This window comes from Pan paniscus, chromosome 12 (assembly GCF_029289425.2).
Source record: "Pan paniscus chromosome 12, NHGRI_mPanPan1-v2.0_pri, whole genome shotgun sequence".
In the NCBI taxonomy this organism is placed as follows: Eukaryota; Metazoa; Chordata; class Mammalia; order Primates; family Hominidae; genus Pan; species Pan paniscus.
In genome coordinates this window covers 27774007-27845845 of record NC_073261.2, presented here as the reverse complement: position 1 = coordinate 27845845, position 71839 = coordinate 27774007, and the positions used below count along the sequence as shown (strand labels likewise).

At 45.0% G+C, this 71839-nt stretch overlaps 1 protein-coding gene and 1 pseudogene across 9 annotated transcripts; one reads left to right on the top strand and one right to left on the bottom strand.

The window, feature by feature from the left end:
- Window positions 1-11265: 11265 nt before the first annotated feature.
- Window positions 11266-37156, bottom strand: CHST10 (carbohydrate sulfotransferase 10). 9 transcript variants are annotated; one of them, XM_034951991.2, is made up of 8 exons: window positions 36844-36983; window positions 34524-34594; window positions 28019-28136; window positions 26052-26183; window positions 22061-22152; window positions 17407-17641; window positions 14919-15024; window positions 11266-13188 (listed from the first exon to the last, which is right to left on the bottom strand). In XM_034951991.2, the coding sequence occupies exons 4-8, from the start codon at window positions 26149-26151 to the stop codon at window positions 12651-12653; spliced, it is 1071 nt and encodes a 356-aa protein (XP_034807882.1). In that variant the 5' UTR covers window positions 26152-26183; window positions 28019-28136; window positions 34524-34594; window positions 36844-36983; the 3' UTR covers window positions 11266-12650. The 9 variants fall into 9 exon arrangements, with proteins under 9 accessions (XP_034807882.1, XP_003815812.1, XP_034807877.1 ...); XM_003815764.5 differs by lacking the exon at window positions 28019-28136 and having other exon boundaries at window positions 36728-37156; XM_034951986.3 differs by lacking the exon at window positions 28019-28136 and having other exon boundaries at window positions 36844-36995.
- Window positions 37157-43535: 6379 nt separating this feature from the next.
- On the top strand, window positions 43536-46149 carry LOC100969385 (ralA-binding protein 1-like; annotated as a pseudogene).
- The last annotated feature ends 25690 nt before the right edge of the window (window positions 46150-71839 follow it).

Sequence of the window (71839 nt, the reverse complement as noted above, 5' to 3'; positions counted from 1 at the left end):
TCATCTGGAGAATAATCTGCAACTTTGAGCAATCATTGAATAGAAAAATTGCTCACAAATGCTCCCTGCATTTAGTTAGATGGGTTTTGTTGAAGCTGATGAGCACAATTCTGCCAGACACGGAGAGGCCTCTTTTTCTAAAACTCCCTCCAAAGCCCTGAGGAGCCTCTATTCAGGCCAAGGTCGGCTAACACCCCTGTGGCTGAGAGTTGCTTTCTTCACTGCAGGTGAAGATACCCCTTTGTAACTGGAACGGCTGCTCTGGGCCCACCACAGGTCACCATTCCTTTCAGAGGAAGACATACATAGTTAGTGTAACTTGTCCCAAGTATTGCTGGGGCAGGCTCCAGGATGGGTAAAATCATGGCGAAACCATACAAAGACCAAAGCAAGGCGTTCCAGATTTCAAACAAATCACTAACACCACCACCACCACCACCAACAAAACCCTGTGGGTTTTAGCAGCCTTTTACTAGGAATTATCTTCTAGGGAGGGAAGCTTTGCATTGTTTTTAGAACTTATGATTTAATAAAACAGACAAAATTTCTGTTCCCGTAGCTCTGAGATTTTTGGTGATCTCTGTACACTTGTTTTCCCATTCTCTACCTGCTCTGCAACAGAGAAAAATCTGAACACATATGTCCTAGGCCTAATCTCCGAACAGTGATGTTTTGTAACTGTCATCATTGTAGCTTCGGAGAGTACCTTAGTGAGTTTCCCCAAGAGAGTTTACAGAAAGGGAACCTGGCTTTAGCAGGAGCTAGAATAGGAAACAGCGCCCCCTGGAGGAACATGGGGAAATGAAACTGGCAGAGAAACTTCCAAGTGGATAGCTTTGAATGGTAGCCCAAGAACCTCCCTCATTTGTTGCACTTCCTGTTCTTTGATGCCCCTCACTGTAAAATGGGTACTCTCACTTCTGCCATTCTGTTCATATTCTTATGCTTGGAAGTGTGTAAAATACTATGCAGATCAGAGGTTCTCGACACCTTCCTCCTCAGGAACCACCTTTGATTTATCCAAAATTATATACATCTTCATATTTGCCTCTTTTTAGGATCAACGGGAGGTAACATTAACGGGAATGCTGGAATTGTGAAACATCAGGTACTTGGTGAAAGTGAATCACAAGGCTTCATGCAGACATGCTGGGGAGAAGGATTGTCGGCCTCTTCCCGCTTTCCACATCAGCTGTCATGGGGCTGCCCAGGGCAAGCATGGCCACACCCTTCTAGACTCTGGTCTAGAAGTCTACAGCTTTTGATCATAATTGTCTAATATGTACATATATTTTTTTCTTTGAGATGGAGTCTCGTTCTGTCGCCCAGGCTGGAGTGCAGTGGTGCAATCTCCACTCACTGCAACCTCCGCCTCCTGGGTTCAAGTGATTCTCCTGCCTCAGCCTCCCAAGTAGCTGAGATTACAGGCACATGCCACCACGCCCGGCTAATTTTTATTTTATTTTATTTTTAGTAGCGATGGGGTTTCGCCATGTTGGCCAGGCTGGTTGCGAACTCTTGACCTCAGGTTATCCACCTGCCTCGGCTTCCCAAAGTGTTGGGATTACAGGCGTGAACCACCACACCCGGCCATAATTACTAATATTTAAGGATCAACTGTAGACTAGAAAATATGTTGCTGTTATTTTTATAATTAACCTTTTAGTTTTCAGATAATTTATCAGTGCAATTTGCCTATGGCTAATTCTTTAGTTTTATTCTCTCTGTAACATGGAAGTTCAGCCTAGTTTTGCCCTTTGGAAAAGCCATAACATTGATTTTCTTTTCATTAGAAAAAAATATATTTATTACCGGCAATTCCATGCCTAGGTATCCCGTGGAAGTGGAAACATATACCTACACCAAGTCTTGTATGCAAGTGTTCATAGCAGCATTATTCATAAGAGCCAAACCTGGGAAAGAACCCAAATGTTCATCAAATGGTGAACAGATAAAATTGGTATCTCCATATAATGGAATTCCCACAGCAGTAAAAATGAACTAATTTCTTTTTTTTTTTTTTTTTTTTGAGACAGGATCTCACTCTGTTACCTAGGCTGAAGTGCAGTGGTGTGATGTTGGCTTACCACAACCTCTGCCTCCCAGGTTCAGACAATTATCCTGCCTAAGCCTCCCAAGTAGCTGGGATTACAGGTGCCTGCCACCATGCCTGGCTAATTTTTGTATTTTTAGTAGAGACGGGGTTTCATCATGTTGGCCAGGCTGGTCTTGAACTCCTGACCTCAATGATCCACCCACCTTGGCCTCCCAAAGTGCTGGGATTACAGGTGTGATCCACCGCGCCCAGTCTATGAACTAAATATTGATACATGCAGCAATACGGATGGATCTAAAAGACTATACTAAGGGAAAAAAGCCATACTCAAGAATTTATACATCATATGAATTCATTTATGTGAAATTTCTAATAAAGGCAAAAACAGAAACAGGAGGAAGAAGAGTGGTTGCCTGGGCCTAAAGCTGGACCTCAAATGGGTATTTAGGAGATTTTTTGGGTAACAAATGTGTTCTAAAACTAGATTGTAGTAATAGTCGCAAAAGTACATTTACTAAAACATAGAACTGCATAGTTATAAAAGGTAAAATTTATGTTTTGTAAATTACGTGTTAAGCTGAAGAACAAAAACTAATTTTAAAAAAATCTATCTTTCCAGGTTATTAAGATTTTGTCCCTAAAAATAATATAAGTTTTTGATAACTGAACTTCACAGTTATTAAGTTGACTTACTGACTTTTAGGAATTTATTTTTGGCATGCTAGTTTAAATCAATCATGACAAAATTTGGGCAGCAAAAGCATCGTATTGTTCAGAGTCCGTGAGACAGGGCTCAGCCTAGAGGGGAGGGAGTGGCAGAGTATGGCAGGTGCTACTCAGTCCTACAGAAAGTAGCAAAGTCCAAGGTGGCAGAAAGCCAGAGCCCAGGAAAGACAGCTAAGGCCAGTTCTACATTATCATCTGTGACCAGGAATGGAGGCTGAGGATGACTTTCCAGGTCTCTCTGGGGTTCTGGAAAATGCAGAGGCCAGAGCCCACGTCAGTGTCCAAACAGTAAGGAGTCTGAGGCTCAGCCACAGAGCCTCCGAAAGTCTGGCAGCAACAGCAAGAGGGGAATTCTCAGCTTATGGAGCTCCTGTACCCAAATCCCACAAATTCTGGTCTGTTCATTTCTGTCACTGAGAAAGGAATAGCACGTAAAACACATCACGCAAAATTAAAGATGGGTGCATATATTTCAGATTTCAACATTAGTGTAAAAAATACACACTATGATTTTACATCAGAACACCAGAGACAAACATTATGGATATTAAGGAAAACAAAATGTTAAATAACTGAGAAATAAAATGAGTAAACACTAAGCTAATCGGGCTTTTTACTATTGCAACATGTCTAATGAAGTGGTTTCAACCATACAAAAAGGATCAGGACATGAGTATTTCCAGTCTACTTGGAATAAATGGATCTGATTCTATGAATCATTTAATAAAACCTGGTCCTGGATAACAGGACAGGATCCACTTCCCTGGTGGTTAACTTGGTACATTCTGTTCTATGCTAGTTTTTACTTTCAAACTTGAGTACTGAGCAAATACTTTAACCTGTCATTCCTTATCAACATCTTGGTGAAAACTGAGGGTTTGTGGGCAATTCACTTTCTGAAAAACGCAAGGCCCAGAGCCCATTCACTTATTCGTGTAGGGTCATGGGTACTAGTTCTGAATTTACAAAATGGAGTAAATGTATTAGTGTAGAACCAAAGGGCCTGGAAGCCAGATGCTCCAAGTCTATTTCTTGCATAAGGGATCTAGGAGGAAGGTAAAAGGAATTCTCTTTTCCTTCCTTAGCACCTGGGTTCTCAGTGGGTTTTCTATGAAGTCCTTGAATGAATGCTTATTAAAGCGCATTCTCATCCAGCCACAAAGCACCATTTCTAACCTCTACATGTAGACAAATTTTATTACCAGGACCAGTGTGGAGACAGGTGGCCATACTTTCTTCTTTCTGGTTATGCTCAGCCCATTCCATTCCGGCTTAGCTTGCAGGCATAGCTACCTCTTCCTTTAGAACCTCTGGGCCTGGAAGAACTCACTGGGCCTCCAGGTCTTAAGGTGGAGCACGGCCAACTTGGCTGGCTCAAGATGAGATTCCCATGTCTTTTATTTCCAAAGCAGTGGGGCCTGACATGAGTTGAGCTGCTCAATGTTCATAGACAGCTTTGATATTATGTGCAAAGATCTCTAAAGTATATCTTACACTTAAGTTACTTTGAGATTAATGAAAGTGCAAATTCCTATTGTTGTTTTACATCTGGCACTTTTCTAAGGGAGAAGGCAATAGATGGCCCACAAAAAGAAAATACACATTTAGAAATTGGCAACCACTTTTCTGTGGGAATGATCTTTTATTTTTCCTCATCCCCATCCTCAAATTATGGGACAGGAAGGGCGGGTGAGAGCTGTTCATGATAGGGTTTTGGAATAGGGTGAGGGTAGAAGGAGTTTCAGTTAATATCTTATTCCCTAGTTGAATCCTGGCAGCAGGGGAAGGGGGGAGGAAGATTCAGTGGTTGCTGCATCCATGCCAAGGTATACAATATATGGGTAGCCAAGGAGGTCAGTGAATGTCCAGATAGAAAATGCCATATCCGCATGAACATAACAAGTCAATTCAACATTCATGAAGCACCTATTGTTTTCAGGCTTGGGTGCTGCTATGGCAAATGTAAATATTCCCTGCCCTGACGATCACATAGTGTTATAGCCTGAATGCTTGTGCTCCCCAGAATTCCTATGTTGAAACTCTAATCCTCAGTGCAATGGTAGTTGAAGGTAAGGCCATGGAGAGGTAATTAGGTTTAGATGAGGTCATGAGGATAGGAACCCATGATCGGATTAGTATCCTTATAAGAGGAGGGAGATCAGAGCACTTTCTCTGCCATGTGAGGACATGGTGAGAAGCTAGCTGACTGCAAGCCAGAAAGAGAGCCCTTGCCAGGAACTGAATCTGCCAACCCCATGATCTTGGGCTTCTCAGCCTCCAGAACTGTGAGAAATAAATTTCTGTCCTTTAAGCCACTCAGTCTATAGTATTTTATTGCGGCAATCCAAGTAGACTAAGAAATTACTACCAAGAAGTGGGTGCTGCTGTAACAAATAATGTGGAATCAGCTTTGGAAATGGATGATGTACAGATAATGGAGAAGTTTCAGATGCATGCTAACAATATGGACATGAAATGTGATTCTGATGAGGACTCAGATGGAAAAGACAGGCTGGGCACGGTGGCTTACGCCTGTAATCCCAACACTTTGGGAGGCCAAGGCAGGTGGATCACCTGAGGTCAGGAGGTCGAGACCAGCCTGGCCAACATGGTGAAACACTGTCTCTACTAAAAATACAAAAATTAGCCGGGCATGGTGGTGGGCACCTGTAATCCCAGCTACTCAAGAGATTGAGGCTGGAGAATTGCTTGAACCCGGGAGGCAGAGGTTGCAGTGAGCTGAACTCGCGTCATTGCACTCCAGCCTGGGCAACTGAGTAAGACTCCTTTGCAAAAAAAAAAAAAAAATAGAAAAGAGGAGAGCTGTAGAGAAAGCGTCCATCTTCTTAGAGAATATATACATAATTATGAACAGAATGTTGGTAGAAATATGGAAGGTAAAGGTCATTCTAGTGAGGTCGCAGACAGAAGTGAGGAAAATGATATCGGACAGTGCAGAAAGGGTTATCTTTGTTATCCAGCGGCAAAGGATTTGCCTGACTTATGTTGATGTTCCAGTGTTTTGTGGAAGGTACAACCTGCAAGTGATGACATTAAGTACTTAGCTGAAGCAATTTCTAAGTAGTGTTGAAGAAGCAGTTTGGTTTCTCCTGATTGGTTGTAGTAAAATGCAAGAAGAGAGAAATGACTTGAAGACTGAATTATTAAGCAAAAAGGAACCAGAGCCTAAAGATTTTGAGATTCTCAGTCTATGTTGCAAAAAATAAGAAAACATGTTCAGAAGAGAACAAGGGTATGGCTGACCTACCATTTGATAAGGAGATTAGTGTGGGTGTGGAGCATGGACCTAACCAGCCATCTCAACAGAGATGGCCAGGAACAGAAATGGGATGATACCAACACAAACACTGCCAGCTGACACTAACGACAGCAGAGGCCAGGCACGGTGGCTCATGCCTGTAATCCCAGCACTTTGAGAGGCTGAGGTGGGAGGTTTGCTTGAGCCCAGGAGTTTGAGACCAGCATGGGCAACATAGGAGGTGGGGCAACAGGCCAAGTCATGGGAGTGACTTTGCCACCCCAGTGGTTCTGGAAGGTGAGACCACTGCTCCAGTGGGTCTGGAGGGCAGAGCATCAAACCAAAAAAGATTAATCTTAAGCCATAAACCCTAATGTGATTTGCTTTACTATGTTTTGGAACTGCTTGGGACCCATCATCCCTTTCTTTCCTCTGATTGCTCCCTTTTGGCATGAGGATGTCTGTGCCTGTCGCAGCATTGTATTTTGGAAGCACGTAACTTATCTGGTCATAGGTTCACAGATGGAGAGGAATTTTGCCCCAGGATGAATTGTATCTTAAGGAAGGGCATCTTGGGCTTAAGAGTTCCTAAATGCTTTCTGAGCTGGATATTAAGGGATGAATAGCAGTTAGCTACCTGAAGAGGAGGGGTGCAAGGAACAGCCTGTGACAAGGTCTGGAGATGACAAGAGGCCATGGCAAACTCATGGAAATGAGAATAGATGGCTATAGCCAAAGCCTATGGGTGGGGCATGGAGTGAAAGTGAAGGAGATGGTGAGAGATGAGACTGCAGAGGAACCAGAGTCTAAATCCTTCAAGACCTTGTACTTTATGTGGAAGAAAATGGACTTTTTTTCTAAGAGCAATGGGGATCCATTTAACAGTTTCAGCTAAGGAGCAACACAATCAGAGTTTTATTTGACAAAACCCACTCTAGCTGTGGGGTATAGAAATGATTGCAGGTGGGGCCAGGCATGCTGATTCACGCCTGTAATCCCAGCACTTTTGGAGGCCGAGGCAGGCGGATCACCTGAGGTTGGGAGTTCAAGACCAGCCTGACCAACATGGAGAAACCCCGTCTATACTAAAAACACAAAATTATCTGGGTGTGGTGGTGTGGTGGCGCATGCCTGTAATCCCAGCTACTCAGGCGGCTGAGGCAGGAGAATCACTTGAACCTGGGAGGCGGAGGTTGCAGTGAGCCGAGATCGCGCCATTGCACTCCAGCCTGGGCAACAAGACCAAAACTCCGTCTCAAAAAAAAAAAAAAAAAAAAGAAAAAGAAAGAAAGAAATGATTGCAGGTGGCCAAAATCAGAGGCAGAGGCAGGGGGAGCAGCAGGGCAGGCATCTGTGTTTGTGGGTGTGGCCCGCCTGGGACGTCTAGTGGCCCATACTGGAGAGGTGGCAACAGGGATGGAAAGAAGTGGCCGGGAACCCAAAACCTGTAAATAGTTGAATCTACTGGAAGTGGTGACTGATTGGATGTGAGGAGTGAATAAGAAGGAGTTGTCCAAGATTCTGACCCAGATTTCTGGTTCAGACACCTGGATGGTTTGTGTCACTGTTCCCTGAAATCATGGCCACATATAAACCAACAGGTTTGAAGGGAAGATGAAGGTTCTGCTCAGGAATTAATAAGTTTGAAATGAGTGTGGGGCAACCAGGAGGAAATACCTAGTAGGCAGGTGGTATAAGTGTCAGAAGCTCAAAAAGACATGCAGACGGAAGGCACAAACTTGGGTCTAAATCAGCATTCGAAAAGTCTTGAGAACTTTGTGCCAAGCACTGTTTTAGACAGTTGTGCTACCACAGCGGACAAAACACACAAAAGTTCTTGGGTTCCCACGGGGCTTATTTCCACACAGATGGTAACTGAAGATCTGCAGGGAGGCCTCCTTGCCCAGAGAGAGAGCGGTGACAGAAAAGAACTGAGCTAAGAATACTGGGAAGCAATAGAAATTAAAGGATGCACAGAAGAAAAGAATCTGGAAAATAGACTGACTGCCCTGAAAACTGCTAGATTCAAGATGGAGTGGGGGTGACAGGTAAGGCAGGGCCCCATGTGGGATGGGGAAAGAGCTAAGGCAGGATGGTCTTAGGATTCGAGAGCCCTGAACGTGCTTGAATGCCACCGGGAAAGAGCCCGGTGGGAAGAAGGGGTGCAGATACAGGAGCTGGCACTAGAGCAGGAGGGTAATTCGGAACAGATGTGGGGAGGTGCAGAGCAAGGTGGGAGGCAAGCCCCGCCCACTGTAGTAGAAAGGGGAGAGGATGTGTGGATGCAGGAAGTTTGCAGGTGTGGAGTCAGGATGTTGGAGAATGCTCATCTGATGGCACCTGTTCCCTCTGTCAGGGACAAGGTCATCTGCCCACAGTAAATGAGAGTGGAGTGGAAGTTTGAGAAAAATGGACAATGTTGAAATAGACACCATGGTGAATGGGGAGAGCAAGCTGAAAAGCCAAGGGAAGCTGCTGGGAGGCACTGGGTTGGGGGCCTCGGTGGGGTGGTCAGATGAATGAAGGGCAATGAACCAAAGAACAGCAGGGTTAAAAAAAATGGATTTGAGTCAGTAGAATGTAGCTGGCAGTCAATGCTGTGGGCTCTGGTGTCAAAGTACTGGGACTCAAATCCCCAGTCTGAGCTTCTCAGGTGTGTGCACCATACAAGTCACGGTAAGTGAGTGGGGCAAGGGGCAGATGAAATGAGAAAGGGAATTTGTTATATAAAAACTGTTGGGCCGGGTGTGGTGGCTCACGGCTGTAATCCCAGAACTTTGGGAGGCCGAGGCAGATGGATCACCTGAGCTCAGAAGTTCTTGACCAGCCTGACCAACATGGCGAAACCCTGTCTCTACTAAAAATATAAAAATTAGCCAGGCATAGTGGCACATGCCTGTAGTCCCAGCTACTCAGGGGGGTGAGGCACGAGAATTGTTTGAACCCAGAAGGCAGAGGTTGTATTGAGCCGAGATCGCACCACTGCACTCCAGCCTGGGTGACAGAGTGAGACTCCGTCTCCAAAAACAAAACAAACAAAACAAAAAAACAAACGGTTGAAGCTGAGAGCTACTTGGAGTTCAGTGATCACTTTGACACACACATGTATTTTTGAGAATGAGTTTCACTCTTGTTGCCCAGGCTGAAGTGCAATGGCGAGATCTTGGCTTATTGCAACCTCCGCCTCCCGGGTTCAAGCAATTCTCCTCCCTCAGACTCCTAAGTAGCTGGGATTGCAGGCATGTGCCACCAAGCCCAGCTAATTTTGTATTTTTAGTAGAGAGAGGGTTTTTCCATGTTGGTCAGGATGGTCTTGAACTCCCAACCTCAGGTGATCTGCCCGCCTTGGCCTCCCAAAGTGCTGGGATTCAGGAGTGAGCCACTGCACCCAGCCGACATGTATTTTTAAATTTATATAATAAAAAGAAAAAATAAATCCTCCAGAGCCCCTATTACCCAAATGACACCCAAACTTGCAGAGCACAGCCATTCCTGGTCACATCAAGCTACCTGCCCTTCCCCTGCAGGCACCAACTACTTGCTGTAGGGGTGTGAGTCTGTACTGGTGCATGCTCCTCCCTCAGCTTTGGGGACACCCCCCTATCACCCCAATCATCACAGCTGTTGGTTGCCTTGTGTTTGCCCCTCCTCCCAGAGGGGAAGAGCACACCCCTGGAAGCCCTATGTGATGCTGCCCAGCCTTCCTGTCTGGGCGCCCACGTGTTTCACAGCCGACTCGCCATACCTTGGATGCAGCTTCCATCCCCCTGGGCATCCTCTCCTCTGGCCAACCCTTCTGTAATGCTCCCCAAGTGTGGCTACCTCACCTGCCTGAAGCCTCCTGACTCAAGCTGGATAGGTGCAGCCTTGTCCTGGCACTTCCCAGGCCTCTCATCTCCTATGAGCCTGCGGTTCTGCTCAGCCCTGTAACTGCACCATCCTTCTGAGGGTCTCGGCATGTCCGAGGAGCTTGGGAAACTATGCTGCATAATTTGAGTTTAGTCCCATAGGCTGCCTTCGCCTCACATTTAGCTGCTGTCTTGATTTTTCCCTTTCTGTTCCCTGCTTCTGGAGATTCCAGATGAGCAAAGCATGCCGGGGTTTAGAGTGAGAAAGCTGGGGGGTGAAAGGGAGGACCTCCCCCCCAGTGCTGTGTCAGAGGCTCTTCTTTTCAGGAACCCAGGGCAGAGGCCACCTGGGTGCCCTGCAGGCCGTGAGTGCACACCTTCGTGTGCACCCAGTCAGCCACTGTGAAAATCAAATCTCATCTCAGCTCTGGGCGTTTCTCTGTAGTGGTTCTCAACACAAGACCAATAAACCTGACACGCGCTACGAGTGAAATCCAGCAGGAGAGAAGCGGTCTAAGACACAAACCCATTAAGTCAACCTCGTATTACTAAACTTCCTAATTTAGGAACTGCCCTCCGGGCCCTAGCACCACTTCTTGGAGGCAGGGTCGCTGTTTGTTTCTCTCAAACCCAGGCTGTTAGTGCAGAGGTCCCCCTAGGCCTGCCTACTCCAGCCACCCCCACCCTGGTGTCACTGCCTGGGAATGAGCTGTGCCACCATCCAGCCCAGTCCTGAGGAACGCCCAGACAGGGTAGCAGAGCCCTCCACATGGTGGTGCCTCAGGGGGCAGAAGGAGGTGCACCACCTGCTGTAAGCTGAGGAGGGAGTTAGTGGATCTGGAGCCTCAGAAGGAAGTCAGGGGACAGGGGAGTGGGGGTACTGGCTGTGCAGAAATGAACGGGGTGGGCCGCCGTGCTTGGCGGCATCCTTGCTGTGGACACAGTGAGATGTCCAGGAGATACTATGGTAGCAATCTCCACTTGTGTGGCAAAATATGTTAGGAAAATGACCCAAATGCCAAAGGGGAGGAAGAAACCATCCCAGGGGCCAGACTTTTGTTTCTGAGGGAAAATACTATTTTAATTAAGACTAGCTTTAAGGCCTTCCATTCATATACAGATCCACAGTTAGATTCCAAACAGCAAAGAGGTAATCAATCAGCTCATTTGGTCTGAAATTGTAACAAGACTTTGCTAAACGTTACAGAAAAATAACCCAGCGTGGCGTCCTCAGCCCTGCGTGTCCATGGCGGCTGAAGGCTGGGCCTCCTGCGGTCTGCTTACCCTGAGCAGCTATGAATGCGTGCACACCTGCCTACCCCACCTGCCTGGGGCGCGCGTGGCCACAGGCACCCTTCCCAGAACCGCAGCTCATGTCAGGTTTGGCACATAAATTTTATTTAACTTTCACATTGACACAATCAGGAAACCATTCTGAGAAAAGGTAGAGGCCGCCTTGAAGCGAAGCCTGGCTCCCTCCTCCACCCCGGGCTCGGCGGCACCATGCAGGCTCAGGTTGGCACTCATCCCAGGAAACTGTCCCAGTTCTCAGCGGTCCTGGCTGTGGACGGTATCTGAAATGGTCGCTGCAGCTTGCCCTGCACCAGGGCCTACCTTGTTGCCAGGAAGCCGCACTGCTGGAGGCTACCTGGGCCCTGGGTTTTATTGCTGGTGAACTTGGTTACCCACCTTCCAGTCACATGGTCCAGGATGGTGGTGTGATCAGAAATGGCTCTGGCAGTGCCCATTTTGCTGAGATGAAAGGAATCGAAATGTGTAAACTACACCGAATTCTGTGATGCTGGCATGTTGCCCCTGCTCATCTTCAGCCCCAACATGGGAGCTACCTGGAGAAGACAGGTGGAGACTCACTGCTGTCCACCCAGGTAAGGCAAGTCAGAACTGATGCGCCGGGATCCACAGCAGCCTGAACTCCAAGCCCAACCAGCCCCCCAACTCCTGGGCCATGGTCCTTTTAAGGCCCTCAAAGACACTCCCCTTCTCAGGTAGAAAAAGCCTCCCCTCCCCTCCCCTTCTAAAATCGTATCTTTTGTGCTGAATGAAATAGGCGCTTGGCAGACACAGGTTCAGAAGCATGGACCAGCATTACACAGGCATGGATTCTGGAAAGATGGAGCCCTGGATACCACACCACCCTCTGGCCATCGCTGACTGTCTACAGGAACAAAACAGTCACAGAAAGAATGCTTTGCCTCCACAATTGTCGCAGCACCAAGATGAAGGCCAGAGGTGCTGTTTTACTCCTCAGATCTGATGCTGCAAAAGTCTCTGCGATTTCAGCAGCCCCCTTGCTTCTCTGTCCCTCCTCAGAGTCCTGGGTGCTGTTCCTGCAACCCACCAGTGATGGATGAAGCCACCCCAACTAGCCAGGAGAACCTCAGGGGCATCCCCTTCCTTAACACCTGAGGGAAACGGCTCCTAACGCTGTGTGATGCTTCCTCCCTGCTGGGCTGTCAAACTGCAAATCTTTAGCCTTTTCTCCCCTCTGAGGTGAGCAAAGGCCAGCGACATCCTAATGCACGCAGGGGTGTGGGCAGGGTCCTCAGAGCATCTTACATCCAAACTAAGTTGTAACAGTCGGGGTCCTGCGTCATATGCCGAGGCAACTCACAGGCCTGTGGGAGACCCCAGGCGTCCTCAAAGGAGGGGTGTGGTGGAGGAAGGGTCCTTTCTGGGCTCAGATCTTCACCTGGTTAGCCCCAGGTCTGATAAAGATATTTGAATTCACAGGTCTTATGCATTAGTTTAGCAAAAAGTCTGGTTTCTGGTACCCAAAGAGCTTAAAGTCCCCCTCGAAACGGGCATACAGGCGTCGGATGTCTCGTTTGCTGATGCCCAGGAAATAGTGCTCCACCTTGGTTCTGTTATACACGGTAATGCCCGGAGGGATAGTTGGGTATGACACCAGATGGTCAATGCCAGCCTCTTTTAAGATGTATGGGGCATCGTCCTCCAGGGTCTCGTGGTGTCCAATCACACTGTACATTATCTCACAGGGAGCACAGAGCTCTACATACGTCACCCAGTGAATGATGTGGTCCCCAAACTGAAGGTCTAGCCATCTGTGGTTCGGATCGCCGAGGTAGCGCACGAAATCTTCAAACTGGATCCCCCGGGTCTCCGTCCGGTTCCTCCTGTATTTTCTGATGATGCCAGGAGCAATCTCATGCCTGTACCAAGGCTCAAACCGGGGATTGTGAACAAATTTATCCTTAAATGCAGAAATAAGTCTTTCGAAGGGATCTCTTACAATAAAAAACTTGAAGTATGTTTTCAATCTAAGGAAAAAAACGAACAAGAGGTTAACTTGATGCCACAGGAGGTCACAGCTGAGGGGGCGGGAGAGGGAGGAATGAGCGGAGTGCAGCACTGTGTATGGGACCCTCACGTGCCGAGGCTGCCATGAATGCATTCCACACGTCTCTTAATCAACTCCAAGATCCTGTGGATTAATCCTGTTATTACCACACTTTGCAGGTGAGGAAACAGAGGCTTGGAAAACCTTACCTGTCCAAGGCCACAGTACTCATTGTAGGCAGTCACTGTGAAGACATCTATTTAATCTACCTTCTGTTTTACTTGAATGATTCAAAACTTCAAGAATATTTACAAATTTTGTTCCTGGGCAGAAAATCATAAGGGCAGGAACTCTGAGTCAGGAATAGATGGTGCCAGGGAAAGTTACTTTAAGGGCATATTTTTAAAAGTTCAATTCAAATTGCCAGGGGAAGGGGGGCAAGAGAAAACAGAGAGTCAGGCTTCACGATCCAGCGGGCAGGAGCAGGTCTGGGTGAGCTGCAAGCGGGCGGCAGCAGAGCATGGCCCTGGGGAGGAGGGCCGGCAGCAGTGACGATGACAAAGACGATGACAACAGTGACATCACAGAACACGGCGTGATTACGACAGGCCAGAAACTGCTCTCTGTGCTTTGCGTGTTTTCACTCACTGAGTCTCACAAAAGCCCCATGAGTGCTCAGGGCAACAGCAGGACACTCCTCACCAGGAGCATCTCTGGTAAGGGTTGTAAGGATGGGCAGGTGCCATGCAGGGCAGGCGCCATGCAAGGCAGGTGGCTGCAGACCCAGGAGGCAAAATCCAGCTGGTGACCTGACGTGAGCTGCTGCTTTTGCATCCTCACTCCTTTTCAGCCTTGCTCTCCTGGGCCACCTGAGAGCTACTACATGAGAACTTTCTCATCTATTAGCTAAGGACTCCATCTTCTTTTTTTTTTTTTTTTTTTTGAGACAGAGTCTTGCTCTGTCGCCCCAGCTAGAGTGCAGTGGCCAGATCTCGGCTCACTGCAACCCTTGCCTCCGGGGTTCAAGCGATTCTCCTGCTTCAGCCTCCTGAGTAGCTAGGACTACACATGTGTACCACAGCGGGCTATTTTTTTTTTTTTTTTAGTAGAAATGGGGTTTCTGTCAGTCACACTTGTCTTGAACTCCTGACTTCAAATGATCCGCCCACCTCGGCCTCCCAAAGTGCTGGTATTACAGGCATGAGCCACTGCGCCCAGCCTGGACTCCATCCTTGCTGTGATCAGGGGTTCCGTCTCTCTACCCTGCCCATGCTGGATGCAGCCCACACAACCACTCCAGGGGCAGCTCCCACAGCAGTGGGCACAATGCCTCTGGGAGAATCAAATACTCAGTGAGGTCTCTGCAATCCAAATCCCTTTCTTATAAAGAAAAGATCATATTCAGCAAGCAATCTATAAAACTTTACCAAAGCAGAACAAAGTTGCCTGCTAATTTCTATTTAAAAAATGATGTAACCTTCATGTTAATGGACTGTGTGAAGGTAAGGCTGGAAATTCTCAGAAGGAACTGAGAGTTTTGAGACGCCGAATGGGGGGTGTAGCTTAGCTGCCTCTCACTGATGCAAACCGACAGCCCTCTGTGGTCCTCCGATCAATCTGCCAAGTACAGAACCCAGCCTGGGGTTTTTCCCAAATTTCTTCTCAGGTTTACAAAAACTCCCCCCTCCCCTTTGAGGAAGCTGCTCTCACCGCTTCTGAATTTCTGCATCACTGAAGGAAGAGAGCCGAGGAAGGCCGTTCTTCTCGTGGTCGTGCACCACGTTTTCGGGGATCTCCTCAATGGAAGGAAATGCTCCTGGGAAGTAAACGGAAAGGAAGGCGGGTTGGCTGCTCCAGTACGCCCCTTAGAGAAGGGCATGTCCTTACCTCGTCCTTACCTTGGGCCCCATGTTCCCCACGTGTGCATGACAAGCCCACCCCCAATATCCAGCCTCCTCAGACTCATTGGACCAGGTCTGTTCCGATGTATGGGATGGCGGACAGTAGGTTTGTAATTACTGTGGCCCCTCAGAATCCAAGTTTAGGTCTTTGAATTTCAACTGCTTCTGCCAGCAGGATGAACGAGTGAAGAAAAGCTTCTGGGAATCCATAAGCCAACTAGAGGAAACTGATGATTTCAGGGAGGAGGGGGAGGGAGCAGGAGTGGAAATGCTGGCAGTGCCTACCCCTGGCAATGGACCTAACTGGGCTAAATCTGCCATTAGAGGAAGATCGCTGCATGCAAACAGAATTCCTAACACCAGCAACACTTACTCTACTCTGAGACTGGGGGAAAATGCCAGAGAAGCAGGACTTTGGAACGTCATGCTAACAGATGCCCGCAGCAGCTTCACAGTCCCATCCCATAGACAGGCTAAGCTCTCCAAGCACCACATGCCCCTGGCCCACAGTGGCTCTCAGGTACCCCAGCAGCATCCCAGGCTGGCAAAGAGCAAAGACCTTTTGATGCTGGAAAAATCTGACTAAGCTATGGAAGCTGTGATACATTTGAGACAGGAGTCAAAAGAGGACAAGGTGTGTCGGGAAGGCAGGGCCGTGCCAACAGCCAGGGTCTGTCATCAGGGACCAGTGCAGGTCCAGGCTGCTGAATGGAACTTGGGCAGAGACCATCCTAGGGTTGGTGGCTGAGCAGGTTTTTCACTCTTTTCTCAATACAGACAAATGGAAATACACTGTCAGTATGCTGAGGTTTTCTCCAAGTCTCTGTAAGCCTTAATATCCATCTTTGTGTTAATCCTGTAGGGTTAAGATTGGAGTCCTGGCAGGGAAGAAACTCCCTGGGCCATCTGACCAGTGGACACAGTCTTGTCTGTTTTACTGATTCCTCCCCCGAGTGTTTAAAGCCCAGTCCAGAACTCTGCAGTACATGCTATGGATGGCTGTAAACTAGGCGTGGGGAGCACTGCTCTCAAGGGGACAATGACAGAACCAGCTCTGTGGGTCCACATATGGGCCCATTCATGCACCTGTCCCCATCCAGGTGCACTAGTGGTTACCGAAGACAGCCACAAGGACCACCCGCTTCTGTATTACATGATCCAGCAAGCCCACTCTGATTTCTATGCTGCCCTTCTAAGTGGGTGTTTACTTCTTAAAGTATGCTGCTTCACACTGTGGTGGCTGATTTGTGAGCCTTTGTATATTCCTTGTTTTCAATTCGATTTGCAGCCTCATTCTGCTTCTGAAAACCCAACATGCTATCCAATCACTGCAGAAGCACATTAATTATATGTGACAACCAGAAGATGAGGTGCCACCATTCTCTCTCCCAGCCAACCCGTGCGAAGGCCAAACAGTGGCCAGGAGTGACCACCGACTCTGTGGGCAGCATCAGGAGTGGCAAGCAGGACATGGAGCCTCAGGGCCACCTACCCATGGTGCCCCAAAATCCGATTCCTAACCCAGGAGTCCCACTGCTGTTGACTGGAACTAACTCCTGTCTGAAGCTAAATTTCATAAGCAGAGCCCATAATTATTAGGATCGGTTCAGACTAATTGGAATTTAAATAAATAGACATCTCTAAAAAGAGTAGTGAGTAATCAAAACTGCAGTGTATGAGGTTACTTTGTGATGATCTAATTTGTTCCCTAGCAAACATCAGGTTTCCTGAAGCAAGCTGACTCAATCCTCTGAACACAGATGCTTAGTGTGAAATGGGGTACAATTTCTTCCTGCTCGCTGGCACAGAACGCTTGGTCTGCAGGTAAAGAGGCTCCAGGCCCCGGGCCAGGGCTCCCCTCCCAGGCTCTACGGTGTGAGCCCTTCTCACTGCAGAGAGGGCGACCGTGAGGCTTCCTGGTGGCTCTGCGAGTGTGGGGCCCTGAGGATGTGGGACAGAGTGGGTGACTATAACCATCAGCACAGGGAACCTGAAGAGACAAAGGAGGGGGGCCTGGGGGTGGGCGAGCCACCTAAAGTGAGGATCTGCTGTGACAGGCGAGGAGAGCTGGACTGTGGCTGTGACCCTTTGAAAAGAATCGGTGTCTAAACGAGCCCCACTAACTTGTAAGGCACAACACTAACAGGAAACAACAAAAACAGGCCTGTCTGGAAGGCCACCAGTCCTTTCAGGTCAAACCAGCCCTCTTGTGACTCCTCCTTGCTGTCCTCCCCAGCCTCCTCAGCACCGGCCACCAAGACCCTTCCCAGATGGACATTCAGCGGACCCACACACACCATTTAGAACAATCAGCACTTTCTTCCACTGGGTGTTGCCCACTTTGGGAGTCTGGCAGAAAAGAATCTTGTGCTTGTCACAGACAAATATTCGGTCCAGGACAAACTTGGAGACAGGAGTGTGCGAGAGATTCTTCAGGGCATCATCCCTGCAGACGTTTCTGATGAGTTCCAGGCGCTCCATGTAGACCAGGGGCTGACTGAGCTGGTTGTCTGGAAGCTCCTTCCCAGTTGGCTGCAGGTGACACAGAGCAGAAGAGGCCCAGGGATCATTAAAGGAGGCAGGACCGGGCCAAGCAGAGCCGCTCCTGCTGGTCTATCCCCTCCTTTCCATCTGGAGCCTTCCCTTCTTCCCTTCCTTGTCTGTCTACAGAGTGACACCCACTATCCCCAGCCCCTTCACGAGGCCTTCAGAGCCTCTCCACCAGCCCGATCGGCAGGCTGGGCAAGGAAAATGAATGCAAGCTTGGTTCCTCGGACGTCTTTGGAGAGAAGTTCGACTTTAAAAAACAAAATAAGGCCAGGCACAGTGGCTCATGTCTGTAATCCCAGCACTTTGGGAGGCCAAGGTGGGCAGATCCCAAGGTCAGGAGTTCGAGATCAGCCTGGCCAACATAGTAAAACCCCATCTCTACTAAAAATACAAAAATTAGCTGGGTGTGGTGGTGCACACCTGTAATCCCAGCTACTTGGGAGGCTCAGGCAGGAGAATCACCTGAACCCAGGAGGTGGAGGTTGCAGTGAGCCTAAGATCACACCACTGCACTCCAGCCTGGGCGACAGAGCAAGCAAGACTCCGTCTTGGGGGAAAAAAAATTAAAAACCAAAGTAAGAAGTTTGGAATCCTCTAGCTAGGGGGAAAAAGATGAAAAAGCTCAAATTCTACATGCTGGTCCATTCTTTTCAGGGCTGTTTTAGAACCTAAGAGAATACCTGTAATGTGAGAGGCCTTGTGTGTGCGTGGGTTGGAGGGGGCACAGGGAGATGTGCCAGTACACACAGAAGTTGCTCAGAGGCCCCCTGTCCTCGGTGAGTTAAAGTCCCCTTGCTGCTCACACCTTCTTGTTCTAAGGAGGCATCCTGAGGGCATTCCTGAATAGCAGGGCAGCTTCCACCAACCCCATCGGCCCCCTCTAGCTGTGGCCCTGTTTCTCAGCATTTTTAAGGCTTCAGCTGCTACATCTATCTCTCTCTTTTTTTTTTATGAGACGGAGTCTCGCTCTGTGGCCCAGGCTGGAGTGCAGTGACGCGATCTCAGCTCACTGCAAGCTCCGCCTCCCGGGTTCCCGCCATTCTCCTGCCTCAGCCTCTCGAGTAGCTGGGACTATAGGTGCCCACCACCATGCCTGGCTAACTTTTTGTTGTATTTTTAGTAGAGACGGGGTTTCACCGTGTTAGCCAGGATGGTCTTGATCTCCTGACCTTGTGATCCGCCACCTTGGCCTCCCAAAGTGCTGGGATTACAGGCGTAAGCCACCGCGCCCGGCCACATCTATCTCTTAAAGCTACACAGAACTTCCCAAAATTTCAAAGCAGATGATCCTTCCAAATAATTGTATTGAATGGACCCAAATATCCTTGTTATATCTTTTAAAATGCACTGGGCTTGCCAGGAAATCCATTTATAGGGTAGTTTTAACAACCTGTCCTCCCAGGGGACAACGTCAGTTAGAAAATGGGAAGGACGTAAGACTTCCAGAACACACTAGAACCGGGACGCTGGAACTATCAGGATGACAGAGGTCCCCCCTCAGGGCCCCCCACCCAGCTCTTCCTTTATGGATCTACTGTAACCAAACTCTCTTACACTCATGACCTCTGGCCAGGATGCTTTCTCCCTTGTGTGTTTAAGTGAATTTCTTGGGATTCCCTGGTGGTGGGAAGAGCATCCTGGGGGCTACTGACTGCCTGCTTTTTGAGATGAAGACACTGGGGAAGCGAGAGGCCCCTTTGCAGAGTGGCCTCCGTTCCTCCCCACAGGGCATCAGCGGCTGCCCGGGCCCTCCACCCACCATGGAAAACCAGGAGCCACGCCAGGCACTCTCCTTGCTCTTACAAGAACGGGTCTCGTTTAACCTCATTTCCTCATCCATCCCACCTCTTGCTCACTTATCCCAAAAGAGCCTCTCTGTCTTCTCCTCCCTCTCTGTTCCAAACCTAACCCCGATCATGGATGGCACTCAAGAACAGCGCATCAGGAGAGAGCACCTCCCAACAAGTTCCCTTTAGAAAATGCAGAAAACTCTGCACTTTTAGATACTGCTTTTCTTTGAACAAAGAAAAGATATTAGATATTGCTTTTCTTTTAGCAAAGCATTAGAGACAAAGACAAAAATTCTTCTTCTAAGAGACGAGGTCTTGTTCTGTCACCCAGGCTGGAGTGCAGTGGCACAATCATGGCTCACTATAGCCTCCAACTCCTGGGCTCAAGTGATTCTCCCACCTCAGCCTCCCAAGTCACTGGGGTTATAAACATACACCACCATAACCACCTGATTTTTGTATTTTGTGTAGAGATGAGGTCTCAGTATATTGCCCAGGCTGGTCTCAAACTCCTAGGCGCAATCGATTCTCCTGCCTTAGCCTCCCAAAGTGCTGGGATTATAGGCGTAAGCCACCATGCCCAGCTAAAGAAAAAAGATTTCTTGTTCAATTGTGTGTAAGAATGAGCATTGTTTTCTTTTTTCCCTTTGGAAATATACAAAGCCAACTTAAAGACAAATATTATTTTCTATTTTCCATTCAAACATTTGGCTACACCATGCACAAAGTAAACTTTTTTTCTGAGACCGAGTTTCGCTCTTGTTGCCCAAGCTGGAGTGCAATGGCATGATCTCAGCTCACTGCAACCTCCGCTTCCTGGGTTCAAGAGATTCTCCTGCCTCAGCCTCCCGAGTAGCTGGGATTACAGGCACATGCCACCACACCTGGCTAATTTTTTGTATTTTTTAGTAGAAATGGGGTTTCACCATGTTAGCCAGGCTGGTCTTGAACTCCTGACCTCAGGTGATCTGCCCGCCTCGGCCTCCCAAAGTGCTGGGATAACAGGAGTGAGCCACCGCACCTGGCCAAAATAAACTTTTAAAGGTGAGCTACAGAATCTGATCATGTTGATAAATCCCCTTTCTTGTGAGAAGACACATGCTGAGTTTTGGTGTCACCTAACGGCATGTGGCCTCAGCGGACATCACCTCTGACATCCCCCACTTCCCTCACCTCCCATCTGAGTCTCATGAGAATGACTGGGGCAGCGGGTAAGAGAGGGGCACAGAGGACACTGAGTTCAAAGCCCAGGCCCACAACTTGCTGTCCAGGGGATACTGACCCAGTGAGCACAGTTCCTTGAGCCTCATGTTTCCCAAATGCAAACAGAATAAAAATATACCTCAGAGGGCGGCTCAGAAGACCAATGAGATTGAAACCCAGTAAAGTACACTGCAAACTGTAAAGCACATTCAGGCGCAGTCTGTTTATTTGCAATGACTCCTGCAGGCTGGCAATCTCTCCAGGAGCACCCTCCACCCGGAGAGGGAGCACCAAGATGACCACCCTCTTCCTCACAGGGTATGGCATCCTCGAGGGAACCTTGTTGCGACACTTTGCCAAAGGCTTACCCTACCTTTGTTTTTATCCATGTAACTTTGATTTCCTATTAAATCCATCCTATTAAAGCCACTCTCCTATTTCCCATAAGATTTTTTGGTTTTGTTTCTGTACCCCATCCAAATTATTTTCTTACCCTGGGATGCCTCAACCTAAAAGCAACATTTAGGCTGTCTCAGAGTTCTGTAAACTTGGCCTCCATTCCATCAATGTCCTACGAGAAGTAACCTCCAGCAGCACTCTACTGACTGGTGTATGTTTTCTATATTTATTGAGTTCTAATTTATCATCCTTACACTGTGACCCATGGATAGGAGCTGTCCCCACCTCTACGGCTTGATTCTGGGCTAAAAATATTTTTAGGGCTCGCTGTACCCATTTCATTCCTTCTGGAACAATTGCAACTTCAACCCTCTAGATCCAGAATGGGGGTTAGGAAGTGAGAGGCCTTCCAGAGTGCACCCCTCATGCCAGCTAGGGAATGATCAGGAATTTAGGTGCACAAGGAAGCCTGCAGAGAGCCATGGAGCCGGAATGTCAAGGCAGCAAGGGCTGGGTGGAAGTCAGCAGCCTTGGGCTCTGCCAGGAACTCCATGGGACTGTGGAGGATCCACCTTTTTTCTAGGCTCAGTTCTCTCATCCATACAATTTGGAGGCTGAATTAGTTGTTCTGCTGTCCAGGGCCCCCTTTCACTCTAAAACCCCATGACTGGGTGAGATGTCTTCTCCCACTTCTGGTTTCCTCCTGACCCTGCCCAATACTCTCGGCTCCCCGGGCGAGGCTCATGTTCAGCTGGTCAGGAATGCTGCACAACCAACAGTGACAGAGCAACCCTGATGCACAGAGCTCTGTGAGGGGCACAAAAATAGACGTGACCTGTGCCTCTCCCAAATGCAAATTAACAAGGTGAACTAACATGGAGAAGTAACACAGGAAAAGGCTCTAACGCAGACGTGATGACAAGCGGAACCAGCCACAGGGGAAGGCCAGCTCCCCGCGACAGGGGTGCCGTGTTCGAGAGGACAAGGACCACGGCCTGGCTGTGCCCACCTTCAGTTCCTCAGGAATGTGGTTCTCTTCTGGCAACTTCCTCACTTCCGGCATGGTTGTCAGGAACAGAAACTCCTGTTTGGCACTGTACACTGGAAGACAGAGAGGTTGAATGTCTTCTCTAAAAGGAAAAGGCACACAGGTGGATGGGACAGAACAGAGGCCCCAGAAATAGAAGCTCTCAAAGACGCCCAAATGCCTTTTGACAAAGCCATAAAAGCCATTCAGCGGAGGAGGGCAGTCTGTCCAACAAATGGTGCTGGGGCACCTGGACATTCACACACGGAACAAACCTTGATCCAAACCCCACCCCTTATTCAACAATGAACTCAAAGTGGATCACAGACCTGAATGTGAAACATAAAACCATCAATCTTTTTAAAAAACAACCAAAGAGAAAATCTACACTGTGAAAGCCCATTTGAAGAGGAGGAAAAGACAAGCTCCGGATAGGGAAAAAATATTTATGAACCACTTATCTGACCAAGGACTCCTATCTAAAATATATAAAGAATCCTCAAACTCAACAATTAAAAAACCAACCAATCTAATTAGAAAATAGGTACGATACACCCAGACATTTCACTGGAGAGTATCCGCAGATGGCAAATAAGTACATGCAAAGATGGTCAAGGCTGCAGAGACCTTCACATCACAGGCTCTGCCCTCAAGCGGCTCAGAACCAATGAGGAAGTCAACCAGGAGAGGAAAAACCAGCGCCTACAAACACAAACCAGGTCCACAAGGGCATCATTTTGAGTCTTGCTATATGATTCCATCACATTCCCTTCGCTGAGGGGGATTTATTTTCTTATGAGAAAGTCTAGTTACAACACCTGATTCTAGTTCAATATGATACTGAAATTTGCTAACTTAGGATAAATCATTGCCACAAATATCACTGGCCCCACTGCTGAGCTGAACAGAAACTGTAACACTAAAAAAAGTAAGTGTTGATTTAAACAGCAACTCACGACAACCATGCTCTTCCTAGGGGCTCCAGTGGCAGGAGAAACCGGGAAAGGCAGGTAGGTGAGAAGAACATGCACACCACTGATGGGGGTTCTGAGGCTGGCCCTGTCCCAGAGGACAGAGCTGAAAGGAGCAGCCCGGGAGCACTGAGGCCAAGGCTTCTCCACGCACTTTCCAGGAAGTGGAACTCCCCACCGTGGACACTGCCGCGTCTGTTATTTCCTGGTCTTGACACTTCACAATGGGCTTCTGGTGAACGTGTGTGAAATAAACTCCAACATGTGAGAAACCCTTTATGGCCACGAGCTTACAGGGGTTCCTGTGCTGCCCAAGATCCAGGCTCCGGGACACACTCTCTAAAGCACAGTGCTGGAGGGGCAGGCTCCAGGGGAGAGGCCTACACCACCCCAGCCCAGGGCCTCTCTGACGCCTGCAGGGGCGGGCTCTGAGTGTAAATGCTCTTGATGCTTCAGCCCAGCGTCCTTGTGCACTGGCAAGATGCTGGGTGCCAGCTCGCATCCTGCATCCAGAACTCAGCTGGCGGACATCCACCTTCAGGATCCTAACCTAACCAGGTCCCTTGGGACAATTAGGTAACATCTCACGCGAGTGAGGCAGGCTGGGTAGTGCTGTGGTGGTCACCCCGCAACGGGAGCGGGCCCACAACAGAAGATTCTCACTGAGTTCACTGCACTCTGTGCGGCCAACAGCATCCTCACCACCAGCAGCCCCTGCCTCGGGGTCAGGGGCAGCACTCCCATCTCAGTGACCCAGCACCCACACGCCACACCAGATCTCACAGGGCAGGGGAAGTGCCCCCTTCTACTCGCCTGAAGGCAGCCGGCTGGAAAGATCTCACAGGCAGTATTAAGGACCGCTGCGGTGCTCCTCTCCAGGTGTAAAATCCGAAAGCCCTTCATCTTTCTTCATAGGTTTTATCTCCTAACACTCCTTACCACTCCTTTTCTCCGCTTCACAAAACCCTGTTCTGCGCCTACACTTGCTTTTTTTCTAACCGGGCCTACCCCTGCTTAGCTTCCAGGATCAGTGTCTACACTGAAAACATTCAGCACGAAAGTTGATACATCAAAGGAGAATGCGACCTCATTTACCAGATGCCGCTGGGAAACAAGGCATTCTTTAGAGGCCATTCTGCCAGATAACAGTACACAAAGGCACAAGTCTTATTTAACTATTACCTATAGAAGTCTCACTAAAATGTATTACATCTACTCCTACTTTTTTAAGCAAAATAAACCATAAACAATTTAACCTCATGACCTGCCTTTTGAGTGCCTTCCATACCAGGAGGTGACATTTAGGAGAATCCTGAGTAACACCTATTTCTTATTCTCAGCAGCTCTGTTTCTCTTCAGTTCTCCAGCTAGGATCTACCACTGTCCTTCTCAACTGGGCCCCACCCCTAGTGATTCTCCTTCACTGGGTCTCAAGCAGCAGCAGGTCTGTAAAGTCCCACAGGTGATTCTGAAGTGCTGCGGGGATGAGAACCCGGCTCTAGGGCTTCAGGAGGGATCTCTCAGTGGCATGTCACTGTGCTGAAGCTGCCATGGAAATGTCCAAACTGTCAAACTGAGATCATCGTGTCACATTCCAGCAACCCTCCAACAATCGACCCTTGCTCTGCTGACGGAACCCCAAGTCCCGGGCGTGCGTGAGCTGTCATGCTCCGTGACACCTGCCCAGATACCTGCAGGTGTAATATCACCTCCCGGGGCTGTGCAGACCTCACAGGTTTCTCTCCAGGGCTCCTGGAGGATGAGGCAGGACATGTGATGACAGCCAGTCAGGGCCCAACAACTGTCATGGGGAGAACCACCATGTGGGCTAATTTCAGGGTGTCCCTCTTTTCCCTGCAGACCTCCCTTCTAACCTTGCTGTCCCTCTGCAGACAAGGTGGGGCAGAGAGAGGATGGGGCAGGAGGTGTAGGACATCGGGCAGTCCTTGACACAGCCAGGGACATGCCTGGGAGCTCTGTGGGGCGGAGCAGGGGCCTGTCCCACACAGACAGCACAGGTCAGTGCAGCCTCCAGGAAGAACTGCTGGCACAGAGGCATCTCTAACTGCCCCTTTCCAAGGCCACCATCGGCAGGAGGACAAAGTACGGTGCAGAGTAAAGATGCTGTGCTCATCCACGTTCCCCAGTATCTCCCAATCAGCCTAAAGGAATGGGCCAATCCACGGCACAAATGAGGACTTCAATGACTCCATGTGTCCGGCCTCCTCGTGCTTGCCTGCTTGGCCACTCAGTGAAGTGGCCTCGGGGCTGGAGAGCATATCACACACCTCTTTGGACATATCCAGCACTCCACAGACCACAGAGCACCTCACCATGCTCAGGGCAATCATGGGCGGTGCCGGAGCAGGCAGGGTGTCCATTTGGTGGAAGAAACATTGTGATGTAGATAAGCAAATGACAAGAGCACGAAGTAGAATCAGCATTCTGAGACCCAATTTGGCGCTCTTTATCCGTCCTCATCTGAATGCCTACGTTCAGTAAAGGAGAGCTAAGAAAGCCTCCAAGACAACCTGAAGACATACATTTAAACAACCCTCCTCCACTGCATGGAGGGTGACCTTCAAACATGTGGCCACCACACGGGCATGCCAAGCAGTTGAGGCTGCACCTCTCATGATGACATGAGGCAAAGAGAATTCCCAACTGCGAGCCTGAGAGGCGCCCTGCTGCAAGGCATAAGGCCACTGTGCTGCTGGGAGGAGACCCTGCTCCTTGCTCCTAGGCACCACCCAGGCCTCAGCCACAAAGAGCAGCTTCCTTCCTCCAGAGGAGATGCTTGAAAAAGACCCTCCAGCCCCTCCCACCCTACCTCCCCTCACACCTCTGTAACATGAAGGAACGGAGGCCATGACCTCCAAGGTCCCTGCTGGCATGAAAGTCCTTTGACTCTGTGACAGAAGTCATCTGTGCATGTACCTAGGAACAGTGTTGCAGCTAGGTCTAAATTAGCCAAAATTCGTTCCACCATGAAGCATACGTACCATCTGGGTCTTTAAAGGTCAACGTGATGAACTTGCTAGCCACCATGAACATGAAAATCACCCAAAAGCATGCGGCCAGCAGAAGCCACTGGTGGTGCATGTTGTCACGCCGCAGCCATTCACTGACTCTTCCTGGAAAACACAAGCGAGATGCCCCTGCTGCTTACAAATACATCAAGTCAACAAAGAGGAATGAAAACGACAGGTGATTTCAGTCAGTAAGTATCAGCACAAATATTTCCGTTTTTTTCCACTGCTACAATAGGTAGTTTGACTTGGCATTTAACATTTCATATTGAATTAATAATATAAATGATTGATTCAATAATAAAATCAAATTTAGAACACCCTAATGGAGAGACATGATAATGAGAGAAGACCACCTCCGTGTGTTCTCAGAACACAGAATAAGACTCCTTTGCACATTTGATCCCTGACTCCTGTTGGGCCCAGGCTAAGGTCCCAGTGAGCTCCCACGATGGTCTGGAAGCAGGTGGCAGGAAGAGGCCTGCCAAGGACTAGGCCTTAGCTGAGGGTCATTCATAGTGGGCAGAAGCCATGCTGGGGCAATTAGGAGCTGGCTGTGTTTAAAATTCTGACTGGCTGACAAGATGTAGCCACACCTAGAGAAGCTCTAAAAAAGCAAAGGAATGAACACTGACGCTTCTCGCCTCTGCCCACTTGCCAGCAACGGCCTGGGTAGAACACTGAGGTGGGTGTTTTTCATGCTGTCACAGCCAGGGAGCAACACAGGGCATGTCGGTCCTCAGCCTGGCACAGAAGCCACACTCTCCTGCAGGAGGCACATAAAGAACTGGGAAGTCACTGTCAGTTCTTGGCAGGTGACACAAGAAAGTGTGTTTCATTTCACCTTTAACACAGTGCTTCTTCAAGCCAAAGCTCTCCACGTACAGACAAGACCCTGGGCTGAGCTGGCTTCCACCAACTGACTGAGGCCATCCATCACTTCTGCATGGCAGGGAGAAGTGGTCCCCTCAACACAGTGCTGATGGCAAATAATTTCAGAGAGAGCCTCCTAACCCTGGGTGGGTCAGAGCTCCATGAAGACCCAGGTGAATCACTCTCCTTGTCTCAGCATTTACATCCTAGAATCTCACAGGAACCAGGCATCTGGAATGCAAATAGGATCCATGACACACCCACCACGTAGTTATCCGGCCACACCTGAATACAGCCTGCAGTGGGGAGCTCACCACCTGCCAAGATGCCTGGGTTTTCTCCAAATGGCTCGCAAACCACCCTCAGGTGCCCGTGTATAAGGCTTCGTGTGTTTCCTGGGGTCACCAATAGGGTTGCCTGATTAGACAAATAAAAATACAGGACACCCCCCAAGTTAAGATTGAATTTCAGATAACATAAAATTTTAGTGTAAGTATAACCCAAATATTGCATAAGACATACTTATACTCCCCCCCAAAACCAGTATTTTTTGTGCCCAGATATGAGGCCCAGTGTCCTTCCCAGGTTCCCCAAGTTGGGTTGAACAAATAAAAACACAGGATACCCAGTTAGATTTAATTTCAGTTAATTTTTTTAGTATAAAGTATGTCCCAAATATTACATATACTTATACTAAAAAAAACAAAAACAAAAACCTATGTGTTGTTTTCTGAACTTCACATTTAACCGAGTGTACTGTAGTTTATCAGCAACACCACCCAGCAGGGGGCATGCCAAATTCCTTGCAAGTCAGCTGTCCTGTCTCCTGTCTCCATCCCACAATCCCCTCCTCCTTCCGCCACTCCTTGTCAGAGATAGTGAGGCACAAAGAACCCCAGACTTGGTTCAAATCCCTGCTCACACCCATTAGCTCTGTGACTCCATAAGTCATTTAACCTCTCTAAGCCTCAATGTCCCATCTCTAATAGAAGGCCCTCCTCCTACCACTACCTCAGAGTGGCCATGAGGATTAAATGAGACAATGTAGACAAAAAACCAGCACCCACCTGGCCTGGTGCAGACCCCCAGTAAAAACTGACCAATCCCTTGGCACTCTTCGTGATTTTCCAGCTTAATCTACACCTTTCTCAGTGTGGTTGCCAGAAATTAATGCGACAGTAGGGTCTACACCAAGAAGAGAGAAAAAAACAAGACACACTCTTATTCCAGCAACTGCTAACTTCCCTTCAAGAAACTGAGGCTTAGACTGTGGCCAGAGGATGCAGGGCCCAGCAGTACCAAGTCCACTGAGCTCAGCCCTCTAAGACAGTGCACTCAGGGGGGTCCATCCTCATGGGTCACAGTGAGAGCACCCCCCTGAAAAATGCCAGCTGCAGGCCATTTCTAAGTAAGCAGCAGAGGCACCAGGGTGGGTTGGGGAGGGAGTAAAAGGAACAGGATGTACCACGCAGGTTGCATGCAATTCTGAACAGACAGGTCCTGGCTCTGAGTGTCCTGGGGCTTGCAACCCACCCTCTCCTAGGATCAGTGCTATGAAAAAGGGAACAATGATAAGAGGCACTGCATCCCTCCTGCACGTGACGCGCTGACTCTGCAGAGCATGTGGCGGGAGGACCTGGGAACTGCATATTCCACTGCCTGCTCTGCTCATTCCCTCCAGGCTTCCAACCCCTGATCACCCTTGCCCGGCCTCAGGACAGCACTTTGGAGGTTTTTATAGTTTAAGAATCAAATCTTTCCAATGGAACTAGTCTTCTGAAGGAATGTAATATGATTTCGCCCACTGAGCTCATCTGCAGGTAAAGTGGGAAGATAATGAAGCCTTACCTGAAAATGAAGAGCACCTCTTCTGCTCTCCAGGAAGCCAGGTGGCCTAGGGATAGGATTTCTCCAACTATATGAGTTGAAAACTGAGAGGTGCACTCTCCTGAAGCCATATGTGCCTTCCTAAGTATTGGACTTTCATTTAAAAGTCAGGAGCTCTTAGCTTCTTTCACCTGGGCGGGGGGTCAGGGGCTGGTCTACACTCACCCTCTCCCTAGCTAGTCTTTCACCTGGGCTGGGGTCAGGGACTGGTCTGCACTCACCGTCTCCGTAGCTAGTCTTTCACCCAGGCAGGAGGTCAGGGACTGGTCTACACTCACCCTCTCCCTAGCTAGGTGGCTGTGGGTGTGTCAATGAAGAGCTCTTCGGGCTCCCATTTTTCAACCACAGGAACAAACAGCTACCTGCACACTCATCAGTCAGAAGACCTTCTCAACAATCATGCAACTGACCATGTATCATCCAATGTGTTCTTTCACATGGGTATTTCATTTTCAAAAAATCCATTTTTAACTTGACTTCTGCAAACTCTTACTAAACTAAGATATACAGAGAGTCCCTTCCCTGGCCACTCCATTAGGATAGGAGAAGGGTGGACTGCAGGGTTCCCACCTCCTTCCCCTGCTTTTTCCCTGCTTCTTGTCCCCGGGATGGTACCAGGACACGTGGTGACTCCAGTGGGGGATGTGGATTTGCAAAGCTTCAGGGGCAAAACCCTAGCCCTGCCAAAACCACTCTCTTGAGAAGAGCATTACACCCCAGGCCCCTATCAGCATTTCAAGCACAGCTGCCTGCCAGCATGCCCATATCTGGCTGTAGAGCCCCTTGCAGGCCACAGAGCCTGTGGGCAGTCACTGCGGGGTCCAGGAGGGAGCTCTCTGAGGAGCTGCTCCCGGCCACTGGGCTTCTTGTACACTCGGGGTAAGCAGGGCCTGCTCCCTTTCCCATGGGCAGCAGAGGAAGAGTCAGCTCTGCCTCATCACCACCCAGGTGGCACCCCCAGCACCGCTGTGCGCCACCTGACCTTGCTCCACTTCCTCCACTGTACCCAGCACAGTCCAGATGCTCTCGCTATGTGCCATTTGCTCTCTTTGCAGAATGTGGGCTCGTGCTCGTCAGGACAGCAGGGACCAGCACAGTGCCTGGCGCACCATGAGCCAATAATCGCTATTTGCTGAATGACTGTGTCAACTGAGCGACTTACTAGAACTCAGGAATGTGGAAAGGTACTTCAGGAGGCAGCCTGCCCAACCCTCTCCCTGAGGGTCTCCAGGCTTTTTCAAGAATGAGGCCCCCTTTCAACCTCAAAATATTTCTCTAGTCTCCACAGAGCAGTTCTATGTTTAATATCCATTAACTGAGACTAGAAAACAACCAAATGCTATGAGGACTTCAGTATTATTTGAAAACAAAATGATCTAAGCCACAGCATGTATATGCATTCAAATACACTTACTACTTAAAACACATTGATTGAGGGGTTTAGGAAATCATGCCGAAGTCCAAAAACATTTTCATTTCAAATAAAACTCTATGATGAAAGGCAAGCCAATGACATAGATCCATATCCAAAGTTTCAAGATATACCAGTAAACAAAAAAGACAAGTTGCAGGATGGAATGTATGATCCCATTTGTTAAAAAAATCATGGATGTGTGAAATATATATGATTACACACATATACAAACATAGACACATATATGTAATACATAGAATAAAATTATGAGAGGACAGTAAGAGCTCTTTTTGTACTTTATACAATTCATATTTTAAATATTTGTAATAAGCATTTTTTCTTTTTCTTTTTCTTTTTTTTTTTTTGAGGCAGTGTGTCTCTCTGTCACCCCGGCTAGAGTGCAGTGGTGCAATCTTGGCTCACTGCATCCTCCACCTCCTGGGTTCAAGCGATTCTCCTGCCTCAGCCTCCTGAGTGGCTGTGATTACAGGCACGCCACACCTGGAAAATTTTTATATTTTTAGTAGAGATGGGGTTTCACCATGTTGGCCAGGCTGTTCTCGAACTCCTGACCTCAAGTGATCCACCTGCCTTGGCCTCTCAAAGTGCTGGGATTATAGGCGTGAGCCACCGCACCCGGCCTAGTTAAAAATTTAGAAAACTGGGACTTGTTCTACAAGTCACATCCTACATGAGCCAATCAGAACCAGTAAGACTACAGCCCAGTCCTCTCTCAAAATACCCACTTCCCTCAGGTACAATATCTCTACAGTTTACAAAATACAGCACTCAAACATGAGTAGGTGTGTATGTGCATACAAGTTTAAGGACAAAATAACCTAAAAATAATGACTTCAAGCTCATTATTCATTATCCAGTATCCAGTGTATTCATTCATGCAGTAAAACAGCTGCCAAGGATATGACCCTGAGTCCCTAACTAAACACACACAGTTCTTGTCCTTACAGAGCTTGTCGTCTAACAGGCCCACACGAAGGAAAGAATCTATCTGAGGAGTGGTACTTGATGGTGTGAGAGGCACATGGGGCTGTGGGGAGAAAATACAATGGGATGTGCCTTGGGCAGAGTGGTCTGGGCCAGCACAGTTACCGAAGGTGAAGGGCAGGGTTCCAGGCCGAGGGAATGGGCCCCTGAGTAACTAAACGCAGGCCCATGTGGCTGGAGTTCTGGGGCACAGGCTGAGGCAGATGCAAGCCAGACAACATGGGGCCTTCCAGGGCTATTATGGTCTTTTCTTTGCAAGCAATGGGAGCCCCTGAAGAGAGTTTTACATGAAAAGAGGGGTGGTGATGTCATGATCTGATTTAAATTTTGAAACAGTTTCTTCAGCAGCAGAGTCAGAGGTACAAAAAGCAAATGCCCACTCAGCCACTGCCCGGTCTCAAGGTCATTTTCATTCATGGAGGAGGGAGAATTCTAACCTGGCACAAGCAACCCCGGTTGGGTGCTCCACATCCCATCATCTCTGGCTGTGGCTCTAGAAGCCAGCGGATGAGCTACGAGGATCCACATTATCTGGTGTGGTGGGTTTTGATGAATCCTAAAGAGTGGTGTGCCCAGCTAAGCATGGTGTCATTTGCTTCGGGATTATGTGCCTTCTGAATCTAGACATCTACCTGAAGGTGTCTGGCTTTATGTCTGGGGCGGTACCTGGGAAACTTCCAAGAAACACAGTGATACCCCGGGCCACAAGAATACCCCAGCCAAGACAACACAAATCTCTGGAGGCAGTACCCAGGCATTTTTTAAAAGCTCTGTTCGTGACTCTAATGAGCAGCTGGGACTGAGAATTGCTGGTCCAGGACCTCACCCCTTCTTAAATTTTAATGCCTACATGAATCCCCCTGGGGATCTTGTTAAAATGCAGACTCTAGGCATTCTGGCATAAACGCCATTCTCCCACCACCTCCTTCCTTCTTAAGAAGGAAAATTGGCAGCAAAAAAGCATCTAGTCAACGAGAGTCTATTGATGCTCTGAATTACAAGTGTTCCAAATACACAGCTAAAAGAGGTTTAATTAGAATCTAAGACCTTCCATCACTGCCTTCATCTTACTCTCCTTTCCAGCCCTCCCATCTACGGTTAACTAGACTCTGTAGAATTAGGCTTTGTCTGACTTTGGAAAACAACACAAAACTCTGCCCCATTTTTTTTTTTAAAAGAGAGGCATTCCAAATTCACTTCACCCCAGCTCCTCTAAGTCCGCCCCATTCTCTGCATTGTTTCCTTGAATACAGAATTTCACCATGGGGTTTGCCTCCTATCTGAGGATGACACCACCAAGGCTCATTATTTCTGTCCACAAGAGGACTGCGGCCTGACATAAAGAGTCTTTCCTCAGGGCTCTGCCAAGGGCCGCTGCTCTCCCTACAGCTAGGGGACAAATGGCATTTAAAAAGCCTGGCATTTTCTGTAATTAACTCCCCTTTGTTCAAGGAGCCAAGACAACTCTCAGAGTGCCTCTAGAGCTAATGGTGGGACCAGAACCTGAGCCCCTGCACGCCCTCCCTTCAGTCATGGCGCAGGCCCTGAACAGAGCCTCCTGACCCCTAGAATCTGCATATCCATCTTCAGAGCTTTCCTACTTCCAGTCATTAAATGGGATTTTCACAAGTCAAGATGTCAGGATCTGAAACCAAGCCAGAGGGTTTGGTTCCTCAGTTCAACCCACAAGGATGAACTGGCAGCTGAAGAACTTAAGGCCTTATGGGGAAAGCAGGGTCAGGGAAGGAAGAATCTACAAGAAGCCCTAATCTTCCCCCTTCCCCACCTTAAATAAAAGATAAATAGCACACATTGTACATGTTTGTAATAACTAACAATGGAAATGTTACTATTACCATCTCTTGATGCAAATCCTTCCTCCCCTGCATTTTGAAAAGGAAACTTGTAAATTCATTTTGCTCAGCTGCCAATACCATTCCCGCCAGCAGCTTTTCCCCATGTCTGAGTTGTCATCCAGAAGCACAGCGCCTTTCTTACTCTGCTGATGAGTTTGCCTCCCACCTGCCAGGCCCCACTTCTAATATGCGCATTCACTTATTAAAGTTTCTGAAAAGTCCCATGGTAAATAAGCCCACTTAACTCTGCTTAACCAGGCTTTTTCCAGACATTTTTTCATTCAGCAATATTTACCAAAGCCCTCTTCTGAGCCGGGGCTGTTCTAGGCCCTGGGGATATAGCAACACACATTCCCTGCTCTCACAGTGCTTCCTACTAACAGACATAGACGGGCCATAAACAAATCAAGTGATCAATGTATATGATCAAGCCAGGTGACAGGTGCAGTGGCTAATAAACAAGGGCATGGGCAGGATGTTGAGAAAAGGCAGGACAGACTGTGGGAGCAAGCCATGCAGACCCCTGGGCAAAGACTGTGGTCTGGGTCCCAGAATTCCAAAAGTGGCAAGAAGGCCAGTGTTCCTCATGCAGAGTGGGCAAGCAGGGACAGGGGTGGGTCAGATGAGGAGGCCTGTCAATGGCCCTTTACTGACAACCTCACCTCATACACATACCAGGGATCACATGTCCAGGGCTCAACTTTTAAAACACAGCCAGACTCTAAAGGAAACTTCACACACACACACACACAAAAACCTGGTAATGTACAAGGAACTGGTAACCCCAGGAGGATGACAGGTGAGATGAGAACTAGACAGACCAGGGCTGCAGAAACGGGGACATTTCACCGTCAACCCTGAGCACATTCTGAACTACAATGCATTACCCTATCAATAGAATCATTAAATTACAACTCCATAATGCAAAGTGTGGCATATGAATTTATACTATAAAGTTCTATTGCACGTCACTGAGACTTTCAAATTCATAGTAAAGGTTTCTCTCAATCTGCGTACAGAAATTTCCTTTGTCTTCTCTGTTGTCATCCTTACAATTTACCGCCTTGGAATGATTAACCACCCTTAGTTAGGAGAATGAAAACACTCTTAACTGTCCAGTGAGAAATACACCTGTAGTTAAGACAGGTTTTCATGAACAATAATAATAATATACAGTAAACACCTGTATGGGGTTCACTCTGTACCAAGCACAGGTCTCAGCAGGTACTAACTCACATAATCCCAGCCTCAGAGCATGCTCTTATTATTATATTTAAGGAAATGTTTCTAAGCACACATTTACATACTCCTAATCAAGAGTTTAAAATCTGCACAGGCAAGAAAAAAGGCAGGAACAATACTGAATGGCATGCTCAAATAACTGATGAGCTCACATTCTCCTTCACGTACCTTCTGCAGCCTGGGGCTCACATTTCCTTGCTGTGTTTCCCCTGAACTGAGGTTCTTGGTTCCTCTTGTCACTGGATAGGAAAATTAAAAAAAAAAGCATTATTAAAAGTTACAAGATCAACTTAATACAACTTGGTTTATACTTAGGAAGGAAATAGTTAACCATTTTGATGATTCAAATATATTTGGCAGAATGGGTCTCTTACAAAGACAGGTTATATTTGGATTTCTTGGTAAATGAATATTCTAAATGTACCAAAACCACTAGCTGTTTAAAAGACTCTTCCATGTAACTTAGTGTGAAAAATGAAACATTTTTTGTAGCAAAAATAATCAAATCCAATTATGCCTGTTTCATATGTTTGAAATAGGTATAGGATTCCTATACAAGATGATCAATTCTTCCAATGCAAAATGTTCTCTGGATTTTTGTACTCCTTACACCTTTAGCACCTGGAAAATTTTAGCCAAATGCCATATCATAAATAACCAGAAACAAGCCAAAGTCATGGAATTAGATCATGGATTTAGGAGATCTACCAAAATAAACATACAACTCACTTAAAATACCATAAAGCCCAAGCTGACTGGGACACATGCAGCACGGTCTCTCTCTGCCTCCCTTTACTCTAAGAACTCAATGCTAAAATTAAAAGCAATTTCCTATTATGTTGATTGAAAGATTAAGCTTTATATACAGTCATTCATCACTTAACAATAGGGATACCTTCTGAGAAATGTATCGTTAGGCGATGTTCTTCTGCAAACATCAGAGCGTTCTTCCACAAACCTAGATAGTACAGCTAACCACACACCTAGGCTATATGGTACAGCTGACCACACACCTAGGCTATATGGAATCATCTATTGCTCCCGGGCTACTAACTTGTACTGCTGTTACTGTACTGAATACTGTAAGCATCTGTAATACAATGGTAAGTATTTGTGTATCTAAAATTAGAAAAGGTAGAGTAAAAATAAGGTAGTATAGTCTTATGGGACCACTGTTGTATATGTGGTCCATCATTGTCAGAAACATCATGTACAGCATTTGATGGTCCTCACATCCAGGTTATCCAGACGTGTATGAAAAGAAAATGAACTCCTGGGTTTCTGCAATCTCTAAGGTCCTGCAACCACCTCTCTCCCCTGTTTCTATTCCTGGCTCTCTCTCACCTTTTTATTGTATGAACTCCTCAAACACTGAAAAATGATCCGAATATAACTGCAAGTTGCCTGTGATGTTTACAAATTCTTTCCTTTCTTTGTTCAGTTTTGCAAACACTCCAATTTTCATTTCAGCGAAGGAAAGAATTTTCTGCTCAGGTATTTCTTTGAGATTCTATTCTTCAGGGTCAAGAGCAATTCTGAATTCTGAATTCCAATTCTGAGCCAAGATGGACTAAGCTCTTAATTGTAATGGGGAGGGAAGGGGAAAGACCACTTCTCTCTTTGTGTCTTTTCTTTTTAACCCAGTCACTGAAAAGAGTGAAGGAGGAGGTGGTTGGTGATCAGAGAGCCAGAGCTAAACTGAGCTGCCTAATTTTAACAGCGTCTGAGACATTTCTCACTCTGGCACTCTAAGCAATGCAATAACCCAACTCCTCATGGCCCAAAGCCCCAGACTCTGGTTTTCAGACAAAACAACAACAACAACAAAAAAACCCACCGTTATGACAGTCCTGCCGCTGAGCTAACCAGAACCTGGCTGCACTACTTTCCATTCACTGCCCAGCCCTTTCCTGCCTTGCAGACTTGGAAAGCAAAAATGACATTTTGGAAAACCTGGTTCACCTTCCCAGCCAGAAGTGCAGAACTGCATGCCTCAACCTCCAACTTCGGACAGGCCTCCTGACAGCGAAGATCAGAGGCTCAGGGCACCCCGGGGCCCCTCAGGCAGGGAACGTGCATTCCCACCCCTGACTCCCCTCGCACCGAAGCTGCACATGCTCCTTCTTCCCTGCCTTCCTCTGCATGCTCCTTGGACCCAAGCGGAACCCTTTCTTCCTCTCTCCATCTACAATTACAAACGCAAATTCTCAGCCAAGGATGAAAGAAGTAAATTGTAGGCTCGCACAATATCAATAATTCCGCGGGTCACAGCATCCCGCACAAGGACGCCTTCTTATTGCATAATTAACGCGAGGAAGGCTCTTCCCGCTACTCCCGCGAACTAGGGAGGTCTTCAAGTCGCCAAAACACACCGGGATGTGGCTCGCCAGGACAAAACCCGCGGGTTCTCCGGTTTTTCCGTGCGCCCCGCGGCGGGGAGAGGGGCCCAGGCGCTGAAACCCACCCGCCTGCGCGTCCCCGAGCTCACCCTACTGGAGCGGCGCTCGTCCGGGTCCTTAGGCTCCTCCCCTGGCCCTGGGGGCGCCGCGCGGGTCGGGCTTCGCCGGGCCTGTGGGCGAAGCGCGCGGGGTCCTGGGAGCGCGGGAGGCCCGCCCCACCTTGCCCCGAGGCCTCCGCGCCGCCGCCGGCGGCTTCCGCGCCGCGGCCCGTCGGGTCCCGGGATGTGGCGGCGGCGGCAGCGGAAGTAAGGAAGACGCCTGGCGCGCGAGACCGGCTTTGGGGGCCAGGACGCCGCCACCGCCCCACGCGGCCCCCTCGCGCCTATCCGGCCGTGCGCGCCGCCTGCCCGCGCGCGTCCCCGCCGCCGTCCCCGGCCGTGCGCGTTCCAGCGGGCCGCGGGGAGTGGGGAGGGGCGCGGCCGCGGGACCCCAGGCCCGGATCCCGAGCCTCCCTTTCTGCCGCTGCAAAAGCGTTCTTTCTGACCGAGACCTGCGGCCGGAACAAGTCCCGCTGGGCCTCCATCCAGAAAACAGGTTTGCTTTTTGAGAAAGAAAAAAAATCCCAAACTTGGAAAAAGGCAAAAAACCAAACCAAAACAACAACAAAGTCACGCACACACACAAAACCACCTTGGAAAAATACAAAAAATAGATAAGTAAATTTCTTAAATCCCCAACTTGGAAAAAGGCCACTTGCTTGCGTTAAGGGTAACTTCTAGCATTTTCTAATAAGCCTACTTAGTAAAAGGGGGACGTTCTATTCTTTAAAGAGCCCCCTTGGCTGTCCGGGTTGGGGATGTAACTGTTGTCTAGGTACAGTTGATTAACGAAGGACAATGATAACGGCCTGACCAGTTTACAGACCTGAAGAGTTGTAACTTCTTCACCTGCAGAAATGGATAAGGCCTGAGTCAACCTCAAAGGTATTGGGATTTTATTGCCCCAAAGAAGATAAACTAGTTTTATTTTTATACAACCTACGTGTTTGTTAACTACCCGACTATATCTGTGTCTATTTAGCAAACAAGTAAAATAGATACGTGTATGTATACACACACACACACACACACACACACAATTTTCATCAAAGCTTTCAAGGAACAAGCGTTTTTGTTTTTGTTTTTGTTTCTTTTTTATTGGTTCCCTCCTTAATGAGTTAATAATATTGAGGGAGCTGGCTGTTTGAGTATTTCACTTCTAGCCCCATTACTAATCATGGTTTAAAGGTTCTGTCCCTCATGCAGAAGACGTTTACTGAGCCCTTTTTTGGGGCCCTGTGGTTGAGATGAGACATTGGGTTTCCCTTTGAGGATTTGAATCGATGCACGTGCACGGCAGAAAAGAAGTAAGTAAATGTGAAGCTTGGATGTGATGCAGCATATTATGCAGGATTTAAGGATCAAGGCTCTGGGAATCAGACCACGTGGATTCAGAGCCTTAGTCACCGCATCTGACTGTGACCTTGTCACACTCTCATCTCTCTGTGTCCCAGTCTTCTCATCTACAGAATGTGGTACTAGGCCGGGCGTGGTGGCTCACGCCTGTAATCCCAACGTTTTGAGAGGCGGAGGTAGGTGGATCACCTGAGGTCGGGAGTTCGAGACCAGCATGACCAACATGGAGAAACCCTGTCTCTAATAAAACTACAAAAAAAATTAGCCGGGAGTGGGGGCACGTGCCTGTAATCCCAGCTGCTCGGGAGACTGAGGCAGGAGAATTGCTTGAACCCAGGAGGCGGAGGTTGCGGTGAGTCGAGATCTCGCCACTGCACTCCAGCCTGGGCAACAAGAGTGAAACTCCAAAAAAAAAAAAAAAGTGTGGTACTAAAGAATATTGTAGAGGATGCATTTAAAATACAAAGCACAGTCATCCCGCAGTAGTAAACACTGCAACAAACACACACTATTGTCACTGTTATTACTGCATTCCCAAGATACTGTTCAAAACTTTAAAAGATGGAGTTTGTTTTAGAGGCTTACACATTGACAACTAAGGTGACTGAGGTTTTTTGGTTTTTTTTTTTTGGAGTTTTTCAAAATAGTTTCTCTTTTTTTCCTATAAATGAACGTCTAGGAAAATATTAGTATTTAGTCTTTTTTTTTTTTTTTTGAGACGGAATCTCGCTCTGTCGCCCAGGTTGGAGTGCAGTGGTGCCATCCCAGCTCACTGCAACCTCTGCCTCCTGGGTTCAAGTGATTCTCCTGTCTCAGTCTCTCAAGTAGCTGGAATTACAGGTGCGTGCCACCACACCCGGCTAATTTTTGTATTTTTAGTAGAGACGGGGTTTCACCATGTTAGCCAGGCTGGTCTCAAACTCCTGACCTCAAGTTATCCACCCGCCTCAGCCTCCCAAAGTGCTGGGATTACACGTGTGAGCCAAATATTTAGTCTTTGTAGCAGGAGGATTGTTTCTAAAATAGCAGTTCGCAAAGAGTGATCTCCAAAAAGTGGATCTTTAGGAGTCTCCAAGATCCTTTTAGAGGATCTGCAATGACAAAACTGTTTTCATAGTTGAACTGGGACATTATTTGTCCTCTTTACAATGTAGACATTTGCTCTGATTGTGCACAAGTAAGCACAAATCCCAGCAGTGGGACAACACCAAATCAGTAGTAACTGCATCCTTCACCACCATGCACTTGCAGTAAAAACAAACACAAAGTGTCACTGAAGAATGTCCCCCGTGAAGCAGTCATGTGCCTCATGACAGGGTGGGAAATGCACAGAAACAATCCTGCTGCATCCCAAGGATGATGGTTGCTGAAGGCCGTGCCCTTGTGCAATGGCCTGCGATGCACAAGCTGCAGCTCTTTTTTATGGAACGCCAGTTTTACTTGAAAGCAGAACTGACAGACAAACTGCAGTTACTCAGATTTGGGCATTTGGCAGACATTTCCTCCAAAATGAATGACGTGAGCCTGTCACTTCAAGAAAAACAAATGATAGTGTTTGTTGTCTGTGATAACATTCAAGCTTTCAAGTGAAAAATCAGACTTTTGCAAAACCTGTATCCATCACTGTAAGTTTGACAGCTTCCCAATATTTAAAGATTTTTCTGATGAGATCAGAAGTAGTACTAACAACTAGTTGTAAAAAAATATTGTATAGTGATCAACCAGTTGTAGTGTAATGAGAAATATGTATTTGGCCTTTGACCCTGGTTCCTGACTGATACAGTTTGGCTGTGTCCCCACCTAAATCTCAGTTGTAGTTTCCGTCATCCCCACGTGTCATGGGAGGGACCCTGTGGGAGGTAATTGGATCCTGGGGGCAGTTACCCCCATGCTGCTGTTCTCCTGATAGTGAGTGAGTTCTCATAAGATCTGATAGTTTTATAAAGGGCTTCCCTCTTCACTCAGCACTCATTCTCTCTACTGCCGCCCTGTGAAGAGGTGCCTTCCACAATGATTGTAAGTTTCCTGAGGCCTCCCCAGCCATGCAGAACTGTGAGTCAATTAAACCTCTTTTCTTTATGAATTACCCAGTCTTGGGCATTTTTTCATAGCAGTGTGAGAATGGACTAATACACTGACATAAAGCACTTAAATCCCTTGGAGTTTCCTGGGTGATAGGAGTATCTTTTGTTCTAATGAAGCAACTCTTGCTGGGCCCCTAAATATTTTCAGATGGAGACTGGTCACTGGAAAAACCAGGCCTCGTATGGAAGCCTGCAATTTTTAGCCCTATACCCAGTCCTCTGGAGAGATGAGAGGGGCTGGAGATTAAGTTAATAATGGATCATGTCTGCATGATAAAGCCTCCATGGAAACCTCTAGACCACAGAGTTCGGAGAGTTTCCAGGTTGGTGAACACATTCAGGTGCTGGGAGAGTGGTGTGCCCAGTGAGAGCAGGGAAGCTCTGCACCCTTTCCACTTACCTTGCCCCATGCATCTCTGCCATCTGACTGTTCCTGAGTTGTATCCTTTATAACAGGACATAAACTGGACATAGTAGGACATAAACTGTCTTCCCAAATTCTGTGAGCTATTCTATCAGATCACCAAACAGGAGGGAGGGATTCATGGAACCCCTGATTTATAGCCAAGCTGGAAAGAAGTGGGATAATCTGGGGACCCAATTCTTGCAACTGGCATCTGAAGTGAGGGAAGTCTTGTGAGACTGAGCCCTGAACCTGTGGAGTCTGACTGTAACTCCAGGTAGTTAGTGTCAGGATTAAGTTGAATTGTAGGACAGCCAACTGGTGTGTGGAGAATCAGATAAATGGTTGTTGGTGTTGGAAAACATGCCAAAGTGATGAGTTTTAATGTCACCAAATATAAAATATTTATTGATAGGGTTTTGGATTCCACATTGTACTAACCTTTAGACGGCTACCACTTGTTGGGTTTAGGTGTGGAAACTCAAAATACCCCCAAATTATCTGAAAAGATTTAAATATTTCTTCCTTTTTCTACTTATCTGTGTGAGGAAGGAGTTTCTTCATATTCTTTGACCAATATATTGCAACAGATTGAGTGCGAAGAGAAGTATATGATTCCAGCTGTCTTCTATTAAGCCAGACATTAAAGAGATTTGCAAAAGAGTAAACAATGCCATATTTTTGTTTTGAAAAACATAGCTATTTTTCCTTAAAGTATGCTATTTAAAGTAACATATAATGGGAATATTCATTTTCTAAAATGGATTACTAAAGGTTTTTAATTTCTCATGTTATAAGTATAGATGGATATCATCCAGATTAACAAAAGCTCTTTGGGTTCCTTGATAATTTTTAAGAGTGTAAATGGGTTCTCAGGACAAAATGATTGAGAACTTCTGTTCTCAAAGAAACCCAAATTCTTAATAGTAAAAGGAAAATATACCAGGTTCTTTAACAACCCGCTACTCCCACCCCACCCACTACGAAGTGAATATTTCTGTTTTGAACCAAACCAAGGCCCTTCCTGAAAGTGGAATAATAGAACAGATGCATCTAGAAAAACCAATATATCTCTTACAGGGATGGGGTCATGTGGAGAACCATCTCCTACACAGGTAGGGATTTGCCAGTTCTCCTCAGCATTCTAAGACAATTTGATAAATTTCTCCCCTATTCTTCATTTTGGGTTCAACCTGTATGAACTCAGGGTCCTTTAGTGCTAGGTGCTAGAATCTGACTTTGTTTTCCCTCCGGCCTCTTCCCCAGCTCCTAGCTGTGCTACAGAGAAGCTCCTGCAGTTTCCATGTCAGCCAGAGGAGGGGACAATTCCTAGAATCCTGGCCCTCCTAGTCCTGAACTCTCCTCTCAGTATACACAGTGGCTACCAGTCTCTCAGGCTTTCTTGGGGTTCCTTTAAGAAGTGGGTTTGGAAATGACTTCTTGGCCACTCTTGGCAGTAAATGTAATAGAAAATTGCAGAGAGTACATATCTCGGTTCCTTTCTCTGAGCACACTGAAAATTTACATTTGGCTCACTTGGTGGGTATATGAGAAGCTTACCAGAGTTGAAATGAGACTCTGTCCAGGGTAAAGTTGTAGAACTGTAGGGACCGCAGCCAGGCATCTCTGTGTTGTACCATAACTGAGAAATGCTCAGCCAGAGGGCCCTTTTCAGTAGACGTAGAGTTGGAGGCAGGGATTGCAAACCTACACAAGTTGATTTCCCTTTCCTATTTATAGATGGCAATGCAGTTCAAAGACTTTTTGTTTTTAAGTAGGAGATGGCTGAATGAAACAAGCTGGATTCCATACTCTAGCCCTTGGAAACCTTTGGTGTGTTTATTACAGTCTTAATGGGGAGCTGTTTTGCCTTGTTAAGAACTTCTAAATTATCCAAAACATAATAGGGCTGCACATTTGAAAAAATTCAACAAGAGGAATTATTTCATATTTTAAGCCCAAGAGACATCTTCAATACCTACATTTAATTTTTATTTTCACTAGAGATGATGTTTTGCTATGCTGCCTGGGCTGACCTTGAACTCCTGGCCTCCAACCATCCTCCTGCCTCGGCCTCCCGAAGTGCTGAGATTACAGGAGTGAGCCACCATGCCCTGCCAAGACCTACATTTTGAATTCCTGAAAATATATTTTAACACTTACCAAAATAAGAAAATTTTTAAAAGTGCTGAATTCTTGAGGTGAGATCACAGACACCTCCCACTGTCAAGTTAGACTACATTCCCAGTGGAATTGGCTAAGGATACAAAATTATGCTGTAAGTAAGGTGACCCCATAGAGTTTGTTTGGGCCGCATGACTGGGTTCTGGCCAATGAGATGTGCATAGATGTGATCTAAGCCACCCCTAGGGCTCACCCTTAAGAACATACCTATGATCCTGAAGTTTTCTTCCTCTGATATGTGCCATGTGTTCTAGAAGGTGGACGCACAAGATGAAAGCAGCTGTGATCCCTACATCACCATCTGGAGGAAAGTTGCATTATCCTCATGGAATGTGATGAGCAAGTAGTTGATACCTATTGTTTTAAGCCAAGGATAATTCAGGACATATGATTTACACAGCACAGCCTGCCCTAATACAGGATACCAGTTCAGTGATGAAAACACTGGACAGAAAGTCAGGAGGCTTGTGTTCTATGATGTTGAACTATAAGAATTTGTTGGTTTTTAACAGTTTTTGATGTTCAAGTGGCAGTTTCACATGATTCACCCCAGTAGTTCATGTGACCCCTGGCCAGCTTGGTATGTGACATTGAATTAATCCGTTACTCCCATCTGGATCTCATTTTTCTCATCTATAAAAATCAGATCTAATAAACATCTATAGAACACTCCACCCAGTAACAGTAGGATATACATTCTTCTCAAGGACACATAGAACATTTATCCTCATATACATGCTATAGGCTAATCTGTAAAATAAGCCCCAGTACATTTTTAAAAATTAAAATCATACAAAGTATGTTCTTTAACCACAACAGAATTAAACTTGTTAATAATTTGTCAACAGCAGGAAATCTAGGAAATTTACAAATAATGTGGAAATCAAATAATGTACTTAAATAACCAATGGGTCAAATAAATCACAAGTAAAATTAGACGTACTAGTTCGTTTTCATGCTGCTGATAGAGACATACCCAAGACTGGGCAATTTACAAAAGAAAGAGGTTTAGTGGACTTACAGTTCCACATGGCTGGGGAGGCCTCACAATCAAGGTGGAAGGCAAGGAGGAGCAAGTCACGTCATCAATGGATGGCAGCAGGCAAAGAGAGAAAATTATGCAGGGGAACTCCTCTTTATAAAACCATCAGATAGTCAGGAGGTGGCTCCAGTGGCTGTGGTGGCAGTATGAGTGCCAGGAGGTGGTGGCTGCAGTGGGACAGGTGGTTGCACAGTGGCAGGCACAGGTGTAATGGATAGGTAACAGAGAAGACCTCATCCCTTCCTAGTCAGGGCATCAGCATGACCAAGTGCTTCCTACCCCCCACCAGCAGCCCCAGTGAACACCACAGGGTGGAGCATGGCAGTGGGCTTACCCAGACCCCCAGCTCTGAAGAGATCAACCCTACTAAATTTCCTGGATTGTACCACACTGGTGAGCCCTCACCTCCCCATGACATCCTCCACAAGCCTCCTGATATAGTGTCTGATGATGAGAAAGACCATGGAAAGAAAAAAGGAAATTTTAAGAAAAAGGAAAAGAGGACCGAAGGCTATGCAGCCTTTCAGGAAGATAGCTCTGGAGATGAGGCAGAAAGTCCTTCTAAAATGAGGAGGCCCAAGGGAATCCATGTGTTCAAGAATCCCAGCTTTTCTAAAAAGAAGGAGAAGGATTTTAAAATAAAAGAAACCCAAAGAAGAAAAGCATAAAGAAGAAAAGCACAAAGAAGAAAAAAAGAGAAGAAGTAAAAAAAAAAAAAAAAGTCAAAAGACTTGACAGCAGCTGATGTTGTTAAAACAGTGGAAGGAAAAGAAGTAAAAGAAAAAGCCATTTCAGGAGCCAGAGGTGCCTGAGATTGATGTTCCAAGTCTCAAACCCATTTTTGGAATTCCTTTGGCTGGTGCAGTAGAGAGAACCATGATATATGATGGCATTTGGCTGCCGGCCGTTTTCCGTGAATTACGTAGAGAAGTATGGCATGAAGTGTGAAGGCATCTACAGAGTATCAGGAATTAAATCAAAGATGGATGAGCTAAAAGCAGCCTATGACCAGGAGAAGTCTACAAACTTGGAAGAATATGACCCTAACACTGTAGCCAGTTTGCGGAAGCAGTATTTGTGAGATCTTCCGGAGAATTTGCTTACCAAAGAGCTTATGCCTAGATTTGAACAGGCTTATGGGAGGACCACAGAGACTGAGAAAGTGCAGGAATTCCAGCGTTTACTCAAAGAACTGCCAGAAGGTAACTATCTTCTGATTTCTTGGTTCGTTGTGCACATGGACCATGTCATCACAAAGGAACTGGAAGCAAAAATGAATATACAGAACATTTATATAGTGGTCAGCCCAACTGTGCAGATCAGCAATCTAGTCCTGTATGTGTTCTTCACACATGTGCAAGAACTCTTTGGAAATGTGGTTCTAAAGCAAGTGACGAAACCTCGGCGATGGTCTAACGTGGCCACGATGCCCACGCTGCCAGAGACCCAGGCAGGCTTCAAGGAGGAGATCAGGAGACAGGAGTTGCTTTTGAATTGTTTACATCAAGATCTGCAGGGTGGGATAAAGGATTTGTCTGAAGAAGAAAGATTATGGGAAGTACAAAGAATTTTGACAGCTCTCAAAACAAAACTGAGAGAAGCTAAAAGACAGGGGTGTGAAACCAAGATTGCACAAGAGATAGCCAGTCTTTCAAAAGAGGCTGTTTCCAAAAAAAAAGATGAATGAAAATGAAGAAGTTATAAATATTCTCCTTGTTCAGGAGAAAGAGATCCTGACTAAACAGGAGGAGCTCCTGGCCATGGAGCAGTTTCTGCGCCGGCAGATTGCCTCAGAAAAAGAAGAGATTGAACGCCTCAGAGCCGAGACTGCGGAAATTCAGAGTCACCAGCAGCAGGGCCTAAGCGAGACTGAGGAGTACTCCTCCGAGAGCGAGAGTGAGGATGAGGAGGAGCTGCAGATCATTCTGGAAGATTTACAGAGACAGAACGAAGAGCTGGAAATAAAGAACAACCATTTGAATCAAGCAGTTCACGAGGAGAGTGAGGCCGTCATCGAGCCGCGCATGCAGCCCTGGCTGCTCCAGATGCAGCCAGACAGGGCCAAGCAGCAGGCGCAGGAGGACGAGGAGCCCGAGTGGCGCGGGGGTGCCATCCAGCCGCCCAAGAATGGCATCCTCGAGCCAGTAGCAGCTAAATAGCCACCAAAGGCAGGCAAGAAGCCAGCAAAGCCATTGCCCAGCAAGCACAGGAAGGAGACGTCCATCTGAGCAGCCTCCGTGGCCGTCCGGAGTCCGTGAGACTGAAAGGACTCGTGCATCTTACTGTAACCCGGGGGCCAGGCTGGCTCTCTCGCTGTACATTCTGTAAAGGTGTCTTCTCTTCTCAGACTCTTCCTCGGTCACACGTCTGACTCCTTCGCGTCAGGCTTAGGTTCTATGGGAGGACGAAGCAGGAGATGCATTGTGGGCTTTAGGGACAGGTGAGTTTTCCAGGTAGTGTCAGCATATTTGAAGATTTTAATTTTCTTCCTTAACTTGAAATAACTATTTTCACCCTTGAGTGGCTTCTTTTTAAACCACAAATCGTCTTTCTTTGCTTTTTTATCACAGCAGAATCAGGATCATTCAAGTGGGGAACCACACCAGGTCAATGCTGTGCCCTCCGTGATCTCTGGTACCTTCACTCTTGCTTGTGCCTTCAACACCTTGGTGCAGATCCCTATGGGGGAACTACCTCAGGTTCTCTGAGTGGTCAGAGCAGTGCATGGTGGGTGTTCCCTGGTCCACCCTCCTAACTCTCTCCTTCTGCAGTTCTAAACCACAGTCCATAAGCCAGAGTCACCAGGACGGCCTATCTGGCCGCAGACGGGCTGCCTGCGGAGCCAACCCATCCACCCCGGGCGGCGCAGGCCAGCCGAGAGGCCGCCCGTTCCCGCCGGTTTCTTACTGCGGGGACCAGCAAAGGCCTTCTCACTGGGTTGATCAAAGGTAGTCTCCTTGGCCTGGTGCATCCACAGAGGATGTTGCTCAAACCAGAAATCTTTTAAATGACTGACCTTTCTTAAAAACAGAATGACTCTGATTGCTTGCTTGGGCTAGAATGTACACGTCTTCTTGCCTGAATAAGCCATATATATGCTCTTAAACAAAAGTTTGATACTATCCATATCGTCTCAGTGAACCTACTAGTGGACTCCCAATTGACAAGATCGAGCAATAAAAAAAATTCCTTTCCTTTGAATGATAGTTGTGATTCACCCCGTCCCATTTTCTTGTTTCTGGTCCATCTGATGAAATGGATGCTCTGATGCTCTGAAGCTTCTGGGAGGCCGGGCTCTGGAGGCAACGTGCTGCAGGCGCACTCTGTCAGAGTGAACAGCACCCGCGAGACAGGCCAGGCTCCTGGCTCAGAAGACAAACCCCACACCCACTCAACGAAATGAAAACAAACCCCACACGAGGGCGCTCTCCTCCTCCTCCTAGGTAGTATTTATTTTCAGCACCTCTTTGATGCAGTTTTTAATCCTCTACCTATTGCACTGTTGTGACTCGTTGGCCATTATTTGATTTTTGTACGAAAAAAAAGCTTTGTTATAGAAATCAGCATACTATTTTTTAAATCTGGAGAGAAGATATTCTGGTGACTGAAAGTATGGTCAGGTGTCAGATATAAATGTGCAAATACCTTCTTGCTGTCCTGTCAGTCTCAGTACATTCACTTTATACCTGCTGGCAATATTGAAGGTTCCTTTTTTGTTTGTGTAAACTCTAATTTCTATCAAGGTGTCATGGATTTTTAAAATTAGTATTTCATTACGAATGTCTCAGCATTGCTTAACTCATTTTTGCCAGAACCATTATTGATCAAGCAAATAAATTCAGCCATTTGGGAAAAAGAAAAAAAACCCCGTCAGATCTCGTGAGATTTATTCACTATCACGAGAACAGCACGGGAAAGACTTGCCCCCATGATTCAATTAACTCCCACTGGGTCCCTCCCACAACAAGTGGGAATTTAAGATGAGATTTGAGTGGGGACACAGCCAAGCCATGTCATTAGAAAATACTTTCAGATGAATGAAAATGAAAGTACCACATACCAAAACTTATTGGGATGCACTGAAAGCAATGTTCAGAAATTTATAGCTGTCAATGTCAACTTTTAAAAAGAAAAAAATCTGAAATCCAACCTAATCTTTCACCTTAAAAAACTATAAAAAGAATAGCAAATTAAACTCAAAGCAAGATGAAGAAATAATAAAGAGTAGAAACAAATGAAGGAGAAAATAGGAAAACAATAGAGAAAATCAACTAATGAAAAGTTGGTTTTTTGAAAAGATCAACAAAATTGATACACCTTTTCCTAGACTGACCAAGAAAAAGAGGAATCAAATTACTAAAATCAAGATTGAAAAAAGGAGCATTATTACAAACCTTACAGAAACAAAAAAGGTCATAGATCAATTGTGTGCCAACAAATTAGAGGACCTAATGGAATATACAAATTCCTAGCGAAAAAAACAGGTAAATTAACTCAAGATGAAATAAAAAATTTGGATCAAACCTTAAGAAGTAAGAGATTGAATTAGTAACTTAAAATTTTCCTACAGAGTAAAGACACAGCCTACTTAACTTCACTGTTAAATTCTACCAAACATTTAAAAAAGAACTAATATCAGCACCCACAAACGCTTCTAAAAAACAGAAGAGGATGAAATACATCCTGTATTCATCCATTTTCATGCTGCTGATAAAGACACACCTGAGACTGGGCAATATACAAAAGAAAGAGCCTTAATGGACTCACAGTTTCATGTGGCTGAGGAGGCTTCATAATCACCTCGGAAGACAAAAGGCACATCTCATATGGCGGCAGACAAGAGAAGAGAATGAGAGCCAAGCAAAAGGGGTTTCCCCTTATAAAACCATCAGATCTCATTAGCCTTGTTCACTACCACGAGAACAGTGAGGGGAAACTGCCCCTATGATTCAGTTATCTCCCACTGGGTCCCTCCCACAACATGAGGGAATTATGTAAGCTACAATTCAAGATGAGATTTGGGTGAGGACACAGCCAAACCATATCACATCCCAACCCATTCTCTGAGGTCAGTATTACCCTGATACCAATACCAGACTTATACATCACAAGAAAACAAGAAACCAATACTACTTATGACTATAGACACAAAAACTCTCCACAGAATACAAGCAAACTGAATCCAGCAACATATTAAAGAATTATATACTATAGCCAAGTGGATTGTATCCAGGAATTAAAGGTTGTGTTAATATATATCAGTAGGTCAAAGGACAAAATCATATGACTAAATAGAATCAGAAAAAGCAGTTGACAAAATTTAACTCCCTTCATGATAAATACATGCAACAAACTAGGAATAGAAGGCAACTTCCTCAAACTGATAAACATGATCTACAAAAACCCACAAATAACATCAATGAGAAAAGACTAAAAACTTTCTCTCTCAGATCAGGAACAAGACAAGGATGTCTGTTTTCATCGTGTCTATTCAACATTCTGCTTTCATCAGTTTTTTTCAACATTTTATTGGGGCTCTAGCTATGACAGTTAGGCAAGAAAAAGAAAGCATCTGTATTGGAAAAGAAGAAGTTAAACTATTTCTATTTGCAGATGGCATAATCTTGCATGTAGAAAATCCCAAAGTCTCCACCTGAAAACTATTAGAACTAATACATGAGTTCAGGAAAATTGTAGGCTATAAGATCAAGATATAAAACAATTGTATTTTTATAGACCAGCAAAGAACAACCTGAAAATGAAATTGGGAAAATGATTATATTGAAAATAGCATATAAGGGAATAAAATTATTAGGGATAAATTTAACAAAAGAGGTTCAAAACATATACTCTAGAAATATTTTTGAAAGAAATTAAAGAATACCTAAATAAATGTAAATGCATCCCATGTTTATATATCAGAGGATGTAATACTGTTAAGATATACTCTCCATATTGATCTACAACTTTATTGCAATCCTCATCAAAATTCCGGCTGGCTTCTTGGTAGAAATAGCCAATCTGAAGCTAAAATTCACATGAAAATGTAAGACACTCAGAGTGGCCAAAACAATCTTCAAAAGGAAGATCAAAGTCTGAGGAATCACACTTCCTGATCTTAAAATATACTACAAAGCCACAGTAATCAAGACAGTGTGGTAACAGCATAAGAACAGATATATAAATCAGTGGAATAGAATTGAGAGTCCAGAAATAAGCCATTTATGGCCAATTGGTTTCCAACAGGAGTGCTAAGACAATAAAATAAAAAAGGAATAGCCTTTTCAATAGATGGTACTGAGACAACTGGATATCCACATGCAAAAGAATGAATTTAGATGCCTCTCTCACACTTACACAAAAATTAACTCAAAACGGACCATAGACCTAACAAGAGCTAAAACTAAAAATCTAGTAAAAACACAGGCATAAATTTTATAACCTTGGGTGAGACAGTATCTTCTTAGATATGCCACCAAAAGCACAAGCAACAAAAGAAAAAATAGATAGATTTTAAAAAATTTGTCCTTCAAAGGATACTATCAGGAAAATGAAGAGAAAATCCACAGAATTTTTTTTTGCAAATCATATATATGTGTATTAGTCCATTTTGCATTGGTGTGAAGGAATACCTGAGACTGGATGATTTATAAAGAAAAGAGGTTTATTTTGGCTCATGGTTCTGCAGGCTGTTCAAGCGTGGGGCTGGCAAGCATGGTGCTAGCATCTGCTTCTGGTCAGAACCTCAGGAAGCTTTTATTCATGGTAGAAGGTGATGGGGGAGCAGGTATGTCACACGGTGAGAAAAGGAGCAAGAGAGAGAGCGGGGAGATCCCCAATTCTTTTTAACCAGATCACACATGAACTCATAGAGTGGAAACTCACTCATTACCATGAGGGGGGCACCAAGCCATTCATGAGGGATCCACCCCCATGACACAAACATCTCACACTAGGCCCCTCCTCCCACATTGGGGATCACATTTGAACATGAGTTTTGGAGGGGACAAACATCCAAACTATAGCAATATGGTAAAGGACTAACATCTAGAATATCTACAGAATTCTTACAGTGTAATAATAAAAAGACAAATAGCCCAATTTAAATATGGGTAAAGGGTCTGCATAGACATTTTCCAAAGAAGATATACACATGGCTGATAAGCACATGTAAAGCTGCTGAACATCATTCATAAGTAGGGAAATGCAAATGAAAATCACAATGAAATACCAGTCCACCCCAGCTAGGATGGCTATAATGACAAAAGACAATAACAAGTGTTGGTGAGTTGTGGAAAATGGAGCCCTTACACATTGCTGGTGAGAATGTAAAATGGTGCAGTTGCTTTGGAAAACTTTTTGGCAGGCTGGGCATGGTGGCTTATGCCTGTAATCCCAGCACTTTGGAAGGCCAAGGCAGACAGATCACCTGAGATCAGGAGTTCGAGACCAGACTGACCAACATGGTGAAACCCTGTCTCTACTAAAAGTACAAAAATTAGCCTGGTGTGGTGGCACGCTCCTGTAATTCCAGCTACCCGGGAGGCTGAGAAGGGAGAATCACTTGAACCAGCAGGTGGCGGTTGCAGTGAGCCAAGATCACGCCACTGCACTCCAGCCTGGGCGACAGAGCAAGACTCCGTTTCAAAAAAAAAAAAAAATACTTTTTGGCAGTTTTTAAAAACGTTAAATGTAGAGTTACCATATAACCCAGCAATTTCACTCCTAGATATATACCCAAGAGAAATGAAAACATATGTCTATGCAAAAACTTGTACGTTAATGTTCAAGACATTGTTATTTGTAATAGCCAGAGCAGAAAAATCACACATTTCCATCAAGTGGTGAATGAACTTTTATTTTATTTTTATTTTTTTGAGACAGGGTTTCACTCCTGTCACTCAGGCTGGAATGCATGGTGCTATCTTGGCTAACTGCGGCCTCTGCCTCCTGGGTTCAAGCAATTCTCCTGCCTCAGCCTCCCGAGTATCTGGGACTACAGGTGTGCACCACCGTGCCTGGCTAATTTTTGTATTTTGTGTAGAGACAGAGTTTCACCATGTTGGCCAGGCTAGTCTTGAACTCCTGGGCTCAAGTGATCTGCCCACCTTGGCCTCCCAAAGTGCTGGGATTACAGGCATGAGCCACCATGCCTAGCCCAGTGGTGAATGAATTTTTAAAATGTGGTACATTCATGTACTGGAACATTATTTGTCAAGAAGAGGAGATGAAGTACTGACTCATGCTGCAACATGGAGAACTTGAAAGCATTATGCTAAGTCAAAGAAGGTAGTCACAGAGGACCACAGATTCTGTGACTCCACTTACATGAAATGTGCAAAAAAGGCAAATCTATAAACAGATCATAGGTTAGTGGTGATTGGGGGCTGGAAATTGAGAATGACTACTAATAGGTACAGAGTTTCTTCGGGGGGTGATGAAAATTCTGAAATGAGACTGTGATTGTTGCACAACTTTGTGAACATCCTAGAAACCTTGGAACTACACACTTTAAATTGGTGAGTTTTGTGATATGTGAAATTATATTTCAATAAAGGTGTTATCTAAAAATGTGGATGTGAGCTAGATGTGGTGGCTCACGCCGTAATCCCAGCACTTTGGGAGGCCAAGGTGGGCGGATCACAAGGTCAGGCGTTCAAGACCAGCCTGGCCAATGTAGTGAAACCCTGAACCTACTAAAAAAAAAAATACAAAATTTAGCCGGGCATGGTGGCATGTGCTTGTAATACCAGCTACTCGGGAGGCTGAGGCAGGAGAATTGCTTGAACCCAGGAGGTGGAGGTTGCAGTGAGCTGAGATAATGCCACTGTACTCTAGCCTGGGTGACAGGGTGAGAATCCTTCTCAGATAGATAGATAGATAGATAGATAGATAGATAGATAGATAGATAGATAGATAAAATGTGGGTGTGTGGTGATTTAAAAAATACCCTGACTGTGATGGTTCATTGTATATGTCAAGTTGACTGGGCTAAGGGATGCCCACATAGTGGTGAAATTATTTCTGGGTGTACCTGTGAGGACATTTCTGAAATAGATTAGCATTAGCATCAGTAGACTGAGGAAAGAACATCTGAGCAGCCATCCCCCCATCCATTGAGGCCCCAAAAGAACAAAAATGTGGAGGAAGGGTGAATTATCTCTCTCTCTCCTTCACCTGAGAATTCATCTTCCCCTGCCCTTCAACATTGGAGCCTCTGGTTCTTGAGCCTTTGAACTCAGAATAAATTGCTTTCCTGATTCTCCAGCTTGCAGAGGGCAGATGGTGGAACTTCTCAGCCTCCGTGATTGTGTGAGCCACTTCCAATAATAAATCTCTCGCTCTCTCCCCTCTGCCTCCCCAACACACTCACACATCTATGTGTACTACTATGTATATTGCATCTATTATGTGTATGTATGTAAATATATACACACACATATTACATATATATACACACTATGGTTCTGTTTCTCTGGAGAACTCTAATACCCTCACGCATACTCCAGTTCACTTCGTTGCATGCATCAAATGAATGGAATGGTAGGTGGAAAGAAGGCTCAGCTACTGTTCATTTCATTCTGTCTTTGTTGTTGACTCTGGTAAATCACTTAACTTCTGGGCTTACGTTTTTTAATAAGAAATCAGTCTGTCATTTTGAGTGACTGCTGGGTTCCCTTCCAGCTCTAATACCCTATTATTCGATAGAAGCTAGACCTGAATCCATGCAGTCACTCTAGGGAATATACATTTATATCTGGATCTATGTCCTGTAACAAAAGTAGCAAAATATGGAAGGAAAAATGTAGAAAAAATGAGGAGAAATAAGGAGAAAATGTAAGAAATGAGTAAGTTGATTTTTGTGTGTGGCATATAGCTAGATAATTACCCATCCAGTTGGTTGAAAATATAATCACTATTTTCTCTCCAATCATGGAAGGGTGAGACCTATTTTTATGTGTCTTATGATAAACAGAATACTAATTAAAATAAAGTTAACTATTTTCTTTTTTCATACAGGGTATGTTGCTCAGAATGCAATTGTGAGACCATCTCTTATAGTAAAGTAATGTAGTGCTAGGTTGGCACTTGAAAAATTGGTCCTATCTCTCTTCTAATATTGAGCTCACATAGCATGAAAAAATGTATCCCTCTGAGATGACCTATTAATAATAAAGCATGAATAGACTCTAAGTATAAAACAGTAACAAACTCCTGCTGTCTCATTACTGAATATCTTAGGGTTGATAGCAGGAAAGCTCTGCGTCAATTGCAAAGTTGGAAACTCACCACGTATGTGCTTTATTTTCTTTACCATCCAAATCTCTTCCTGATATTAATTTAGCTGCAAAGGAGGTGCATTGATTCTTCTGAGCAGGGGGGAACCACTTGGAGCATGTAGAAGAAGCGCAGATCTGTGGGCCAGTGTTACTCAAGTAGGTCCAGGTGAAACTGGGAGAACCTCATTTTTAAAAGCTCCCTAAACAATTCCAGTGAGCAGCCGGGTTTGGGAACACTGACCTAATCAAGGCCCCAAACTGATGGATATAGTCAGTACTCACATGCCATTGACTATAATAAGATTCTATGTTCATTTACAAACAGTTTTTGTAGGAACAGGGCAGAGAAACACTGCACTGATTGTACTAAAACTCTTTTTACAAAGTAATCACATATCCTTGCAATTGCGTATTTTTTTTTCTTTCAGGACAATTTTCAAAGTTTTAGCCTAAGTCCTCTTTGTTTTTAGAATCTAAAGACTTCCCTGCTTCCCTGGCAATAATACACAGCATTGTGGAAGCGAGCTGCTCTCCGTAATCTGAGTGTGTGATCTTGATCGCTTGAGAGTTCTCAGAACTGAATGAGTGATTCTGAAGCACATCAAAGGATACTAGCATTTTATCTGCATTTTCTATTTGGTAAAAATAGTTTTGTACACACCCTTACCTCCCCTTAATTGGACCACTCATTACTGGATGTTTAAAAGCTCTTTTTTTGGACTTGGCTAGAGGCTTTTGACAATGAGTAATCCAAAACACTGAAATAGACCATTGCAATGTATACATTGGTTACCATTGGTTATAATCACCTCTCCTAGCTTTGGGCATTCTGTGATATGAGAGGCCTGATAATTCCCCCAGCCTTTAAATTGCTTTGCTTTGTACACCCAAAGACACTGTTTCAATGCTGCATTGTAGTTGTAAGCCTTTTCTTTTTAAATGAAAATTAAGAATCCAAATTCAAGTTAAAATTCAGCCACACTCAATGCCTGTAATCCCAGCACCTTGGGAGGCCAAGGTGGGCAGATTGCCTGAGCTCAGGAGTTCAAGACCAGCCTGAGCAATATGGTGAAACCCTGTCTCTACAAAAAATACAAAGTTAGCTGAGCGTGGTGGCGCATGCCTATAGTCCTAGCTACTTGGGAGGTTGAGGTGGGAGGATTGCTGGAGCGCAGGAGGTCGAGGCTACAGTGAGCTGAGATCATGCCACAGCATTCCAGCCTGTGTGACAGAGCAAGACCCTGTCTCTTAAAAAAAAAAAAGAAAATCAGCCACATATGGGTCCTCCAAAGTAATTTACCTAACTGAGGTGACAATGGGATGAACACAGCCTTCATGAATGAGTTTGTGCAGGCTGTGGCAACTATATTTTCTTCTTTCTGGTGGCCAGCAAATTTCTTTGCTATCAGTCGTAAGAGGCCAACAAGGATCCAAGTGATACCCTAATTCCTAGTAAGAGTCAAGGTAAATATCTTAGCAGAAGTCACTACTCTCAACCCTCTATTGAAACCACTCTATTAAAAGCCACTGATAAAGTAATTCGTTCATAGACGTTTTTCAAGTGCATACTGTATGCCAGGTACAGCACAAGGTTCTAGAGAGCCATAAATTACTAATAACAGTAGCGAACACTTACATAGTGCCCACTGTATGCAAGCAATGTTTTTCAAACTGCGCATAGCAACCTATTAGTGGGTCATAAAAATCAAGTTCGTGCTTCACACCCACCCATCATTTAAAAGAATAGAAGATAATTGAATCAGAAATAGTAGAGTGCTTCCTTCTTATGAAGGGTAAGAATTATTTCATAAGGCTGGGTGTGGTGGCTCACACCTGTAATTCCAGCACTTTAGGAGGCTGAGGTGGGAGGATCACTTGAGCCCAGGAATTCAAGACCAGCCTGGGCAACCTAGTGAGACCCCATCTCTACTAAAAGTAAAAAATTAACTTGGTGTGGTGGCATGTGCCTGTCATCCCAGCTACTTGGGAGGCAGAGGTGAGAGGATCACTTGAGCCCAGGAGGTGGAAGCTGCAGTGAGCTGTGATTGCACCACTGCACTCCAGCCTGGGCAACAGAGTGAGACCCTACTAAAACAAAAAGGATTGTTTTATAAAACCTTTATTTTATACATACACTTACACACTTCACACACTCACAGATCTACGTGCACTGATCACAATATAACATGTATTTTGTATTGTTTTGGTCGAAAGTTTTAAAACCAGTGATATAGAGCATAATTACAGAAAAAAATATGCATTTTTTCACAATTTTAGTCACATTACAAGAAAATAAAATTATAGAGCAGTATTTCTCAAAAAGACAGAAAAGTCTTAAGTAAAATAATAGCAAATTGAATTCAATTATATAGAAAAGGGTTAATGCATCATGACCAAGTAGAGTTTATTCCAGGAACGCAAGGCAGGCTTAATATTTGAAAGGCAACCAATGTAATTCACCACATTAAAAGAATAAAGGCAAGAACAGTGTGATTATTTCAACAGATGCAGAAGGCATTTGATAAAATTAAATACCCACTCGATAGAATTCTCAGCAAACTAGACATAGAGAAGAAAATGTTCATAATCTGATAAAAGGCACCTACAAACAAACAAAAATAAAACCCGCAAATCTTATAGCTAACACTATATTTGTTGGATGAACAAGGCAAAGCAATACACTATCGCCATTTCTATTCAACATTATGCTGGAGGGATCTTAGTTTAGAGAGAAAGAATAAAACTATCTTTACAAACAGATGAAATGATTGAGTACAGAGAAAAACCAAACGATTAGATATATTAAGTCGTTTAATCCTCACAACAACGCTATAGCTGCAGAGAGATTTTCTGAGATTAATATTTTCCCTTCTTTAAATGTTTGAAAGACTTCACTAGGGAAGTTTGCTGCTGAAATTCTTTTGGGAGAAAGTACTTAATTACAGACTCAATTTTTTAAACAGATATAAGTCTATTCCAAATTTTTATTTTTTATTTAAGTTTTAATATGTGGTGCTTTTGAGAAAATTTTTCCATTTATCCAAGTGATATGGTTTGGCTCTGCGTCCCCACCCAAATCTCATCTTGAATTGTACTCCTGTAATTCCCACGGGTTGTGGGAGGGACCCAGTGGGAGATAATTGAATCATGGAGGTCATTTCCCCCATACTGTTCTCATGGTAGTGAATAACCTCGTGAGATCTGATGGTTTTATCAGACGTTTCCGCTTTTGCATCTTCCTCATTTTCTCTTGCCACCGACATGTAAGAAGAGCCTTTCGCCTCCCTCCATGATTCTGAAGCCTCCCCAGCCATGTGGAACTGTAAGTCCAATTACACCTCTTTTTCTTCCCAGTCTCTGGTATGTCTTTACCACCAGCATAAAAACGGGCTAATCCACCAAGTTTTTGAATTTATTTGCACAAAGTTATCCATAATGTCTTACTATCTTTTAAATTATCTGTCAAATCTGGATTGAGATTTCCCTTCTCATTCCTGACATTCACCATTTGTGTTTTCTCTTTTTTCTTGTCCAGTCTTGCTAAGATTTCTAATTTATTAATATTTTTTAAAATCCAACTTTTGGTTTTATTGATTTTCTCTGTTCCAGCCTATTTTATTAATTTCTGCTTTTATCTTTAATTTCTTCCACCTCACCCTTTTATTGCCTGTTCTTTTTGGTTTAGAAGCTTAGATTATTTATATCCAACCTTCTCTTTTCTGATATTTGTACTTAAAGCTCTAAATTTCCCTGTAAGTACTACTTTAGCTGTACCTCCTAACTTTTGATATATAAGGTCATCATTCAATGCTTGTTCTATTTAATTTGGCTCACTTTTTCTGTCAATGTCCAGTTATTGTTTCTTTTGTCTCGAGGAGTTCAGAAGTAGACAGCATAATTTTGCAAACATCAGAGCAATATTCACATAGTTTCACAAATCGTTTTTCCTTATAATGTATCTAACAAAATATCTTTTGGCATTGAGTCCTGAAATGGTTTTGATCAGGAGAGCATGTTCTGATTCTTCCCTGCTTCTATAAAGTCTATGAGAAACAGCACCGCAGAGTCTTTTAAAATATAAACTATTAGGCTGAGTGCGGTGTCTCATGCCTGTGATTCCAGCACTTTGGGAGGCCAAGGTGGGGGGTGGATCACTTGAGGTCAGGAGTTCGAGACCAGCCTGAGCAATATGGCAAAACTCCATCTCTACTAAAATACAAAAATTAGCTGGGTGTGGTGGCATGTGCTGTAGTCCCCGCTACTTGAGAATCTGAAGTGGGAGGATCACCTGAGCCCAGGGAGGTCAAGGGTGCAGTGAGCCATGACTGTGCCACTGCACTCTAGCCTGGGCAACGGTGTGAGACTCTGTCTCAAATTGTGTGTGTGTGTGTGTGTGTGTGTGTGTGTGTGTAAGAGAAAGGGAGGAGAGAGAGAGAGAACTAAGCTTTAATTTTTTTTTAACACGCCCAAATTCCTACCTAAGGGGTCTGAGGAGTCACATCTTATAAACCATAAAGTCTCATCAGAGGGGTTTTTATTTTAAGCCTATAGAGCGAGGTCTGCATTCTAACCTGACTCTGGCATAACATCATATAACAAGTAAGGCAAGAAGTCAAAACATTTTAACCCCAAATATGTTTCCTTGCCAAATCTTGAAATTGCCCTGCAAAGTTTTCTCTTGTGGGAAAAAAAATCGCATTCTATAGAGAATCCCCTTTCCCCTCTCTTTTTTCCTTCCTTGCTTTCCAGATCCAGGAAATCAGCTAAGAGCTAGGCACCCTTTTAGGTCCGATGAAACATTTAACAATCTAGGCCGGGTGCAGTGGCTCACGCCTGTAGTCTCAGCACTTTGGGAGGCCGAGGCGGGCTGATCACGAGGTCAGGAGACAGAGACCATCCTGGCTAACATGGTGAAACCCCGTCTCTACTAAAAATACAAAAAATTAGCCCGGCGTGGTGGCAGGTGCCTGTAGTCCCAGCTACTCAGGAGGGTGAGGCAGGAGAATGGCGTGAACCGGGAGGCAGAGCTTGCAGTGAGCCGAGATTGCGCCACCGCACTCCAGCCTGGGCGACAGAGCGAGACTCCGTCTCAAAAAAAAAAAAAAAAAAAAAAAAAGTAAAATCTTGATATTGCTCATGTATCCATCAGAGTTCAATCAAAGAAGCACATGGCCACTAGGAATGATATAGAGTATGAGACCTATTACAGGGCTTTGGCCTATAATAAATCTCAGGAAAGAAAAGAAGAATGTAACAGGGCAGGCAGGGACAAGCTGGGACCCACAAGGAGGGACTCCCACCAGCATCTGCCTCCTCTCCCGCCTCCACACCTCAGACTTGGGTGATGCGTGTGACCAGAGGGAAAGGCTGGTGCCCTTTGCCACAGAGCTAAACATGTACCTGGCCCAGGAGGCAGAGAATCCCGAGGAGAAATTCAGCAGGACTGGAAGAGCAGTGGATCAGCTGCCGCCCCACACCGAGGTGTGCCCGCAAAGCCGCAGCACCGTTCATGGGCTGCACCCGCGCGTGACACCTGACTCACTACCGGTCTTCCTACTACTTCACTTCCAGCCTCACACACGTGCCTCCCGTGGCCACACAGAAAGGGGAATTCTAGCCATACAGCTTAACTACTTTGCCCTGGTAAAAGCCACCGCAGTGCCTATTTACTACTGACCTGCTGGAGGATCATGGACAAAGTGACGTATCCTCTGTGGCTCCGCAAACCTCTCCACTGTAATCAGAAAACAGCACTAGCCCCTTCTTGCTGGGTACATATAGAGTAAAAAATGAGAAAGAACAGAAAAAATTTTAGGCGACTGTTTGTATTCATTTTGTACCACCATTTTAAGTTGTTTTACGTGCATTGGTTGTTCTCTGAAATAGGCCTGTGTGTGGATACGCTGCTTAATGTGAAGCCAACTAATTAAAAGAAAATGTTAAGATCCAATAGAAAGAAGCATGTGTATGTGAGCCAAGAATAGCCCTTAAGGGTATGTAGCCATCCCTGAAGAGCAAGTGAATACCTTGGGACTTCCCACCATGGGAAAAGTGGGAAAACAATGATAATGTTTTATCATTGGTAAATATCCCAACAGGGAGAAAATAATGTCATCTAGAGTTTCTAGCTGACATGCATCAGGAAAGACATTGTGTTGACATTTGACACAAAGAATGCATAGGTTCTGGGCAACAGGAGATGTGAAAAGAAGACATTTCAGGTGTAGAGAAAGGCAGGAGCAAGCATTGGATTTGGGACAGTGTAGGGTTGATTGGGCTGGTGCCCTCAGATAAGAAGGGGAACAGTGAACTGGGAAACAATGGTGAGAGAAAGCAAAGGGGGAAGAGCCCCTTATAAAACCATCAGATCTCATGAGAACTCACTCACTGTCACGAGAACAGCATGGGGGAAACAGCCCCCATGTTCCAATCACATGGGAAACAATGATAATATTTCTCTTAACTATGTATGAAAACAGCAACTCACAACTCCCTCCTCTGTCAAGCTGTAAACACATGGCAAGCAGATTCCCTTTCATAATAATCATGCCCACTGAACCCAAGTGTGACTTGTTATCATGTGTTGAGTGTCTACTGTGTGTCAGGTCCTGGGCCAAAAATTGTGGGATTTTTTTGTTGTTGTTAATTTAGAGGGATATTTAAAAAATTTCCTTCTTTATAGATTTCTAATTTCATCCCATTGTAGCCAGAGAAGGTACTTTGTAGGATATCTGTTTTTAAAATCTGTTGAAACTTAACTTGTTGCTTAAAATATGATCTGTCCTAGAAAATGTCCTGTGTGCATTTGAGAAGAATGCGTGCTCTGTAACGGTAGGTGCTCTGAATATGTTTGTTTGATCTAGTTGGTTTGTTGTGTTGCTCACGTCCTCATGCGCCCCACTCAGACCTAATCTACAGGTTCAACAAGATCTGCAAGTAATTTATGTGCACATTATATTTTGAGAAGTAATATTCTATATATAATACTATCCTACACCACAAAATAAGGTTGGGAGGTCAGATACTCTTCTATTCAAATTAGACACTGATTTTTTTCTGGGCTTGATGAGAAGGTGATCTAATTGATAGTCCTTATTTAATTTAAGCTTTGCCTGATGTAAGCTTCCAGGATCTAGTTCCCATGCATGCTTGGAGTTGCATACCTGTTACACAGTTTGAAGTTATATGTTTGAAACTTCCAGTGGACATGCCAAAAACACAGTGATTGTACCTTCCTCGAGAGAGACGTCTCTGATCTTTTTCTTACTCTCTAATCTGATGGATTTTCTAAAAGCTTGCAAATGAAACAGGGTACTATCAAAACATATGGTCAAATTTTAAAAAGCATAACTGTAAATTATTCAAACCACCCTCTCTCCAGTCCAATCTCAAACTGCTAAGAATGTCTGCATTTTAAAAGAGAAGCTTGGAAATCAAATGATTGAAAGAGGCCTTCCCGTGGATATGCCGCTTGATGTGACTCTATCTGTGGTAGGTAGATGATCTATTGGAGCAAATGTTTTTGGAGAAGATGGATACATATTCCTCTTGTCCTTAGCTTTCCTCCATTAGCTCCAATCTCCACATTTTATCAGCCATCAGAGCGATGGGATCAGCAACTGGCATATTTCAAAGTTCACAGTGGCAGCCTAGGAATAGAAGGGCTTTCAGTTTATGGAATCGTTACCTGAGGAAAAGGCCTTTCATAGGTAACCAAAATAGATCATGCTGATTTTGACATAAGGAGCACATTTCAAACGATTATTTTCACAGTCCTCCTGACTCTGACTCACCCTTCCAGCCTCATTTCCCAGCTCAGTGTTGCCTTTCTTATGTGAGGACACCAGCCTGACCAAACCCTACACTGTCCCAACTCCAACACTTGTTCCTGCCTCTCTCTACATCTGAAATGTCTTTTCATCATATCTTCTCTTGCCTAGATCCTACCCATTCTTTGTGTCAAATGTCAACACAATGTCTTTCCTGATGCATGTCAGCTAGAAACTCTAGGCGACATTATTTTCTCCCAGTTGGGACACTTACCACTATCTTGACATCGTATTTGTCTTAGAACTTCCCTCCCCTAGTCGACTGTGAATTACTTGAGGGCAAAATCCTTGTCTAATTCATCTCTGTATCCCCACAAATGCCTAATACAATACCTGCCTCGCCAGCCCTCAGTAAATAGTTTCGTCCTTCCTTCATGGCTAATGATATCCCATACTTTTTATGTGCTTAATTGGCATCTGTAGTAGTCTTTTCCTTTTTCTCATGTTCTAACTGGAATTTTTGTTTATTATTGGGTTTTGAGAGTTCTTTATATATTCTAGATATTAGTCGTTGATATAGTTTGGCTGTACGTCCCCATTCAAATCTCATCTCAAACTGTAATCACCATGTGTGGTGGGAAGGAGGTGGTTGGATCATGGGGGCGGTTTTCCCCATGCTGTTCTCGTGATAGTGAGTGAGTTTTCATGAGATCTGATGGTTTTACAAGGGGCTCTTCTCTGTTCACTCCTCACTCTTCTCTCTCCTGCCACCATATGAAGAAGGTCCTTGGTTCCCCTTTGCCTTCTGCCATGATGGTAAGTTTCCTGAGGCTTCCTAGCCATGTGGAACTGTGAGTCAGTTAAACCTCTTTTCTTTATAAATTACCCAGTCTCAGGTATTTTTTATAGCAGTGTGAAAATGGATTAACAGTCCTGTATCAGATATGTGGTTTACAAATATTTTCCTCTAGTCTGTTAACTTGCCTTTTTATTCTCTTTGCAAGGTGTTTAGTAGAGCAAAAGTCTTTACTTTTGATGAAATCCAGTTTATCAGTTTCATTTTAGGACTCATGGTTTCAGTTTCAAGTATAAGAATTCTGTGCCTAGCTTTAGCCCTTGAATATTTTCTCTGATTTCTTTCTTCTAAATGTTTTATAGGTTTACATTTTACATTTAGATCCAGGACCTGATTTGAGTTCGCTTTTGGGTAAGGCATGAGACTTAGACTGATGGTCACTTTTTTGCCTATGGATATTCAATTGCTCCAGCATCCTTTGTTGAAAAGGCTATTTTTTGCTGGCAAGGTTGCGGAGAAAAGGGAACATTTATACACTGGTGGTGGGAGTGTAAATTAGTTCAAACATTGTAGAAAGCAGTGGGACGTTTCCTCAAAGAACTAAAAACAGAACTTATATTCAAGCCAGCAATCCTATTGTTGGGTATATACCCGAAGGAATAGAAATTGTTCTACCATAAAGACACATGCACACGTATATTCATTGCAGCACTATTTACAAAGGCAAAGACATGGAATCAACCTAAATGCCCATCATTGGTAAATAGGATAAAGAAAATGTGTTACATATACACCATGGAATACTATGCAGCCATAAAAAAGAATGAGGTCATGTTCTTTGCAGAAACATGGATGGAACTGAAAGCCATTATCCTTAGCAAACTAATGCAGGAACCGAAAAACAAATACTGAACGTTCCCACTTATAAGTGGGAGCTAAATGATGAGAACACATGGACACAAGGGAACAACAGACGATGGGCCTACCTGAGGGTGGAGGGTGGGAGGAGGGAGAAGATCTGAAAAAATAACTAACATGTACTAAGCTTAGTACCTGGGTGACAAAATAATCTGTATAATAAATCCCCATAGCTTGAGTTTACTTATGTAACAAACCTGCACATGTACTCTTGAATCTAAAATAAAAGTAAAAACAGAAAAAAAAGAAAAGGCCATCTTTCCTCCATAGAATTGCTTTTGCATCTTTGTCAAAAAATAGTTGGGCATATTTATGTAGACCTCTTTCTGGGTTCTCTATTCTGTTCCCTTGACCTCTGTGTTTGTCTCTCTGCTGATGCCACAAATTCTAGATTGCCAAAGCTAAATAAGAAGTCTAGAGATTGGTTAGATGCATTCTTCCTGCTTTATTCTTCTTTATCAAAGTCATTTTAGCTGTTCTAGTTTCTTTACATTGCCATATAAATTTTAGTATAAAGTTGTCTATACAAAAATTCTTGCTGGAACTTTGATATCAATTTGAGGAGAATTGACATCTTTACTATGCTGAGTCTTTTAACTCTTGAACATGGTGTGTCTCCACTTATTTAGAATTTCTTTGGTTTCTCTCATCAGCACTTTGTAGTTTTCAGCATCCAAATCCTGTATCTGTTTTGTTAGATTTACACCTTTGTGTTTTATTTTTTCAGCAGTTGTAAATGATATTGTATTTTTAATTCCGGTGTCCACTTGTTTATTGCAAGCATATAGAAATACATTTTTTATGTTTACCTTGTATTCTGTCACTTTCCTGAACTTGCTTGTTAGTTTTTGTTTGTTTGTTTGTTTTTTGAGATGGAGTTTTGCTCTTGTTGCCCAGGCTGGAGTGCAGTGGCGCGATCTCAGCTCACCACAGCCTCCACCTCCTGGGTTCAAGCGACTCTCCTGCCTCAGCCTCCCTAGTAGCTGGGATTACAGGCATGCACCACCATGCCTGGCTAGTTTTTTTGTTTTTTGTTTTTTGTTTTGTATTTTCAGTAGAGATGGGGTTTGTCAGGCTGGTCTTGAACTCCCAACCTTGGCCTCCCCAAGTGCTGGGATTACAGGCGTGAGCCACTGCTCCTGGCCTTGCTTGTTAGTTTTAAGACAGTTTTCTTTTTATTCCTTGAGATATTCTGAACAGACAACCATGTCCTCTGAAAACAAGGACAGTTTTCTTTTTATTCCTTGAGATATTCTGAACAGACAACCATGTCCTCTGAAAACAAGGACAGTTTTCTTTCTTTCCTTCCAATCTATATGTGTGTCTTTTATTTCTTATTCTTGCCTTATTGCACTGGCTAGAATTTGTAACACTACGTTGAATAAGAGAGGTAAAAACAGATATGCTTGGGTTGTTCTTGATTTTAGAAGGACATCATTCAGCCTTTCATCATTAAATGTAATGTTAGCTGTAAGTTTTTCTTAGATACCTTTCAACAAATTGAGGAAGCTCCCCACTATTCCTATTTTTCTAGGTTTTGTTGTTTTTGTCGTGAATGGGTGTTGAATTCTGTCAAATGTTTTAATGCATTGATTGATATAATCATGTGGTTTCTTTCTTCCTAGACCTTTTTACATGGTAGATTACAATGAACAAATTTCAAATGTTGAACCAGCCTTACATACTTAGAATAAATTAGGCTTTTCTTTTTTGATCAGAAATTTGTTGACATTTGGCTGGGCACAGGGCTTCACATCTGTAATCCCAACACTTTGGGAGGCCAAGGTGGGCAGATCACTTGGAGCCAGGAGTTTGAGTCCAGCCTGGCCAAAATGGCAAAACCCCGTCTCTACTAAAAATACAAAAATTAGCCAGGCATGGTGGTGCACAGCTGTAATCCCGGCTACTCGGAGGCTGAGACATGAGAATCGCCTGAACCTGGGAGGCAAAGGTTACAGTGAACCGAGATTGCGCCACTGCATTCCAGCCTGAGCAACAGGGTGAGACTCTCAAAAAGTAAAAAAGGAAAGAAAGAAACTTGTTGACATTTCTGGGTCACTGACTCCTCCAGTACCTAGTCAAAAACCCCAGGAACTCACCACCATGTCAATCTTTGGGTCCCAAGGTTCCCAGCTGGTGTGCCTTCTTCTACTTACTTTTCAGGGACCAGGCCGTCCCAGTGATTGGTATTGGTATCGTCTCCTAGACCAAGGAACCCTGAAGCTGGGGTCTCTTTATGAATAAAATAGCTAATGTAATCATATATATAAAATAGACAACTTCAAATATTGGCAATCTTGATTTTGGTTTGTGGATTCCAAATGTCCAAAGGAAATAATAGTCTGAATGTTTCAGGGCTGATGTGAAAGAAAAATAAATCCTAATTTTCCATTCGCTGATACATTTCAAGATTCATAAGATAGCCCAGAATCTTTTCATAAAGATGCTTGATGGTATGGCATGGACTTAGGATATGGATTTGTGCTTTCTGATAAATATAGTGGTGTCAGATATTATAGCTGGGTAATTATAATTGCAAGAATCGTGTGGCCTTCACACAGTAAAAAACTGAGTCAGCCCGTGAATTCATCTGCAGACTCTCCAAATAGAAAATTACTAACATGAGAAATGGAGGAATCATTGTGTTGTCATAGTTAGGCTTTATTTGCTGGAACTGATGGCTTCCTCCATAGTGAGTAATATGTATGCCTCAGTGCATTCTGGAAAACATGCTCCTGTGGTGTCATGACGGGCAATACAAACACAGAATCCCAAGGAAGATCATTGCTAAGTGGCATTAAAGTATAGACCTGGGATGAAAAAGTGAGCTCATGACATCTGACTAGGGAGTTGGAGCATTGTGCAAATTATTCATGGTGGGTCATAAAATGAAAAGGCCAGGATGCCCACAGAGCAGAGGAGCCAGCAAAGCTTGGTTTGCATACTGCCTCTCTAAACGACAAATTCTGGTCATAAAAGGCTCCTTGAAACTTCCCATCCACCAGGGCTGCTTAAATGAGCACACAAATGGTATTTAAAGTGGTCAGATAACTGCACATAGGTAGCATGGATGACAGCAGCTGCGATGGAGCCGGGCTGTGGCTCGGGTCACCCAAGATGTTTCACTTGCCTTATGGAAGTTGTCAGTTATTTATCTATTTTTGGCATAAGACTTATCTTTGAGTTTTTTCAGAGCCAGCATGAAAAATACCTTTGCACGTCCTGAGCATCCCTATGGGAATGGTGAGAGGAGAGCCCAGGATCGTGCTGGTTAGAGGCAGAAGGCAGAAGGGATCCAAAGCAGGCTGAGAATGAACCGTTGAGCAAACCTAAGAAATTGCCTAGTTCTACTCAAACTGAGATTCTCACCTATAAGCAGGGGTTCTCAAACTTAGATTGTAGCGAATCTTCTAGAAAGTTTACCACTCAGATTCCTGTTCATGGCACCCAGCAATACTGATTGAGAGTGTAGAACGAGACCCAAGAACTTGCATTTTTCATGCATGCCCCACATGTTTCTGAAGCAGGTGATCTAGGGACTATATCCAGAGAAACCTTCTCCTGAGAGTAGGTAGTTGTTTGTGATGGAGGTTCACGGAGGGAACTGTAGAAAAAAATCATGTGCCTGAATTCCTGAAATGGTACCAAAGCTAATGATTGCATCTCAGTTTCCAATGGAGCTGTTTAACTAATTCTCCCACTTCCAGCCTCAGATTGCTCCCTGAGATCCATCCAGCATCTCACAGAGACATGTTCTTGGCACCAAGAGAAGGTTTTGGTCATAGAGAATGGCTGAGTCTCTGTGACTTTATCTTCACTATTGAAAAAGTGATTCAAAGGGGACATCCTGCTGAGGTGGATAAGCAGCTTGTCTCTGCAAACAGAGACAGCTGTGCAGTCATTAGCAAGTCAACCCCCTAATGGCTTCCAAAGAGCAAGAGCAGGAAGAAGCTCCCCTTGATGCTGCTTTTCCTTCGTCACAAACGACTTGTGGAGGTGGCCCAAGCATCAAAGATCTGACTAGAAAGAAGAGGTCCTCCAGTCCTTTGACTTCAGTTTCAGAGCCCCTTTTATGCCTCCCTGGGCCCCGAGAATCTTCTTCACCTGCCCCCTCAGCTGTGCAAAACTGTAAAGAATGGTCCACAGTTACGCAGGGCCTCTCCAATGACATGCTAACCTCAACCCCAAGCTTAGTCATGTTTTCATTTCTCACGTGTCTTCTCAAACATTTAATTATAAAATACTTAAACGTTAATTTAGGTGAGTTATTCTTTCAAACTCTTTGTTTAAATAAGATACCCAAAGAGTCATAAGTTTTAGTTTATTATCATTATTTTACCTTTGTGCAAATAAGATATGACGAAAGTGCTCATAATCCTCTTCTGACTTAGCAGAGAAGATGCACAGGTACCCATACCTTCCAGAAAACAGATCTCAAATGGAATATTACCAGAGCAACACATTTTAAAGCAACATCAGTGAGAATTACAGCCTTCACAGAAGCTACAGATTACTTCCACAAGCCATAGCAACAGTCTCTGAAGTTAAGATCCATCATAAAACTCTTCTATTAGAAATATTAATAACATTGGCAGCCATAATTAAATGATGTAGAAGAACATATTGTGTTTTCATTTAGTTTTATTTGTTTCAGTTAGGGAAAGAGGGATATATTTCCTTCTCCTTAACTAGCTATGATTTTTTTCACCAGCAATTGAAAGTGCCTGTTATTTCAAGGTCTGGATTTCCATTACCTAGCACTGAGAGAAATAAAATAGGCCTGCTTTATTAAAGTATCAAAATATTTTTAAAATAAAATATGGAGAAGGAAAAAGTGAAAAGAGAATTTAATAAATTGAATATGGGGTTTGTAATGTTTTGCATCTGAATGATCCTTTCTAATGCCTGGCTTCTTCCCCCTTGCCTCTGAGTGGGTGATTTAGCTGTCCATCTCCTGACCTGGCTCCAATGCCTGCCCACCACCCCCAGACCCATTTGCACCTTCCTCTACCTTCCCTCCTGTTTGTCAGAGGCACAAGAAGACTCATCCCTCCTCTTGGCTTATGACTCTCTCCCCTTGGCTTACGACTTTCTCCCATTATGTTACTACACTTGGTTCCTTAATTTCCCTTCACCTTCCCATCTCCACCAATTCCTCTGCTCTGTCTACCCACATGCTCAAGTCTACCCCACCCTTAAGCCGATACCAGCCTTTTTCTTGTGCCAGGGCCTTCCTTCTGTCCTTGCAAGACTGGCCTACATCTGCTTCCTCTGCTGTCACATTTTCTGCCACCCACCACAGCCCCTGCTCACCCATGACATCCTGAATGCCAAACCCAAAGCCTTCCCTCCAGGCCCCACCCAGCTTCGATGCTTCTGAGCCCGCTCCTCCTCGAACGCTCCTCCTCTGCAGGGTTTTCTCCCTGACAAGTCCTTCTCCAACCCCTTATTGACTTCTGTTCCTACCCTGTCGTTGAGCCCTGATATTCTCCTGGGTCTCATCCATCCCTGGTCTCATGTTCCTTCACTCACTCATTCTCCTAAAGCAATCTCACCCTTTCCAGTATTCAGCCACCATGTATGTGCTTCTGGTGATTAAATCTACACGTGACTTAGGTCTCTTTCCTAAGCGGAAGGCACACGTTTCCACTGACATCCTAACACCTCCATTTGCCTCCTCCACAGGCAGGAATCCAACCTATCAACCCACGGTTTCCCTCCAGCCCTCCATTCCCAGTCTCCGTCAAGACCACCACCCTCTTCTCTGCCTTGCAGGCCTGACCCCTTCCTGTCATTCGGCCTCCACACAATCACTTCTAATTTCTGCCAGTTCTTCTGCTAAAATGTCTGTTGTATCCACCTCCTCCTTTTCCATTTGTGGCAAAATTACCATGCGTCTGGCCCTCACACTTTTTCCCCCTGCACACGCCTCCCAACCGATTTCTCATTTCAGCTCCTATGTCTGCCATAAGCTTCTCTCTGTAGCCACAGCTGGGTCAGATCCCAACATCTCTGCTTTCAAACACCGATGTCTTCCTGACACTTACACAGCATGTCCCCACTGCCCCATCCGGCTCTTTAAATACAATGTTCAGTGCCAGCCTCATCTGTAACCATTGTATTCCCCTTCCTTTTCACTTCCCTTCTCAATCAGAGGTGAGGTCAAGTTCTAACATCAGAGGATACCCAGCTGATGGTGGGCAGTGCAGCTTGCAAACAGAGACAGTAATCGTATAAAAAGAACACCACTTGTTTACCACTGTCTCTACAATCTGCAACCTGAAAACTTGTTTCCCTTGGGCCCTTCTTACTGTTCCCCTAGCATCCTCTGGCCCAGTTCTAGCAACTTTCTGGAAGATGCCGCAACTTTCCTTCTCCCTCTACTCTAGCTGTCAGCCATACTTCAGTCCCCGCACATCAGGAACTTCAAACTTCACTTTTCTCTGGATGCTTTCCAACCTCCCTACCTCTCCTGTTGTTCCCCCTCCCCTGGCTTCCCTGTTCCCCCTCCCCTGCCTTCTCTGCTTGGCAAACCCCCACTTGTCCTTAAGCCCCCTGCCAAAGTCAGCTCCAGTTCAGCTGTAGAACTTTGCCTACTTCCTTGCCTCTTGATGAATACCTCTTTTATAGCACTTCTCGCATGCTCTTGTAGGGAACTACTGATATGTCCATCTTTCCTGCTGTGCTGTGACCTCCTTGAGCTCAGGAATTATGTCTTCATCTTCCTACCCCTGGAGACTGATACGGAGTAGGAGCTCCATAAATGTTTAAAGAAACGAACGAATTACTGTCATTGTTCCTAGGGCTGTGGAAGAGCAATGGAGCTAGAAAACACAGCCCCCATCCTCCTGAGGGTACAGGTGGTAGGGGCTGCAGTGTGAATATATAGGAAACCCCATAAGACAAGGCGGTGTAAGCAAAAAATACACGGCAAGGTTGAGAGGAGGAGGCATTGTGTCCAGCTTCTCCACACACAAAGCAAGAGTCCTCCTTTCCTCCCAAAGCCAATAGTCCCCTCTTCTCCTCCAGCTCCTTCCCTAATCAGTGGGATAGAAGGACTCGTGTATCTGCCTACAGCAAACTGACTCATACCACCCACCCAACCCAGTCACCAACCCAGAAGAAACAGGCTGGGCAGGCACCAGAGCCAGTGCCTATGTCACTATCAAATCCATTTCTGAATCTGTCCAAGGGCACATGGGCTGCTTGCCCCTGTTCACAGCCTTTGTTTCTCTCTAATCTGCATACTTTGTAATATACTGTTCAGAGTTTATTGCAAGCCACTTATATTTTCTCGCCTTCAGTTAAACTTTTAGGCTAATTGATCCCCATGAAACTCCTCCTTCTTCAAACTTGCCCTTGGAGACTCTCTCCATTCTTTGTAAGCCATTATCTTTTCTATTGATTGCCATTCCTATTCACTCTTTCTTGTTAAATTACCTGACCTTCATCTGTACTCTCCAATTACTTAGTCTCTCTTTTCAAACGCTAGCTACTTACTATTCTTTCCTGCTCTTAAGTGGTTCTCATCCCAAGCCTCTGAACCTTCCCCTGTGTATTTGTTAGAGATTCTTTTATTGCTTCTTTTCTGTGCCTATGTTTAAAATAGAGTTTTTGTAGTGTCATTTCATCATAGTCTCTGAATGCCTAGACATGATTCTTACTTTTTCAACCTTTTATATCCCTGAGAGCTTCCCTCTAAATAACTCATTAATTCATTCATCTAACAGGTAGTGAGTGTTGAGTCACCTAATACTTGTATTGAGTCATCATCCAACTAGGAAGAAAGAAGTCACTGCAGGTGTTTTAAACAGAGGCACTTTAATTTAGGGAACTGGTTACAAAAATGTTGGAAAGAGTAGAGCTGCTAAAATTAAAAACATTAATTATACCAAGTGTTGACAAGGATTTGGAACAAGTGGAATTCTTATACACTGCTGGTGGGAATTTAAAATAATACAATTTTGGTTGTTTCTTAAAAAGTTAGATATATGACTACCGTGTGATTCAGCCATCCCAAACTTAGGTATTTACCTAAATGAAGTGAAAGCAGATACTCATACAAAGTCTTGTACAAAAATGCTCAGAAGCTTTATACATAATGGCTCAAAACTGGAAACAACCCAAATGTTTATCAACACAGTTGTAGATAAAT

Bases quoted from the DNA above. Each gene is read 5' to 3' on its own strand.
- CHST10 (XM_003815764.5), bottom strand. From the start codon at position 26,151: ATGCACCACCAGTGGCTTCTGCTGGCCGCATGCTTTTGGGTGATTTTC. The intron at 17,642-22,060 runs GTGGGCACAGCC...TGTCACCTGCAG, and splicing joins ACATTCCTGAGGAACTGAAG to CCAACTGGGAAGGAGCTTCC. The intron at 15,025-17,406 runs GTGTGTGTGGGT...TTTACTTCCCAG, and splicing joins AGTGCTGATTGTTCTAAATG to GAGCATTTCCTTCCATTGAG.